Source organism: Macaca fascicularis, chromosome 18 (assembly GCF_037993035.2).
Source record: "Macaca fascicularis isolate 582-1 chromosome 18, T2T-MFA8v1.1".
NCBI classification, from domain to species: Eukaryota; Metazoa; Chordata; class Mammalia; order Primates; family Cercopithecidae; genus Macaca; species Macaca fascicularis.
The window spans coordinates 59285697-59357785 of NC_088392.1; the positions used below are offsets into that span (position 1 = coordinate 59285697).

Sequence of the window (72089 nt, forward strand, 5' to 3'; positions counted from 1 at the left end):
GCACTGAGGGTGAATGGAAGGAAACATCTTTAAAGGTCTTTTGGTTTATACAGAGTTGGAAAGTTGCTGCAACCATTATGTAGTTACCTTGTTTCAAAGCACTTATCAGTACCTGACACATCATAGATGTACTTGTTCATCATAGTGGCTGGATGCCAAATTTCTCCACTGGAATGAGACCTTCTAGAGTGAGAGAACTTTTCTTCTTTGTTTCTTTGTTTGTTTTTGCACTGTTGTATCCCCAGCATTCAAACAGTGTCTGGAATAAATTAGGCATTCAAATCATTTTTATAGAATGAATGGATTTTTAAAAGAATTAATGGATTTGTATTTTTGCTCTGTCTCACTCTCTTCAAAAATTATTGTCACTTTCTATTCCAGTCCTTCATGCTACTAGAGTCAATATTCTTCTCTCTGATCCTTGGATCTGGAAATGTCTTGTGTATAGCACAAGTGCGATATGAACAGCATCCTTGGTCTGATCAGAGCATTACAGAGAAGCTGTGTTACTCTTTCTCTAAGCTTCAGAGCCAGTTTTCCTCCCTAATTCTTATAGTCCGTTTCTTGCTCCTTAATGCCTCTGCCAGCTTCCCTTCATCCCTTCCAGCTTGTCAATATGTGGATCCAGGATAGAGAGAGTGGAGAAATCAGGCATAATCCCAGCCAGTGTCCTGGGACATCTGAGACATCTGTCTGGTCCCTGAAATTGCTGATCTCCCAAATCTCCCCAATTTTTGCCTTATAGTTAATAAATGCCTCTGTTAATGATCTTGCCTTTCATCGGATGTGAAATGTTACAATTACCTCAAACTCTCAACCTGAAGCTTTTGTTCATTAATATCTTACAGGATTAAATTTACATTTTCCCCATGCTTGTTTGTATTTGATTGATTACTAGTAATCCCTGTAGACAGACTTAGATGCTCTGTATTGAATGCACAGCCGGCATTATGCTATTAATCCATTGTGATGGCATTAGTAATAATTGCATCTGAGTGTTAAAAAGAGTCCATTTTAAGTATGTATAAAAGCAGCAATATCCCATATGGTATGATTTAAAGGATGTCATAGGAAATTAACCTGATCGCCAAATCCATCTCATTAAAAACACGTTGTCTAAAACAGTAAAGATTACTTCTGTGGTTAACATAGAGAAGCTCTGTTACCATAAAAATCTGATAAGTAAGCATATTAAAACTCAGCTCTGTCCATAGTTTGTCCTTGGTTAAAACCTTTCAATGGTACCCCACTGTCCGTCCATTAAGTCTAAACTTCTTAGACTCAATCAGAGCATTTTGTCAGTTTATGTCACTCCCCTGATGTTCATTGACCACACACCCCAACAAAACTGCAATGTCCCTCTCCCCACACATGCTCAAAAACTTCCCTGTTCTGTCTTTTTGCCCCAACCTTCTCTTTTGTCTGGTAACCCCGACTCTCAGTTTCCATATAGCTGGAAGGAAACTGGGTAAAATATGAGGCTTTGAAGTAAAAGATCTGGGATCAAACCCCTCTCTGCCACGTATTTACTTTGTGACCATCAACAAGTTTTATCTTATCTAATTTTTTAAAATGTTTAAGTAGATGGTACAATATCCTATAGTTAGTACAAGAATGAATAATACAGAAAAGGTAGCTGGTTCAATTACTAACTTAAATTACTGAACTTCCTAACTAACATCTATTTTCTACCAAAAGACAAAATTATTACAAATTCAATTGGAAACTCCTGTTTTCAGGAAAAAAAAAAAAAACAAAAAAAACAAACAACTGGTCTTGTTTAGTATCTATCTGTTTCTTTGATGTTTCAGTTTATGTGGCATTTAGCAAGAGTGACACCATTTTGGTTTGGCTTGGTCTGTTAGGGCCCAGTGCAGGGGCTCAGTCTAAAACAATGGCCTCCCTAATTTTAATGTAACCATTCCAATGACGTTTTGCTCTCTTTGGCTGAAATACTATAAAAAGCATAGGCTTTGCATGCAGAAGTTGGACTTTCAATTTTATTTTTGGCGTTTACCTACTATGTGCCTCAGACAAGTGCTTAATTTATTTGAACTTATTTACTTATCTGTAGAAGGTGGGAGTAGGTTCTTTATATTATTTAACTTAACATTTTCTTTTTATGCATTCTCTCCATTGATTTATCTTTTTTTGTTGATCTTTGCATAAGCTGGTTATTATCCAGCCCTTGGGTTTGCTACATTTTCAATGAAATCATATGCAAAAATATTTGCCACATGGTTTCTTTCCTCTCTTTTTTTGAGCACTTATAGTACTTTGTTCATATATCCCTTATGATGTTTGAAAGGTACTATTTTAAGTGCATGCTGTGTTAAAATACTTTTTTTTAAAAAAAAATCCATTTATTTAGGATAGGAACTAAGTCATTTTCATGTTTCTATTTTAATGTTTTAATTTAAATATATATACCATCGATATTTTCATGTATCTCTCTCTCTCTGATGGCTAGTAATAGTTATTCATAATTGTTACTAAGTAATTCTTTCTAGTATTGCTTAATCAGATTAGAGGATAGCATCCAAAGTCCTGGGCACCAGGAGAATGAGCAAGTATGTTCTGACAGAAGGACAACAATGAGTTAAATGAATAATGGTATTCATATAAGGGAACTCTAGGTAAAGTTCAAAGGCACAGTGGCCTTGAAAGGGGCAAAAAAGTATCAAGGAAAGGGTGATAAAGATAAGATAGTAAAGCACACCTAGCACTCTATTTTTTCTCTACCTAGCAGTAGCCCCTTTTCCTCCCTCATAACCCTTATTAAAATGGCTTTCTTCTTTATGTCAGAGTAGCATAATTCCAAGGTACCAGGCTGTGTCATGGGTTGAGACCCCCAGAAGTCAACATTAAGATTTGGATTCACAGGCAAGATATTTATAAAGAAAGGGCTCCCTGGGAAACTAACAAGAGAGTAGGGAAAGTTGAGAAGGGGAGGGGTTTGAAATGGAAAAGTAAAATGAGGTATAGTCTTAGTCAAAGTCCTACAAAGGGTGGCTTCAACCTGATATTGCAAGAGTTTTGTGGAATGTGTTACACCTCAAAATTGTTCTGAGCTGGGGTGTTGGAGATTTAAGTTTTAGATGCTAGCTCATCTTTATACAAGGCAGGCAAGGGGGGCTCTGGTAGCCTGTGGTCAGTCTTTTATAAAATAATTGCACATACTGAGTGTTGGGATAAAATCACAAAATGTGGTTTCCTTCTCGTCCCTTCCTAGCCAATATAAGAAACAAAGGAAAAAAGATATTCGAGACTTTCCCGGTAGAGCACCAACACTATCCGAAACGTGAACAAAAGTGGATGGAAGTTGCAATATTATGAACATTTAGAACCTGCTGTGGGAATACAGAATTCTTAGATACTTTCATTTTGTTCCTCCCTCATGACTATGCTTAAAATTTAAATGTATGGTCTCCATGACAGGGAAAATCAATGGGGAAATTAGGGCACTCCGGCACTCCTGGGTGAAATACTTTAGAAATTGAAGTAAAGTAAGATTTTTAGGCTTAGAGAATCCAGATGACCACTATTTCATTTAGTTTTGGAATATGGCATTTTAAAATCAATGCTTCTGGTATTTAGGGTGACTTACTTTGTACTTATACTTCAGAATTTTTAAATTCTATTCAACATGTCATCCTTTCAATGCATGAGTGAGCAGTGATGCTTGGTCCAGAATATCAATGCAAGTTCCAAAGTTGCTTAATTCACTTCATACTTCATCATTTACAAGAAAGGGTAGGCTGTGTGCAGAAGTGGGAGAAGTCTATGTTAGTGCCCTCAGCAGCAGTATGAACCCTTGGTGGTTAACACTGGCAGGATGCTTCAGAGACACCAAAGAAGTTAGCAGCTGTATTGGAGGCTTTTTCTCTGTGCTTTAATTTTGAGACAGAGCATTAGCTTTGACATTTTTCAGTTGATAGATGTTTTTCTATATATTCTTTGAGGATTTCAAAGTGAGCTAAAGGGCTTTTTAAAGGATGAGAAAATGAAGCTTTTATATTTGTTATTTCCATAGTAGCTATTATTGAGAAAATTAGCTCTATGGCAAGAGAACAGAACAAACAACACAAGATTACTTTTCAGGATGTCACACCAGACTTCTGGCAATGTGTTGTACTCTGCAGAATTCCAAAACTGATAAGAATAATAAATAACTAGAAGGCTACATTAAGAACATTGGCTTTCATGAAAGTATTTAATGTTAAAGACCAGTTAAACATGTTTTCATCAAGGAAAGCAGAGCACAAAATGACACAGCTTACAACTCTCTAGAGTTGAATCATTACAAGACGGCAAGTTCACAAATAAGCTCCCTAAAAATAAATGGTATACATTGTGAAATCCCAACATGTATAATATTCTTGGAACAATTTACACTCAGCCTAAGCAGAGTGAATCCACCTAAAACCTGAAAATGAAAGAGTTAAGATCATATATGAACACAATATTTTGTGTACTTTAGTCTTTAGCTCAAAGTCGGTATAAAGCAAAGTATGTGATCCCAAATGATCTAAAAGTAAATTATTTCTTTCTTTATGCTTATAATTTCAGGACACACTTTCAACACTTATGTATTTGTATCTTCTTTTTTCTTAGAAATTGCCTGCAAAATTACACTTGTCAGACATTGACAAAGGAAAACATTTTTCTTTGCTGAGAAGAGCTCATGACACAAAAGCCATGTGAATAGGAAGATTGTAGAATTCATCTCATTCCTTATCCAGGAAAGGAGTATTTTGGTGTGAATACATTTATACTTTTAATTTTATAAGTGTAAGATGCATATACATTTATAATTATCATATCTTCTTCATATATTAACCTTGTTTTCTTCATAAAATATCCTTCTTTGTTTCTAGAAATATTTCTTGTATTCAAGTCTATTTTCTGTGATAGTAATAAAGCCACTGCAGTTCTTTTGTACATATATATTTGTATGGAATATATTTTTCTATCCTTCCAACCTGCTTGTGTCTTTGAATATAGATTATGATTTTATAGATAACATTTAGAAAAGTCATGTATTTTAGTCAGTCTAGCAATCTCTGCCTTTTGATTGAAGTGTCCAGTCCATTCACATTTAATGTAATTATAGTTATGGCTGGGTTTACATCTGCCATTTTGGTAGGTTTTTAAAAATATGTTTCTTCTAGATTTTTCTGTATGAATTCTTTGCTGATACTTTTGAATTTATCATATTAATTTTTCTGTTGATTTTAGCTATATTTTTGAGTTATTTCCTTAGTGGTTCTTCTACAGATTATAGAAGACATACTTTTTTTTGACATGGTCGGACTTTGTCACTCAGACTGTAGTGCAGTGGTACAATCATGGCTCACTACAGCCTTGAACTTCCAGGTACAAGCAATCTTCCTGCCTCAGCCTCTCAAGAAGCTAGCACTACAGGCATGTGCCACTACACCAGGCTAATTTTTAATTTTTTTTGTAGAGACGGAGTCTCGCTATGTTTCCCAGGCTGTTCTCAAACTCCTGGCCTCAAGCAAACCTCCTGCCTCCGTTTCCGAAACTGTCAGAATTACAGACATGAGACACTGCATCTGGCCTCACTAGGAGAACTGATTATGTTTTATTTTGTTTTTGCTCCTCTATCAATTGCTCCTGTACTGTGTATTGTGTGTGTATATGTGTTGAACAAATAATTTCAAGAAACATTTAAGTTTCTCTGTTGATTTTAAGTATTTTTGAGTTATTTAATAATAAATAAAAACAATGAAATACCAAACAGAAGTTATAGATATTAAAAATGCAGTAGCCAAAATGAAAAATCTACTAGAGTGGCTAAAAAGCAGATTCAAGACAGCAGAGGGAAACATCCATGATTTCAAAGTTTGGTCGATAAATATTATCTAATCTGAAGGAAAGAGAAAACAATGTGAAAAAAACCGAATAGAGCAACATCAAGGATAGCAAAATACATGTAATAGGAGTCCCATAGAAACAGAAAGAAAAAGAAAAAATATTTGAAGAAATAATGATTGAAATTTTACAAATTTACTGAAAAAAAAATCTCGAGATGAAAAAAGCCTCAACAAACTCCAAATAGTAGACATCCAAAAGGAAACACATCAGTGCTCATTAATGTAGAGGTGGCTTCAGAGTATAAGTTTTGCAGCTCTTTTGCTAAATTTAATCCTAAGCAATTTATTCTTTTAGATGACATTCCACATTGAATGATTTTCTTAATTTTGTTCTTAAATTGTTCATTGCTAGTGTACAAAATACAAATATTTTAGTTTTCAGATTTTTATTTACTTTTCTTCCTAGAGTTAGAATGTAAAATACAATTTTGTGTATTAATCTTTCACCTGTAACTTTCCTAAACTGAATTATTATTTATCATAATTTTTAAGTGGATTCCATAGGATTTTTTTACACTCAAGATTATGTCATCTACAAGTAGAGATAAGTTTGGTTCTTCCATTCAAATCTGAAGGCTTTTTATTTTTTTCTTAACTTATTTCCCTGACATTTTAATTTTCATTTTCTATGTGTCTCATATTATATTTTGTTTCTCTTTTACTCATATTATATTTTGTTTCTCTTTTACACATTTTTTTTTGCATTTAGTGAATCTTGTCTAGTGTAACATTTTAATTTCTGTAATGATATTTTACTGTATTTTTAAGATATCTCAGTGGTTCATCTAGGCCTTACCAAATATATCTTAACTTATTAGAATCTACCTCATATTTATACTAACTTGATTCAAGTGAAATGTAGAAATGTTACTCTCGTATACCTCTATTCTCTTTTCTTCATTTCAGTGCTACTATTGCTATGCATAATATATTCATATACATTACAAGCTCAACAATGCATTGTTATAATTATTACTTTATATAATTTAATATATTTTAAGTGTGATGAGGGAGGAAAGAACAAATACATGTTTATAGAGCTTATTATATCTTATTATATTAAACTTCTTAATTACCATTTCTACCTCTTCTCATTTGTTTCTGTGGATTCAATTTACTATACAATTACCTTTCCTAACTTCATTACAACTTTGCTCCTATCCATGTCTTTTGTTCTGTTTTGATTAAACTTCAACATAAAAAAATTTATGTGCAAATGAAGAGATGAAGTTATTTTATTTATCAATAGTGCCTTTGAAATAATATGATTTTATTCAAAACCAAAATCTAACATGACTTAACTTCTATTCACAGGGGACAAGATCACTGAATGAGAGACTTGAGGGATGGAATAGTTAATAGTCTCATTTTTATCTGTATTTGACTGGCCACACATAAAGTGTGATATTCAATTCTGTACACTTCACTTTTAGTGTAGTAAGATTAGTTAGTGATTATTACAAAAGGATGGCAAAGATATGAATCGTGTCATATAAGGAAGTATCCTAGGGATGAATATGGAACTAATATGGAAAAGATAATGAGTTCAATCATTTGAATGAATGGCAATGTGGAGGAAGATTTCAATCTCTTTTTATACCCGTAAAAAGATAGAGGTAGGGCTAAAGGAGGAAGCTATATAGGGCTCTAGTTTCAGCTCAAGAAAAGTAAGAGTATTTTTAACATAAAAAGATAAATATTGGATGAAGTAATTGGTTTCTATTACTAAAGGTATTTAAGCATAGACTAATTAAACAAATTAATTAAACTTTGCAGAGTAATTACTGAACCAAAGCAGCAGTTTAACAACCTGGATGTGGAAAATGCTAAAAATAGATCAGGTAGTGGAATCCAGGTAGCTGTCCCTTTAGGGCAGCTTTCTACTTGTGGAACTCTGTTCAAAATAGTCAAAGGGTGTAAAATTTCAGTCAGACAGAAGAAATAAGTTCTAGTGATCTATTGGGCAGCATAAATGACTAGAGTTAATAATAATGTATAATATATTTCAAAATTGCTAAAAGAGTGGATTTAAATGTTCTCATGATAGAAAATGATAAATATGAGAAGTCACATATAAGTTAATTAAGCTGATTTAATGATTCTACAATAATATATATATTATAATATTACATTGTGCCCCATAAATATATACATTGAATATCTATCAATTAAAAATAAATTTTTTAAAAAAGATTCAAATGCAGAGGAGAGTTTCTTTGGCCTGTGATTTACATGACTGTACCTTAGCCACTTTAATTGTAGGCCATGAGGGAAAGGAAAGGGATTTTCTCTAGGGAGAAGCTGTCTGCAAGGAGCAAGTATTCTTCTCTCCTAATTTTTCACAGCCAGGAGCTCGTGCCATTCAGACTTAAGCAAAGGCACAGAAGCCTTTTGTAGTCTTAACCAGATGTAAGTTCTAAGAAGAACAAATGTCAGTTTGTGGCTCTATCAGCCATGTGGCAGCCTTAGAGTAAAAGCTATTTCAATTTGACCTTGGTAAAGAAAGATACAGACACTAATCCAACAAAAAGTTGTGCATTATTTTCAGAGAAAAGAGGTTTCAGAACAAGTGATAAAAAAAGAGTGTTATATAATGATAATGGGGTCAATTCTCCAGGAAGACATAACATCCCCTTAATGGGTGTGAGTTTATAATAGAAAGTCAAAATATGTAGCAAAATTGGGTTTTGTCCAGATTACTTGATCAAACACTTATATTAAAATTCAAGAACCGCATGCCTAAAATAGTTAAATTTTACTACATGCAAATTATACCTCCTTAAAAATTGGCCCTTTCACTGTCCCTTCTCCCAACAAAAAATCAAAGTGTGGAATTACTTAGGAGAGTATTGTTGAAGCTATATCCTTTCTGAATTCCTGAGGAACTATTGATTGAGGTGAGAGCCAGCCCCAGCTGAGGTGCTACAGCTGAGGAAGAATTGATTCTGCATGGGTATCACGACTCTCTAGCTGAAGCTGAGAAAACTAAGAAGTTGAATAAGATAATTTTTAATTTTCATTTAATTTAACTTGAATTCACAAAGGAAAGGTAATTCAGTTTTTGGACTTTCATTCTTTGGGACATGAAAACATCTTTAGTTTTAATGAAAAGGTATTAGGTATTTGTACTTTTTCACATTGATGATTTGTTGATATGGTGGGAATTACACTCAAATTTCCATAATTTATATTTTATATTTTTATATTGGCATGTTTTTGTGTTGTTTTTAATATTACTTCAAACCTTCGATGGGAAATTGAATAGGAAATTGTGATAAATAGAATAATGGCCACCTAAATATGTCCATGTCCTAATCCCCAGAATCTATGAATGTGTTACCTTACACAGTGGAAGAGATTTTGCAGAGATGATTAAATTTAAAATGTAGAGTGTGGAGATTATATTGAGTTATCTTGGTGGGTCCAGTATAATCATAGGGATCCTCATAAGAGCAAAGGTGGAGTCAGAGAAGGTGATGTGAAGATGATGACAGAAGTATAGTCAAAGCAGCAGACTCTGAAGATGGATGCAGATGTCAGAATGATGTCAAGCATGGGCCATTAGTCAAGGAATATAGACAGCCTCGAGAGGGTGGGAAAAGCAAGAAAATGAATCATCTTCTAGAACCTACAGAAGCTTAAATTTTAGTCTGTTGAGACTTCTGTTTTCCAGAAGTATGTAATAATAAATGTGTGTTATTTAAGCCATCAAGTCTTTGATCATTTGTTATAGCAGAAATAGAAAACTGATACAAAAGTGAAATTTAAACCTTGTATGTATGGTGCCCTTGGAGTAGATCATGCACTGCTGCAACTCATTTTAGACCTTTCTTGGACTTTGAGTGATGTTACAAAATGACTGGAGAAGGAGTGGTCGGTATTGCGGGAATGGCTTAATGAAGGTGAGTGCAGGATTGTGCTGACAGATTGATTATCTCCTTCCCATAATGGGAAGGTTAGAATCAAGGTTGACTGAGCAGAATGGTTAAACCCAAATTATTAAGATAAGAAAAATTTGGAATTATTAGAGAGAACACTCTTCTTTCCTAAAGATTCTTCGCAACTGGAAGAGTGCTGCTACTTTACCAGCCATAACACTCCTGATTTCTTATCACACCCGCATCCTGATTGCTGATTGAGATTGAGAAATCAGACTTGCACACCCAGGCCCTTCTCTTTTTCCCCTTCTCTTGGGTGTAAACTCCTTGCATAGAATGTAGAGCCTGCTCTACTCTACAGCAGGCTCTGTTCTCATATGGAAGACGTACCCTGTTTCAGCAAAGCCTAGGTCTGATAGAAGAGTTGTCATTTTGAGGTTCAGATGTAGGAAGCCCATTGATTCCTACACTAAGCAAATCCTCCAAATTAGAATTATCCAAAATAAACTGTGTTAATCTTCATCTTTCTTACTCATTTGTCCTGTTTCTTTACTTGAAGAACTTAGGTGAGGAAAGGGGTGCTAGTTATTAGACCCCTGTAAGGAACCAAGACATATTTTAATAACATTAAACTCATTTAGAGCCTACAGGAATATGCAAATCCTTATCCAATCTCACATTTATGTTATTGCACCTAAGAAAATAAATGTTACAGAATATTTTACATATACTTTTATAATTTTATAATGTAATTCACTTGATTAGTTGAATCTTGTAGCATATTTTCAAATGTGAGATTTGTGACCACATAACAAATTCCAGGAAGTGAGTATCAGAATTAATTATAGAGGACATTAGATACATCAAAGTGAAAAATCAGAATACTTTTTGCATATTATTTTATTTCTCCTGAGTTGTATATCTCTGTGTGTACATATGCATGTGTGTGTTTATCTTCTGAAGCTGAGCTGTGAATTACAGTGGATACTCTGTTAAAGTCACTTTTGACCAGGTATCTGTTGTGATGTAATTGTATTGCTTAGAGGTGAACAGATTAAGGCATAGTTATATATTCTTCTTTCAATATAATTATGTGCTTTGTTGTCACAACATGCATACACGTTAAATTTGATTGCCATTTAAAATGTCTTTAAAGAATTACACCGTGGTTTGACATTACATGAAAATTGTATATGCAGAATGGTATGGAAAGAGATCAATGGGAGGTAAATTTGATATTTGTGAAACTAATATTCATCATTAGAGAAATGACTGTAATTTTTTTTATTTTCCTGCGAAGCAGCAATGGAGTATTTATAAGCTCTCCAAAAGAAGGATGCCCTCAAGAAGCTGTATAATTTTTGTTGTTGAGATTGATAGTAGACTATCGCTCACCACAGTGGATCTCAGAGCAGGAGCAGTTGCCAAAATCTCAGAATAGGTTAGAAGTAAGTGTGACTGTTTCATGCATCAAGTGTGACTCTTGTTAAAACACTGAGTCATTTAATTAGTAGCATTTTGTCTTTAATAATGCCATATATGGTAGAATAATGGTGCATCTCACAATTAATGGCTTAAGATAGATGAAATAGAGTGAAATAAACCCAACCAAGGTACTATGTAATTTAAAATTTATATTTTTGTAACAGTTTCTTGTATTTTTATTTGTGAATAAAAATTATTTGGTCCTTTTGAGAGAGAATCATCTTGTGAAGAGCCACGGTCATTTGTTTCTGTATTTCATACCTACTTAACACATGTATTCCTCATACGTGAAAAAAAGAAACTACTAAGAATATTCAGTACCTTTTTCCCAGTTAAATAAAATCTCGAAAACATGTGCAGTTTATTTTTGCAATTACTTCATTTAAACAGATATCGGCCCGGCACGGTGGCTCACACCTGTAATCCCAGCACTTTGGGAGTCTGAGGCGGGCGGATCACAAGGTCAGGAGATCGAGACCATCCTGGCTAACACGGTGAAACCCCATCTCTACTAAAAATACAAAAAATTAGCTGGGCGTGGTGGAAGGCACCTGTGGTCCCAGCTATTCAGGAGGCTGAGGCAGGAGAATGGCCTGAACCCGGGAGGCGGAGCTTACAGTGAGCCGAGATCTGGCCACTGCACTCCAGCCTGGGTGACAGAGCAAGACTCTGTCTCAACAAAAAAAAAAAAAAAAAAAAAAAATAAGAAAGAAAGATATCTTGGAAAATGTCCTATTTGAATTGATTCTATAAATGTAAGTGTCACAAAATAAGGCCATAGGTACTATATTGCTTCAGACAGTTAAACCTGCAATTGATTGTGTAAAGCTCAGTATCTAATCCATCTCTGTTGTAGACTTAATTTGACCATATGTTCATTTAGGAGCATTCTTGTAATTCTTTCCAGTATACCTTTAGGGTAGGTGACAGAAAGCAAAGTTTTACTTGTCATTGACAGATAATCAAGAGATACCCTGACTGTTCGTCACACTCTTGTCAGGGTATTGGATTACCTAAAAGTGTCTTTTATCTCTGCAAACAAAGATTAAACACAAGAAGATTCCTCTACTACTCTTCCTTTTTCTTTTTTTCTTAATATACAAAGAACTCAAGGTGATTATTTATGTTAACTTAGAGTTGTTTTTGTTTCAAATTATATGATATTTGTTTCAAATTATATGATATATTCTTTCAGCCTTTCACTTGAATAAGCCTGTGAAAATACTGTCTTAGTTGAAATTTGAAACTTCAATGATTTTGAATGTACTGAAAAACAAAAAGCCATTTGGGGGAGTTTTTTTTAAAAAAAACAAAAACAACAAACAAAAAAACCCCAACAACCTATAATAGAAAATTGTCACTATAACAGAAAATTGTCAGTTAGCTCAGGCCTTGATTAAATACAGCTCAGATTCAGTAAGGAAATAAAACCTTTACTTAATGAAATTATTCTGAAAGGACACAAAGATAGATGTGTACCCGCCCCCCACCCGCTACACCCTTGTTCTGCTCTCTAATCTTTGCACGTACCAGAGGTTTTGTAAGTTCTGTAAGTACATGTTTCTCTTTCTGAGGCCAGGTCACAAGGAATGTTTAAGTAAGATAGCCAGGTCACAAGGTGTGTTTAAGCAAGATAGCCATAAACTGGTCGTGCAACCTGATGCAATATAATTAACTGCCTTTGTGTAAAACTGCTCTTCTGCCTCAAGGGTTGTACTGAAATATCAGAAATGGCGGGAACCAATCATAGTTTGCCAAATCGCTTTGTTCAAACTCCAGCCAATCATACCTCTAATTTGTATAATGATTCTATGCCTACTTTCCTTAGACTATATAACATTGTTCGGAGCTCAGTAGGGGAGCTCTCCTGCCCGTCTCGTTTCACGAGCAAGTGAGAGCTCCAGGTTCGAACCTGTAATAAAGATCCTTGCTGCTTAGCTTTGACTCTGGACTCTGGTGGTCTTCTTCGGGGAATAAACGGTCTGGGCATAACAAATGGGGGCTCGTCCGGGATTTCCCCCAAGCCCACCAGACCCCCAAGTCAACGGATCTTAATCTGTAGGTAAGCCGGCTTTGTCACTGTCTCTGTCTTTGTCTCTGTCTGTCTCCCTGAAATTTCGCGAAATCCGTAATCTGTAATCTGTATTGGTCTGTTCTGTAAGTGGCACGGTCTTGGCGGACGCGCTAGAAGACAGCCACTCGGGACTGGTGGGAGACGTTCCCCAGTGCCCATCTGGGGGCCTCCATCCTTGGTTGCCCCGTCTGACTCAGGTCGGAAGTCCGACACGCGCTCGCGAATGCTCATCGTTATTACTGTCTGTCCGTTATTGTTAAGTGTTAAGTGTAAGCCCAAAATGAAACATAAAACCTTTTCTTCCCCCTCCAGGACCGGACCTGTCGGATACTCCCCTCTGCTTCACACTCATTTTCGTCCCCCCCTTCTCTTTGTAGGAGCAGTCCAAAGATGGGCAACAACCAGAGCACGCCGCTCTCACTCCTTGTTACCAATTTTAAGGATGTGAAGGCTCGGGGGCGTAACTTAAGTGTAGAACTAAAGAAGGGAAAGCTAGTTACTTTCTGCCGTTCGGAGTGGCCCTCTTTCGGCGTAGGGTGGCCCTCTGAAGGAACTTTCTGTCTCTCTATTATTACTAAGGTAAAAACTAAGATTTTCCTGCCAGGGCAGTCAGGACATCCTGATCAAATTCCTTATATTCTAGTGTGGCAGGATCTTGTGGAAAACCCACCACCCTGGATAACTCCATTCATCCTTGAGCCCTGCAAAGTCCTAGTAACGCGACCTACAAGACAAAAGACTCCCTCTGCTCCCTCGGCCCCTGTGCTGCCGGACAGCCAGGACCCCCTAACGTTAGAACCCACATTTCCCCCACCATATCCGCACCTTATCCCGCAGGACCCAGTCCCCCAGGGTGGTGCTTCCGTAGAGGGAAACCGAGAAGCGGAAGCAGCCGAGAGTGAAAGTAACCTGGGGGGGCCGGCCGGCCGAACACGAGGCCGCGTACAGCGGGACCAAGCTTCCCGACTCCCTGACTCCACTGTAGCCCTGCCTCTCAGAGAAATAGGATCGCTCGATGATACCGGGCTCTCCCGTCTCATGTATTGGCCTTTTTCCACCAGTGATTTATACAATTGGAAGTCCCAAAATGCTCGGTTCTCAGATAATCCCAAAGATCTAACCTCGTTGTTAGACAGTGTCATGTTTACTCACCAGCCGACCTGGGATGACTGTCAACAGCTCCTCCGAATCCTGTTCACAACGGAGGAGCGGGAAAGAATCCAAGTTGAGGCCAGAAAACTGGTTCCAGGAGATGACGGCCAGCCAACTGCAAATCCTGACCTCATTAATGCGGCTTTCCCTTTGACCCGGCCCAGATGGGACTACAACACGGCAGAAGGTAGGGGACGACTGCTCATTTATCGCCAGACTCTAATGGCGGGTCTCCGGGCTGCAGCTCGCAAGCCCACCAATTTGGCTAAAGTATATTCTGTGTTACAAGGTAAGACAGAAAGCCCCGCTGTGTATTTAGAGAGATTAATGGAAGCCTTCAGACAGTTTACCCCTATGGACCCGGAAGCACCGGAAAATCAGGCAGCGGTAGTAATGTCCTTTGTAAACCAGGCAACACCAGATATTAAAAGAAAACTCCAGAAATTAGAAGGTTTAGAGGGAAAGCAGATTCAGGACCTCCTTCAGATGGCCCAGCGAGTTTATAATAATAGGGATACTCCAGAAGAAAAACAGTTCAAGGCAACCAAAGAAATGACCAAAGTCTTAGTAGCAGCTTTCCCCCAGGCAGGAAATGGCCAAAACAGAAAGCAGAAAAAGCAAGGCCCTAGGCAAGGATTAGAAAAAGATCAGTGTGCTTATTGCAAGGAACGTGGCCACTGGATTAAAGACTGCCCAAAGAAACGGAGACCAGCTAACCCTACCTCCGTACTCGTTACCCAGGACTCTGACTAGGGAGGACGGGGTTCGGACCCCCTCCCCGAACCCAGGGTAACTTTGCAAGTGGAGGGGTCCCCAGTTCGCTTCTTGGTCGATACTGGGGCGGAACGCTCAGTCCTAACCAAACCAATTGGAAAAATGTCTAAGAAAACATCCTGGGTGCACGGGGCCACAGGCATCAAAAAATACCCCTGGACAACCCAGAGGACTGTAGACTTAGGAACGGGAAAAGTCTCCCATTCCTTCCTAGTCATCCCAGAGAGCCCCTGCCCTCTACTAGGGAGGGACTTGCTGACAAAGATGGGGGCCCAAATCCACTTTGAGCCAGAAGGGCCCAAGATAACTGATTCCCAAAACAGGCCAATATCTATCCTGACTGTCACCTTAGAAGATGAGTACCGACTCCATCAAGAGCAAAAGCCCCCCGATCAGGGAATTGACTCTTGGCTCCAGCGTTTCCCTGAAGCGTGGGCAGAAACTGGGGGCTTGGGGCTAGCTAAACATCGACCTGCCATATTTGTGGAAGTTAAGCCAGGGACGGACCCGGTTCGGGTTCGGCAATATCCTATGCCCCTGGAGGCAAGAGAAGGAATTACGCCCCATATCCGCCGACTCCTAGACCAGGGAGTCCTACGGGCTTGCCACTCATCCTGGAATACTCCACTGTTACCTGTTCGTAAACCCAACAGTACGGACTACAGGCCAGTACAGGATTTAAGAGAAGTTAATAAAAGGGTCATGGACATACATCCCACTGTGCCCAATCCATACACCCTTCTGAGTGCCTTACATCCCAAAAAACAGTGGTATACCGTTCTTGATCTAAAAGACGCTTTCTTCAGCCTTCCTCTGGCTCCCAAAAGTCAAGAACTCTTTGCATTTCAATGGACGGATCCTGAGAGGGGCATCAACGGTCAGCTAACATGGACCAGACTGCCACAAGGGTTCAAGAACTCGCCAACTCTGTTCGATGAAGCCCTTCATGAAGATCTGGGTGAGTACCGGCGGCAACACCCTGAAATAACTCTTTTGCAATATGTTGATGATCTCTTAATAGCGGCCAGGTCCCCGGAAACTTGTGTTCGAGGGACTGAGGACCTCCTGAAGACTCTGGGGGAGCTAGGCTACCGAGCCTCAGCAACAAAGGCTCAGATCTGCAAGTCGGAGGTAACTTATCTGGGGTACCTATTAAAAGGGGGGCAACGCTGGCTAACCAAAGCCCGAAAGGAAACAGTCCTACGCATCCCTAGACCCCAGTCAACACGGCAAGTGAGAGAATTCCTGGGGTCGGCAGGGTTCTGTAGGTTATGGATACCCGGATTTGCTGAGTTAGCCAAGCCCCTATACCAGGCAACAAAGGAACGGCAGCCCTTCAATTGGACGGAAGAGGCTGAGCTGGCCTTTCAGCAAATCAAAACTGCCTTGTTATCAGCCCCCGCGCTGGGGCTCCCTGATGTCTCCAAACCCTTCCACTTATACGTGGATGAAAGTAAGGGTGTTGCAAAAGCCGTGTTAACACAGTACCTAGGCCCCTGGCAGAGGCCAGTTGCCTATTTGTCAAAAAAATTAGATTCAGTGGCTGCTGGCTGGCCACCTTGCCTCCGGATAATCGCGGCGACCGCCCTAATGGTCCGAGACGCTGATAAACTTATCATGGGGCAAGAGTTGCGCGTTATAACCCCGCATGCCATTGAAGGCGTCCTCCGGCAGCCGCCGGACCGATGGATGAGTAACGCCCGGCTCACCCACTATCAAGGACTGCTGTTAAACCCCCTCAGAATAACTTTTCTGCCCCCAACCTCTTTAAACCCTGCTTCACTGCTGCCAAATCCAGACTTGGACGCCCCGTCCCATGAGTGCACTGAGATACTGGCTCAGGTGCATGGGGTGCGGGAGGACCTGCAAGATCGTCCGCTCCCCGACACAGAACTCACCTGGTTCACTGATGGCAGCAGCTATGTCCACCAAGGCCAGCGGTATGCAGGAGCGGCTGTAACGTCAGAGACTGAGGTAATCTGGGCGGAACCCTTGCCTCCAGGGACATCGGCCCAAAGAGCCGAACTGATAGCCCTTACACAGGCCCTCACCCTAGGGGCAGAGAAAAAACTAACAGTATACACGGATAGCCGCTATGCTTTCGCTACTGCGCACATACATGGGGCCATCTACAGAGAAAGGGGACTATTAACAGCCGAAGGCAAAGAAATAAAAAACAAGCAAGAGATCCTAGCTCTATTAACTGCTTTGTGGAAACCAAAGAAATTGGCTATTGTACATTGCCCTGGGCATCAGAAACCAACTACGCCAATTGCTCGAGGCAACTTCTTAGCCGACCAAACCGCAAGGAGCATAGCAAAAGCTCCCAGTCAGCTCCTCGCGCTCCAGCTCCCCGATCCTGGCCCGCGAAATTTGCCATGTTTTCCCGACTATACCGAACAGGATCGCGAATGGATGAACACGCTTCCCCTAAAACAGGTTAAAAATGGGTGGTGGACTGATATAAATGACCAAACCATCCTACCAGAAAAATTAGGACGGCAGGTGTTGGAACACATCCACCGGACAACCCACCTGGGTGCCCGGCGAATGATGGACTTAATCAGGCACGCCAAGTTTAGAATCAGGCGCATAGCTGAACTGGCCAGCGATGTCACAACAAATTGCAAAGCCTGCCAACTAAACAACGCTTGCCCCCAAACCCAGACCGCCACAGGAATTAGGTGTAGAGGAACTAGGCCTGGTATCTATTGGGAAATAGACTTTACTGAGATAAAGCCTGGAAAATATGGGTATCAGTACTTACTTGTCTTTGTAGATACTTTTTCAGGATGGACAGAAGCGTTCCCAACTAAGAGAGAAACTGCTCAGGTTGTAGCAAAGAAAATTTTGGAAGAAATCCTCCCCAGGTATGGCTTTCCCGTCCAAATAGGGTCAGACAATGGACCAGCCTTCGTTGCTAAGGTAAGTCAGGATTTGGCTTCCATTCTGGGGGCAAATTGGAAATTACATTGTGCTTATAGGCCCCAAAGCTCAGGACAGGTAGAAAGGATGAATCGGACTCTGAAGGAGACCTTAACTAAATTGACCATGGAGACTGGCGCTAATTGGGTAGTACTTCTCCCCTACGCTCTGTTCCGGGCCCGAAATACCCCTTACAGACTAGGCCTCACACCATATGAAATCATGTATGGCAGACCCCCACCCCTGGTCCCCAGTCTAAAAGATGACTTACTCAAACCTGAAACTGAAAATGTCTCTGAGCTCCTGTTCTCCTTACAAGCCTTACAGAAAATTCACCAGGAAATTTGGCCCAGACTACGAGAACTGTACGAGGCAGGACCTCCGCCAACGCCTCATCCGTTCCAGCCGGGAGACTGGGTCCTAGTCAAGCGCCACCGGCAAGAAACTCTTCAACCCAGGTGGAAAGGACCACTGCAAGTACTCCTGACTACTCCCACCGCTCTCAAAGTAGAAGGCATCGCTTCGTGGATCCACTACACACACGTCAAACCAGTGGACCCAACATCCGACCTTCTCGAGCCGTCTGGAGCACCGGTTACATGGACTGTAGACAAAGCTAAGAACAATCCCTTAAAGCTAACCCTGCGCCGTCATCCCCATAGCCGTAACCATGTCTAGCTTACCTATGCTTTTATGCCTTATGCATCTGACTCTCCTCACTGCTGCGCCGTCTAATCCCTATGTCTGGAGGTTCTGGCTCTATGAAAACAAAACTCACCCCGGGGAAACCCCCCAAGCGGGTAAACTGCTAGCTAGCGCAGACTGCCCCCCCTCAGGGTGTAATACTATAGTTTACCTCAATTTCACTAGGTTCCAGATTGCCCAACCAGCAACACCCATGATCTGTTTTGAATATGATCAAACTGAATATAATTGTAAAAATTATTGGTGGCACCAGAGTGCAGGTTGCCCATATAGCTACTGTAAGACGCACTCTGTCCGATACTGGAGAGAACGACAAGGGTGGTATTTTTACAAAACTGAGTCTCCCGTCACTTACACTTGGATAATTAGAGACCCATGGGACTCTCGGTGGACAACCCCACAACATGGGGGAGTATATTACTCATCAACTAGTACCTGGCCCAGTAGCCATTTATATCTGTGGAGAAGTCTAGTCCAGATTCAACCCTTAATCCACACACAAATCCACAGGCAAGAAACCAAGTTATCACAAGACTTGCAGCCCTTCTCCTGGCTAACTCTATTACGGGAAGGGCTAGCATTCGCCAACCTCACTGGTTTAGGCGACCTGTCCTCTTGCTTTATGTGTGCAACCCTAGGAAGACCACCATTAACGGCTGTTCCTCTATCCTCCCCTCCCACAAACTATACAGGTTTTAACTCATCGATAGTCACGATACCCGATGTAGCCCTGTACCGTGACCCATACCAAGAGAAATACCCCTATTGTTATTCGGCATTTAGCAACAGCCTCTGCAACCAATCGGCTACATACCCTAATAGTCCCATATATGCTCCCCCTGGTGTGTTCTTCTGGTGTAATATGACTCTGTTAAAAACTCTGTCCAAAAGCATCTCTGACGGACAGTTGTGTATCCCTGTTACCCTAGTTCCCCGACTGACACTGCTAACCCCGGCAGAGTTCATAGGCTGGGCAGGGACCGCCCCAACTAAAACTGCGCGACATAGACGAGCAGTTTTTCTACCACTAATTGCCGGAATATCCTTAACCACCTCTGTCGTCGCAGCGGGGTTAGCAGGAGGGGCCCTACAACACTCCATGATAGAAAACGACAAGCTGTTACAACAATTCTCTGTTGCTATGGAAGACTCCGCCTATTCCCTAGCCTCCCTTCAGCGGCAGCTCACCTCCCTAGCACAGGTCACCCTTCAAAACCGCAGAGCCTTAGACTTACTCACGGCTGAGAAAGGAGGTACCTGTATGTTCCTCAAAGAAGAATGCTGTTTCTATATAAATGAGTCAGGGTTAGTTGAGGAAAGAGTCCAACGCCTACACGAACTAAGCTTAGAAATGAAAAAGCAACAATTCACTACAGCCGCTAACAATTGGTGGAGCTCTTCAATGTTTTCCCTTCTGGCACCCCTTTTAGGCCCCCTAATGTCTTTACTACTTCTATTCACTATAGGCCCCTGTGTGGTAAATAAAATTTTACAATTTGTCAGAGAAAGGTTTGATACCATCCAACTAATGGTCCTCCGTAGCCATCACCAGCCTCTCCTGCACCCAGAAAGTGAGGCTATATTATAAGACTCTGGAAATCCAAGATTGGACATCCAGTTACTTATGAGAAGGGAGAAATGAAAGGACACAAAGATAGATGTGTACCCGCCCCCCACCCGCTACACCCTTGTTCTGCTCTCTAATCTTTGCACGTACCAGAGGTTTTGTAAGTTCTGTAAGTACATGTTTCTCTTTCTGAGGCCAGGTCACAAGGAATGTTTAAGTAAGATAGCCAGGTCACAAGGTGTGTTTAAGCAAGATAGCCATAAACTGGTCGTGCAACCTGATGCAATATAATTAACTGCCTTTGTGTAAAACTGCTCTTCTGCCTCAAGGGTTGTACTGAAATATCAGAAATGGCGGGAACCAATCATAGTTTGCCAAATCGCTTTGTTCAAACTCCAGCCAATCATACCTCTAATTTGTATAATGATTCTATGCCTACTTTCCTTAGACTATATAACATTGTTCGGAGCTCAGTAGGGGAGCTCTCCTGCCCGTCTCGTTTCACGAGCAAGTGAGAGCTCCAGGTTCGAACCTGTAATAAAGATCCTTGCTGCTTAGCTTTGACTCTGGACTCTGGTGGTCTTCTTCGGGGAATAAACGGTCTGGGCATAACAATTCTAAATAAGTATTTCCTCCCTTAGATTACTGAGGAATTGTGATTTTCTTTTTCAGCCATGTAGTTAGAATGTAATCTGATTCTTTTGGGAACTATTGAGATACTCTTGGGGACTTCTAAACTATGCCCAAAATCTTTGTTTTCCTTAGAAATTGAAGATGAAGCAAACACATTTATCAATGAATTATAATTTCTTGGCTGACTTAAGTTTCAAAGGTAAATTTTCCCTTATGCTTTTATCTTTTAAATTTTTCAAATGTGCCAAATATTTACAGAGTTAAATAAAAGGAAACATATTTATATAGTTACATAAAACTTAGCATATAGTTGCTCCCATGTACTTAATTATTTATTAAAAGTCTTCAATGATTCACTTGTCATATAGGAAACATTATTATTAAAAAGCAGTTATTATATATATCAGCATGGCCTTGTCACATAACCAATTGTGATGGAAACTATGTTCTCATATGAGAGTTAACTAATCTGCCTAAATACTGTGATTCTCAGATCATGACCAAGGCCAGAACCAAAGAAACTGATATAGGTATAGAAGTGAGACTTCTAATCATCGAGAAACACCTCTCCTTAAAACACCAGGGAATAATTTATCAGCATAAGTCTTTTGTTTTTTGTTTTATCAGATCTCAGACTAGGAAGGCATTTGTTTCATGGTCACCTATATGCCTACCACTTCCAGAGTGTTTCGACCTACAGTCTACAGTGCCTCCTATAGCTAGCTACTCTCTACCCGTTGGTGGTACTTCTCATGCCTAATTATAAATGCTTCTTTAGTTGTATGTATCATCTACCAGTTTTTAACCTTTGTTAGAGCAGAGTTTGTGTTCATATTGGTTGTTTTTATCTAAGTACCACATTGGCTGGCAATTAAAAGAAACGGGATATATATTTATTGAGTAAACTCACTATTTACTATCTCTTCCATGTCAACATTATAAGCCCCTTAAAAGCAAACAGTCATGTCTTAAACATCTTTACATCTTTTTCTATCTCAATACATCTTTTATAAAAATGTGTGTGCTCTGTGATAGGGTCTCAAAGATTTACTGACTGTTTGATTTTGGCTTTGAGACTAAATCATAGGGAATGCTCCAAGAAACTGCTAACGACCTTGAGGGAAAGGCCACCCACAGCCAGAAAACAAGCACTGCCTCCGTCCCTTCTAGGCCCTCACGGCAGTACATTTTTGAATTATAACAAATCACTATGAAAGTAAGACACTGAACTTAAAAAATTAATATCTGAGAAAAAATGGAGTCAGTAGACTGACTGTGAATAGAAAATTCCAAGAAATATGAAAAAGTATTACATTTGTGAGATCTTGAAAAATTTTAAATTCTTTTATAAAGTAAAACAAACATTTCATGTGGTAGGCAGAATTCTAAAATGGCCCTTCTAAGGTTTCTCTTTATAATCTCTGGGACTGTAATTATGTTATGTTGTAGGGCAACAAGCTGTTTTTCTGATGTAGTTACAGCTACTAGTCAGTTTTGAGTTAATCAAAAAACACTATTCAAATTGTCACAACCTAATCACAGGCGCCCTTCAAAATGAAAGCCTCTTTCTCCAGCTGGTGATGGAAGAGAAGTTCAAGAGATTTGAAGGATGAGAATGCCTCATTGCACCACTGGTGGCTTGAATATGTAGGGGGTATGTGGGAAGGACTAGAAAGTGACTTTTTTTTTTTTAATTAATTGCTATTAAGAGAACACACTTAGATATATTTTTCCAAAATAAATCAGCCAAATAATACATGACAATATGAACATCTTGTGTCATGGGATATTTCTTCCTTGGCCTTACTATGTTTTCCTGGATAAGTCATTTATAACACATGCTGCTTGACATAGTAATTTATTTACTTTGAATTAATGTTCTTAATTCTTCAGATTATTTATTCACCTCATATTACCTCATTCATTGCTAAGAATGTCCTTGTATTTTCTTCATTCTTCTGGAGGTCATAATCTATGAGAATTATAACTATATATGAGTTTGTATGCAAGATTGTGGAAGAAAACAAAACAAAAACCGTATGTTGACTATGAATGCACGAAGTATTTTAGTATACTGGACAAAAAAATTGATCAGTGTTGTGGTAATGTCTCTTTATTATTTCTTTGTCTGCAGCACATTCATCCCTTTTTCGTCCCTAAGAAATATGTCATACTTTCTCATCTTGTTATGATTACTACCACTTATATAAATTCTAATTATGTATTTCTTAAGGAAATTTTAAGTTTTATTTCTTGTGATGAATTCAACCCTAATTTGTTTAAACAATCTTCTCATTTCTTACAATTATTAAGTAAAACACTAAATGCATAATCTCCCAAGTTTAATACCTTAAAATTATATTTAATTCTATTATTTATTTTATTCCCAGTAAAGTCATGATAAAATTTAATTACTATCTTTGAATTATTGTTTACAATTGTTTCTTGTAAATGTTACTTTTAGACCCTATTTCTTCATACTTGAAAATTTGAAAAGTTTTGAAGAGCTGTGCCATTCTTGTTTCCTCTTCCTATCAATTCATCCTGCATAAATGTCACCAGTATATTACTAAAAAGCCTCTTTAATCATGTTGTCTTCTTGCTTATAAAATCACTCACACTAAACAATAATTCTCAAATTCTTATGTGTACAATCCAAAAGTTTCTGCAATCTAATCTCCGCTGCCCTCTCAAGTTTATCTAAAATGTCCCTTCGGAACCCTCTAATCCAAATTGTCATATATTAAATATTGTCTGTTGAGTTCATCTTGTATTTATTACATACTGATTTGGGCTGTAGCAGAATTTATACATGAGATGACTTTCTATCTCTGAGAAAACTTCTTTCCTTCCTCCAAAATCCATTTCACATTTCAGCTTAGCCAATAGTCTTCTCTGAATATTTCAGATACAGCTGACATTCTTTTATTCTATTATCCACTCTCAATAATATTTGAATAATTTTTTCCACACAAACTTGGCCCCTTGGTCCCAAACTTCCATGTTAAATATCAGAAAACATGAATCTTCATCAATAAATTAGATATATTTATATAGTTGAATCAACAAGTAACTAGGAGCAGGCAAAGGATAGTAGAAACTGTATTTCTTAGGAATCTAGAAAATAAATATTCTATTATTTATGAAGGTCAGCAGTTTCTGTTGACTATAATTGACAAAGTAGTTATTGGTGTCTGCACAGAGGCCAGTGTCAGGTGAGCATCCAGGCTGAACATCTCTCTTCTATCCAGAGGGAGAGACTACTTTTAGCAGTCTACTTTTTTTCTAATTGCTATTAGACTTAGGTATAAAATTCAAAGACAGAGAGAACCTTCAGATTAGCGTTAAAGATCAGTGGCAACAACAGTGAGGGTGACCTGCTTTGTCATTTTTTAATCAATTATATGGGCAAATCCCAAGTCTGGTGTTCAGAGTAAATTCACTAACAATAAGTTACATCACAGTGAAATATCAGTAGTGATAACAGTACACCCTAAATGGCTTCGCTTTGGATTATAATAATCTGGAGAAAAAAATTGAACTTATGTGCTTCAGACCAAATACTCCCAGCTGATTAGTCTAAAAAGTACTTTGCTAAAATGGAAACTTTCTATTCCCTCAAAAGTTGGAAAGAAAATACTACAGTTTTTGAAATAAACTTTTCCACAAAAGTTGAAAAGAAAATATTACTACTTCTTAAGATGTAAATCATATATACATACATATATGTATTTATATACTATGTATTTGTTTATTTTTATCCTAATTAGCACCAATCAAGGTTTATATGTAAGATATTCTATGTAAGATCTCATGTCCAGAATGAATGAAAATGGACCTTAATTTTAATTTGAGACTCGAGAGTCACATGTTTCTTTTAAAACATCTCTATTTCCACTACCCGCTATCTTGGTTAATATACTTTTCATCTTCTAGACTTCAGTAATATCATAAAGCAAGTTTCCTTTCTCCCGATTTTGCTACTCTCAGATCTTTACACCTTTACAGAAGAGTCTTTGTAAAGCGCGAATCTCATTATTTTTTTTTTTTTTTTTTTTTTTTTTTTTTTTTTTTTTTTTGAGACGGAGTCTCGCTCTGTCGCCCAGGCTGGAGTGCAGTGGCCGGGTCTCAGCTCACTGCAAGCTCCGCCTCCCGGGTTCACGCCATTCTCCTGCCTCAGCCTCCGGAGTAGCTGGGACTACAGGCGCCCGCCACCTCGCCCGGCTAGTTTTTTGTATTTTTAGTAGAGACGGGGTTTCACCATGTTAGCCAGGATGGTCTCGATCCCAATTAAATGGCTTTCATTTGACTAGAGAAGAAAGTCAAACCCTTTATCTTAACACAAAAGGTCTTTCAAGAACTAGCTTTTGCATTCCTTTCATTCTTTACTCCTCATCCCATTCAGAACTGCATCCGTAACAGAATGATTTAAAGCTCTCCAAAGTCATTACACTTTTTCACATTGTTTCCTGCTCCTGTATGTATTTGAAGTGCACAGGCTCCTCTCAAATCCTACTAATCTCCTCCCCTTCCTGACCCATGTGTCCGGCAAGATGATCTTTATCTTTTTAGTTTCAGTTCATGCACCACAATCCAGAAAGATGTGTCTTGAATTATCTTCCTCCCAAAGGAAAATTAGCGATAACTCTCTCTATAGAGCTGACACACACCGTATTCATGAGATTTTATAATTTGTTCTCCATCCCTCATCATCCCTTGAGGACAGTAACTCTATCTTATCCTTTTCTGTATCTGCATAATATAGGATCCATGATATAGCACAGTGACCATCAATAAAGTGTTACTCAAAAATTGCCAATGAATGAATACATTTATTCATATCAGAAAGTCAGTATGAAGAGATGGCAACCATGACTCCAGTGTAACACTTGTGGATGTCTTGATGATTAGTAAGTGTTTATAAAATGTTAACAAAATTAAAGAAGTACATATCCATTACGAGAAAAAGCAATATAAATATCAAACACTATGTAGCATTTACAATATACTCTACACAATTTTAAGCACTTTATGTGTATTGATTTACTGGGAGTCAATGAAATACATTTTATTCAGTTCATTGGAGGCAAAGTTCTCTAGAGTTCACCCTTTGAAACCCAGGATTTGGCAAAAAAACAAAAAACAAACAAACAAACAAAAATAACTTGACCATAGTAAATGCTGATTATAAAAATAAATTCTACTTGCATTTTTGGAGAAATATAAATGTATGCTAATAAAGTATTCAACACATTGCTATAAATTAAATGTTGTCTTATCAAAGTTTAGTGCTTAAATTTCTTGTCCAATGTAGCCAAATTTAAAGTAATTAAAGATATTTAAGAGAACAGATATAATTTTTAGTTTATTATTTTAACAATGTTATTATGTTATAAAATAGTCCTAATTCAAAAGATACTGCATGTATTGAGTGTGCTATCTTTCACACATCAGAGTGTATTACATTGTCTTTATAGTCAATGAAAACATTTATTTTATTATGCTTTGCTTTATTCTTAACTATTTGCATACATGTTTTCTTATCAGATGTGGGTTCCTTATCAGATTGTGGGCTAGAGTCTAGCTGCTAAATGACATCCCACTTACCTTTTCGTTCCTACACAACACCTCGATATAACATGATGAGCAGCACAGACCAGTAGAAAGGAGAGAGGCCGTAAAGTAAGAGTAATGATGTATCCTGGTTCTGACAGTAAGTAGCTTTGTGACCTTAGATAACTTTGTTTTTTTTTTATTTTCTAAGACACACCTTATTCTCAGGTGTATACACATTTGGGATTAAATCATTTTATATTGTCCCTGGTTCTAATATTCTATTATACAATGAGACATTTAGTTGTTTATGTTACTTTTTGTCAAATCTATAAATGAACTCTGTTGATTTGGGCAAGAACTTAGAATTCTTTTTTTTTTTTTTATACTTTAAGTTCTAGGGTACATGTGCACAACGTGCAGGTTTGTTACATATGTATACATGTGCCATGTTGGTGTGCTGCACCCATTTACTCGTCATTTACATTAGGTGTATCTCCTAATGCTATCCCTCCCCCGCCCCCACAATAGGACCCGGTGTGTGATGTTCCCCTTCCTGTGTCCAAGTAATCTCATTGTTCAATTCCCACTGATGAGTGAGAACATGCGGTGTTTAGTTTTCTGTTCTTGCGATAGTTTGCTGAGAATGATGGTTTCCAGCTGCATCCATGTCCCTACAAAGGACACAAACTCATCCTTTTTTATGGCTGCATAGTATTCCATGGTGTATATGTGCCACATTTTCTTAATCCAGTCTGTCACTGATGGACATTTGGGTTGATTCCAAGTCTTTGCTATTGTGAATAGTGCTGCAAAAAACATATGTGTGCATGTGTCTTTATAGCAGCATGATTTATAATCCTTTGGGTATATCCCCAGTAATGGCATTGCTGGGTCAAAAGGTATTTCTAGTTCTAGATCCTTGAGGAATCGCCACACTGTTTTCCACAATGGTTGAACTAGTTTACAGTCCCACCAACAGTGTAAAATAGGAACTTAGAATTCTTAAAAATATTTTTATATAAAAATAAATTAGCCCATCACGTATTCACCTATCTTTTATTAATAGGCTTTTTGAATCTGGGGCATACTGGGAACCAGCCAAAGATGAGTGTTAGTCAGCCTACCTTACTTTTGTGAATTTTGCACTTGTAACTATGTTTTGGACAATGTGATATTAATATTAATAGAAACAACAACATTTCCCAGGTTGTTCCATCAAAGAGAATAAACATAAACTTCATTTTCTTTTCACTCCTTGCTTCTGGATGGGATACAGGTTTAGTGGTGAATTACGCAGACAAGAGCAATACCCAAGAAGAGCTCGTTAACAAAATTGGAAGATGTGGGTTCCCAACCCGATTTACACCACCATGTCATGCCTGGATTGCTTACATGACCTATTACACATACACACACACACACACAAATGCTATTATACCCAATTATTACTTTGCTTTTTATTGTAGCAGTTAAACCAATATCCTAACTAGTATTTGGAGCTTCACCAATCTCAAGGTCGCTGTTATTAGAAGGAGTATAAATAAAGCATCTCAAACAGGCCATTTTGTATTTACCACTCAACATCTACCCTCCAGATTTCTCCACCTTAGGGTACAGGAAGCTTCCCACAAGAACTATCAGTGGGGCACGTTGCCCTCTAAATTCTGAGTGGGTTTGTTGCATAGAAAGCACTGGTGAAAAATTAAAGGAAGAGAGGAGTTTGAGGTTAAACATTCATTGTCATGACTGCTTCTCTGCCAGTTTGTCATAGGTTGATTATTTCCCTCTGCCAAAGAGCACAGCTCCTACAGGAAGCCTATTCCTGCAATTACGGCTCCTCCATCCTTTGGAACTTTGGTCATCCCTTGGTTTCCCTCAGTTCTCTCTAAAACATAAATATTCTCTTTATTTAACCCCCCCTTAATTTGCCGTGTGTGGGGAAAAGAGAGATCAGCCTGTTACTGTGTCTATATAGAAAGAAGTAGACGTAAGAGACTCCATTTGGTTCTGTATTTGAGATGCTGTTGATCTGTGACCCTACCCCCAACCTTGTCCTTGCAAGAGACATGTGCTGTGGTGACTCAAGGTTTAATGGATTTTGGGCTGTGCAGGATGTGTCTTTGTTAAACAAGTGCCTGAAGGCAGCTTGCTGGTTAAAAATCCTGCCCCTCCCTGGGCAATGGAACATCTCGGTGTGAGACCCGATTGTATGCTCTGTTTACTGAGATAGGAGAAAACCGCCTTATGGCATAAGGTGGGACTTGCTGGCGGGAGTTGCTGGCGCAAAGCTGCTAAGAGGTTTGTGGAGAGGTTTGCATATGCGTATCAAGGCACAGCATTTTCCTTTGAACTTATTCATGTCACAGAGATCTTTATCCATATGTCTTACTGCTAATTTTCTCCCTAAAATGATCCTATTGTCCTGCCACTCCCTTATCTTTAAGATGGTAAAGATAATTATCAGTAAATACTAAGGGAACTCAGAGACCGGTGCCGGCGTGGGCCCTCTGTAAGCTGAGCGCTGGTCCCCTGGGCCCACTTTTTCTTTCTCTATACTTTGTCTCTGTGTCTCATTTCTTTTCTCAAGTCTCTAGTTCCACCTAACAAGAAACGCCCACAGGTGTGGAGGGGCAGGCCACCCCTTCACCGTGTAAAATGCATGTGCAATGTCTTCCACTAGGACTTTGACAAATTAAATAAGTGGTACCAAAGTGGACCTGGAAAACAAATTCTTTTTATTGGATTCTTGGGTAGGCTACTCAAATGTTCAATGACTGTGTGGGTCTCATCTTTGCCAGTGAAAAGGTGTCCCTGGCAATCCATGGGATGCATGCCATCACACTTCTTCAAATAACCTAGTAGAGTCAGGAATAAAGTACAATAAAGGTATGTAGTTTTAAGGAAAATAATTACAGTAATTATAGTGATGATAGGGTCACCTGGTTGCTTTTTCTGGTCCACCCAAAAGTACACATTGAAAATGACAAATTGATGGATTGTTGAGAAAGTTCAGAACATGCGTGGCAAGTCAGGAAGCCTCTATGGCAACTTTGAAGGAAGCACTCTTCCGTGGTAAAATGAAAGGTAAGAGTCAGGTAAACTCACATCCTGATTGTAAGAGTTGCAGAGTTTGCAGCTCCCATTAAATGCTAAATACTTTCAGCTCTATTATATTAAGGTAAGAAACTGATGGGAAGTGGAACCTTAATATAGGGGTTGGGAACATTTAGACAGGCATAAATGAAGCTTGGAACTTTGAACCACAAGCTCCCCTGAAAGTTCCCTGCTGTCAGAATCAGCTACTCTTATGCCTCCTACATCCCTACTCCTATCTGAAGAAACCAGCCTTCTCTGGAAGACCTTTCAATAATAACAGCATCTATTGCCACACAAGGTATTTCTGATTCTCTTCATTTTCCCCCTTTTCTCCTGATTACTTCTAGGTCTGTAATAAGACTTAGATCTCAGCATATGCTAGAAAAGTAAACCTAAGAGGATCTAGAGTAAAATAAATACACAAAGAAACCAATGCATACATTCATAAATAAATAACAGGGCCATGCATTTTTTTATAAGCAGAAGTTAGGAGTGCATGTATAGAAACTGCCCTAAGATTGTTAGATCAATAATAACGCAGTGATATTTTATTTGAGCTCACTGATATAGATTTATTCTTCTAGGACTCAGGATGCAGTGAGTTGGCTAGAGGACTTGAGTATTTGTGTAATAGCATTTACAGTCTGCTGTGTTTTTAGTCAATATGATTTTGAAACAAGACCTGCTTTAACATATTATAGAGAAAGGAATTGAAGATGCAGGGAGATGAAGATGTTCAAGGGTGTCATCCTGTCTGGGATCTTACTAACTACTCTTTCACCACAACTCATGAGAGGACACATTCTTCACTAAGTACAGGGGATGGCTTAGCAAGGTGGATATTAATCTTTGAAACACTCTATGATGACTATGTTTTCCTGGACCAGAGATCCTGCTTTAATATTGAATTATCAGGTCTCAGTGTGAATACAGAAATCATAGAGCTACAGTAATCAGATGGTAACAATTCACCTTCAGAGACAAGGTGAGTGAAATGATCACAGCACAACAGAGGAGTATTTCTCAAACGTGGCTGCACATTTTACTCACCTTTGTATGTTTTAAAAGTACAGATTCCTGTCTCCTGCTTTCAGTGGTTTTGACTGAATTGGTCTGCGGTGAGGCCCAGGCAACAGTGCTTTTCCAAACTCCCTAGGTGTTTCTGATATAAAGCCAAATACGAGCTAGAGGAAAGGAGTGCTAATCAAAATGTGTTCACATACATGGAGCTGTGGTGATGGGATCGATTGATCACAGGCGCCCAAGAAGGAAGTAAATAGGCTTTGTATTAAGATAATGTATAATACCTACAAGGCTTAAATAGGCTGAAATAGCCTAGGTCTGGTAGGCAGAAATATCCACCATATGGATTCTCAGCCTCTTTCTTAGTTCACAGCACTAAGCAATCTCACAGAACTAGTTTATTGATTGAGAAAGAGGCTCATTCCCTATGAGGAAATGCTCTGCATACACAGCCACAGGTGTGTATTCAAAATCCCCTTAGCTCCTTCTCCAGAGGTACCAGTGCCATTTGTATCAGTGGTGGCAGCAGCTGCTCTAGGTGACCTGCCACTGTCATCATGCTGGCTGTAGCAGGGAGGTGCTGACCTGGCTGCACACTCCGTGGAGCAGGTGGTAGCCCCACCCTCCTGGGCACAGCTGCAGCTACCCAAATCGTAGCTGTAGACCCAGACTGCTGCTCCATGCAACAGGCAGGAGCTCTGTGCTCCCGAGTGCAGCTGCAGATGCCCAAACTGTGGCTGCAGACCTAGGCATCCCTGCACTCTTGCAGCTCGGGAAGGCCCTCCCTGTCCTCGTAGGCTTGGAGGTGTCTGTTCCCACTGCCTGGCTTACCCCTGCTGCCAGGCCTACTACAATCTTGGAGCAAAGTTGGGGAGAGCCCAGACCAACGGAAAGTACCTGCAAAGGAGTCGATGGAGGGAGGAGATTAAGGTTTGGTGTCTATATCTCTGACTTCTGCCAGTTTACTAAAGGCCACAGTACCTAACTGGGAGCCCTCTCTTACAACTACTACTTACATTTCCCAGTTCCAGTAACTGTTTTCTCTTCTCACTTCTCTAGACCTAAGTGTATTAACAGCTCCTAACTCTTACCAGCCCTGAGGTGCCTACTGAACCTTTCTGGTTTTTTCTTAATTGTCCACATGTCATAAATAGTCCTTCTATTAACATTTCCTCAGATATATTTCAAATACACACTATGTAAGTGTACAATCTGTTTCAAGTGTAGAAATTGGATGACAAAAGCAAACAGTATGCAGAATATTAAATGTTAGACATTATTTTTTCTTCTGTCTCTTAAGTTTGAAATATTAAAAGTGTCAAGTAAAATATATGTCATTATCTAAGAAAATGCCACGAGTACCATATTTCCCTGTGGCAATTCAGTCCTAGTTTTGATGAGAGGTTAATGTAAAAATAAATGTAGCTTCTTCACTTTTTATCTTTACGTGCGAGCTTTACAAAAATGACCTTTAGAAGCAGCACACTGGAATATAAATGCAAACTGTCTTTAAATGTTTTTGACAAGAATAGTGCACTTAGAGATTGCTGTGTAAAGAACAAATTTGCTAAGTAATTTCTATTTAATAGTTGCTAATAATTACAATTATTTTCAATAGATTTGGTTTTCATCATTTTTTATATTTTTATTATAGTCGTAAAGAATTAAACACTTTAAGAATAAAATTTTACATGAAAAAGAAATGTGTTAAGACATTGCAAAATAAAAATAAAATAAAATAATAAAACTAAAATTAAGATTAAAATCTAGCTTTAATTACTAATTTGGATAAATCTACTCAGTTTATTCTATATGAAGCTGACTCAATGTTAAAGAAACACAATCAATGAATATACTCAAGTAATACTTAGCTGGCAAATAATCTAATTCTGCATGTCATAGTAATTTGTGTCCAAGATTTAATCATTTCAACATGGCAATAGTATAAACTTGTTTTGTAAAATTATTTTTGTGTTGTTTTATTGCCTTGTTTTGTTCTAACATCTTTGCAAATGTTAATAAGCACTTTTTAATTTGGAGTCTCTATCTACATAACACATTATACAATGTGGTTTTAAGAACTTCAGACTTTGCCTACAAATACAGTAAAGTTGTTTTTACTTTACATGTATAACTTAAACATATTTTTATACATATATATTTATTTACATGTGAATGTATCAGTTATTAGCATATATGGGATGTTTTCCAAAATATACTCTGCAAGTGAAAATTACATTTGTATGAGAATCAACATAATAATAAATAATTACTGAAATAGTTCTTAGAATCTTTTGGATATCGGGTAGTTAAGTGACATTCAAAGATGCTCCAGCATCTGCAAGTAGCAGATACCTGTGGATTTACCTCTACAAAACAGAAAAATAGAGCCAGAAGAATCTTCCAAAGTATTTATGAAAACAGATTAAGAAAAGGAAAATAACAAATCTCAATCATTTAATCAAACTAGGAAGACTGATCAACATACTGCTTTCAGGAGAAGAAATATTACACTTTTCTTAGGTAAAAATAATTGAGTTTTCATGTGGGATTTCCTTAATCAACTCCCACAGCTAAATTAGTTTGTCTCTATCATCTGCTCCCTACCCTGTATCTCCAATTCTATCTACTCTCTTTCAACATCTAAAACCCCTGAAGCCACAGAAAATGGTGACAGCCTACTTCATGGGAGTCTTTATTTTTCTTATGATTTTAAATTCTCTTTCTACTGCATTGGTTTAGTTTCTGGATTATCTTAGGAGCTATTTCTCCCACCAAGGCTGTCATATTTAGCAAATAGAAATACAAAAAATACACGATTACACTTGAATTTCATATGAAAGTTTGTCTGTTCCATGCAATATTTGAGACAAATATATGCCGCCAAATCCTCATTTGTTGTTTATTTGACACTCACATTTAACTAGCTGTTCTGTATTTTACCTAATAACACTACTTATTGGATACTTAATTAGTCTTTTCTAAAATTTTTCCTCTTGTCATTAGTTTCTCCCTCCCCACCCTTCCTGCTGCAATAACAAATGTGTACTTCCTGTAAAAATAGTTTTTTGTAACGTTTTGGGAGAGAGAGAAGAGAAATATATGGATAATAGAAATGTTTTAAAACAGAATTTATTTTTTCTCCTTATATAAAGTAGAGCTCATTGCTTTTTGTCACAAAGTATGCATTTTTAATTGACATTAATTGACCATGATTACAAGAAAACAGAGAAATTCTTGAGTGTAACTTTGAGTAAACTTAAAATGTCTGTATACTTGTTTCCCCAAACACATATTTAAATTAGTAGGTAGGCAGCTCTGTCTATCTACCTATCTGTCCATACATCCATCTATCCATCTATTTATCAAGAGCTTAGGACTGTAATAAGACCTGAAGGATATCTTGTGTGTGTGTATAGATACAGAGAGAGAGAATGAGAGAAAAATAAGAATTTCTCTTGCCATTAGGCAAGAAAGCGGAACAGATAAACTACAAAGAGTGATGGGTTTGCAAAATATTAATCTGAAAAAAGGCTAAAACTTCCTTATGGCCTGATTTTTTTCTCTGTATTCCCTACATCTAGTATTTATTAACTCTGTGGATATGTGGAACGAGCCTATTAATGGGGACACTGACTTAACATTTTATTAATTTCAAAATTTTATGTAATTTTTAAACTTTTCTGAGTCATATCTGATTTTTAGAGCCTAATATTTTCTTCAGGTATTTCCTCAAATAAAGCTTACACTGAAGACATTTCTCTCCGTTTTACATGAAATAGCAAATCAAATGCATACTTATTTTTTTCCATAGCACTTATCATCATCTTTCATATCTTATAGTCATTCATATATTGATTAACGTGTACATTTTTTATTGCCTGTTCATTTACATTAGAAAGTAGCCACCACAATTACTAGTATTTTGTTTGTCTGGTTCTTTGCTGTATCTCCAGTACTTCAGTGTCTAGTCTATAAAAGGATAGACCATATATTTGTTGACTGAAAGGTGAGCTTTACTTATTTTCATATATACACAAGAAGTTAACCAAAATTTTAGAAGGTTTTTTCTGAAGTGTTAAAGGCATATTGCATATGAAGGATTTAGGATAGTGTGTGGCTCATGGCATATAGGAAATGAATGATTAATTTCATTGTTATTAACACAGTGCAAGCTACCTGACATGTAGTAGTAAATCAATGGATTTTAATACTCCTTCCTTTCCTTTTCATTTTTTTTTTATTTATCACTTGTGTTGAATTTCTAGCTTTTGAATAGAATCATAAAAAGGCAGAGAAAAACAGACAACAATAAAAAGGATTAATATATAAAACATTAATACTAATGTGTGTAATTAAAATTATATGTATAATTAAGATTCTTGGCAACAATTGTACAAAAGGTAGGAGGGCATATATGATGTCACGTTATTTTTAAACTTTAGCATCTGGAATTTAGTAGTGAAAATACTCATATCAAATCTTATTAAGTCAAAAGTATTCAGGTTGTAATTTCTTGAGTAATAGAAGAGTAAAAGAGTGTAAAATTACGAATCTCATGAAAAAATAAATAATTAAAGGTAACTGATTAATCTACCAGCAGAACATCAGGTAAGAGAGAAGAAAATACGTGATGCAACAGATATATGTAAATCCCAATACTTAAGCAATTTCAATAATTCCAAAGATAATATATAATCAAATCAAATAATATAATTCTGGAGTTTAAAAAGGAATCTAATTTTTTTTTAAGACAAACTTGAGGTGGGAAAATCACTTGAGCCCAGAAATTCGAGGCCAACCTAGGCAACATTGAAGACCCCCATCTCAAAAAAACAAACAAAAAACTCCTAAATTAAAAGCATCACCACTAACAAAAAATAGATGAATATTATAAAAGAATGGAAAAACATACAATTAAAAAAGAAACAATAACAAGAAGAAAGTTAGTGTAACTATGCAAGACTTTAGACAAGAAAAATTACCAGAGCCAAAGAAAGTTATTTTAAAATGATAATAGGTCCTTATGTCAGGGAGATTATCAGTTCTAAACATACATACACAGGTATATAATAACATAGGTGTATCCCATGTAAAGTATAAATTGACAGATATAAAAAGGAAATTAATATTATCACAAACATATTGGAAAACTTTTCACATGTCTTTCTCAGTTAAAAACAAAACAAAACAAAACAAAGTAGACAAAATACCAGCAAAGAAACAGAGAGGGTATATGATCTCAATCAAGAGTGAAGAAATACAACATAGAATGAAGAGCAAAAAATGATATATTTGCCAAAATGGAAATGGAAGTAAATAGAAAAACATAATTATCTTGCATCTATTTTATTTTATTTTTTTCAGTATTTAATCCTTTAATCAAATGTTGTCCACTATAAGAGGCAATATTTTTATCTTTTTTCGCCCAAAGACAATTTACATTGAATTTTCCTTTATCTATATTTGCCTCATCTGTTTATTTCATTCTGTACTTCTATAGAGATAAGAGTTTAGGGCACTACCTATGCATGACAGTTTATATGTTCTGCTCCTTCTTTTAAAATTTGTCTCCTCATCCACTAAAAAAAATTCATTGGGAAATTTAGAATATGCTGTTTTCATGGGGATAATAGCTGTTTAAATATATATGATATCTATTTTAAAGAAAGCAAACACATACAATATATTTTCAATCTTTCCTAATAAGACAATACAGATTTGTATGTGTGTGTATGTGTGTGTATATGTGTATGTGTGTGTGTGTGTGTGTATGTGTATGTGTGTGTATGCATGTGCTTTAAAAAGGTCAGTTGGTCTAAGAGGTTTCCTTTTAACTCTACATACAAGTGCAAATCCAGTTAATTCTATTATTGACTAAAAGGACAATGAAAGCACATTTGTAAATGGATTCTATGTCCCAGTATGTATAAAGCACTTTAAGAATGTCTCATAGCTCTCAGAATCTTCCCTGACCTCAGATCAATGCTAGAGGTGACCTTTACATTATGTCCACAGTTAGATGGGAATTCAACAATGAGAACACTTGGACACAGGAAGGGGAACATCACACACTGGGGTCTGTTGTGGGTGGGGGGAGGGGGGAGAGATAACATTAGGAGATATACCTAATGTAAATGACGAGTTGATGGGTGCAGCACACCCACATGGCACATGTATGCATATGTAACAAACCTGCACATTGTGCACATGTACCCTAGAACTTAAAGTATAATTTAAAAAAAATAAAGAATGGCCACATAAGAGAATGGCCATATAACCTATTAACACATAAAACATCCATAACATAAAATGGCCACATAACAACATCAGTAAGTTACTTTTTAATCAGGAACATTTTTCCTTGCCAACTTTGCTCCAAAGTAAAATAATGATTTTAGGAAAATTTACTGGAATGATTCAGGAAAGCTATATGTTTTATCACATGCACAATTGAAAACTTTAAAAGTCATTATGTTCTTGCTTTGCAATTATCTGCTTGGAAATTTTCAAAGAAATATCAGAAGGAAAACAGTATATTATTAAAATTCATGTAGTGCAATAATTCTCTTTAGTGGATGAAATACACTATCCCAGCAAATCAATCTCTAGTTCTTGTATGGAAGGTGATCTGTTTGTAGATGACACCTTAATGTCCATTTTAATACACAGTAGGAGAAAATAGTTACCAGTAACTGCTCTCTCCCCTGGCATTCTTTTGGTGGCCCAGCAGGTAGACTGTGACATAAGTCTTGTATCTATTTTAAAAATTAAATTTAGTATTTTAAAACCTTCTTAGAAAACATCACCAGCCACGTACAATTTTAGTGGTCACTAGGTAAACATTTAAGATACAATATCATCAATATTTTAAGAAGGTACATCAGTGAATTAAAAAAAAAAAAAAGAGTATTTTCTGTATTATTTGACGAGGCCAGCATAACCTTGAAACAAAAATATGCTGAGGACATTGAAAGAAAGAAAATTAGAGGCCCAACTCTCACCTGAACATAAATGCAAAAATCCTAAATAAAAATCAAGTAAATGGAACATAGCAATACATAAAATACAATTATTTATCACAATTTGTTTACATTTATTGTATCAAAAATTTTGGATTAGTAAAATCAAAACATCAACCAACATAATTAACTGCAGGGAAAATTATATGATCATCTCAATAGATATAAGAAAATATTTGATAAATGTGATACCATTTATGTTTTTAAAAATAACTTAGAATACTAGAATTTTAAGAAACTTTCTTAATCTGACTACAAATTCTACAAAAAATAATAAAAATAAATTTCTGGAGAAATTTTGTGAAGTTCTTTTTTTAAGACTCAAGAAAGAACCCAAAGATGCCTACTCTCATCATAGTTACTCAGTGTTTCAAAGGAGGTTCTATTAAGGGCAGTAAAACCAGAGAAAAATGTTAGGCAAAATAATTGAAAAGGAAACAATAAAATTAACATTCACATATAATATGATTTTGTTCATAGAAAATAAAGGACTAGAGCAACAAACTATAAGAATCTATCAGTGGATTTAGCAAAGTATTTGGATACAATAGCAATACAGAACAACACAACAAAAAGAAAATGCAAAATTACTATTTGCAATAATATTTTTTTAAAAAAGAAATATTCAGTAATATATCTAATGAAAGATGTACAAAAGCTCTACATAAGAATCCACTAAACTTTATTAGAGAAAATGTGAAATGCCTAAATAAAGAGAATCTTTACCACAATTATAATTTGAAATATTTATTACTGCGAAGATACCAATTTTTTTACATTGATCAATACACTCAATATAGTCCCAAATTTAATTTTATATTCAGAACATATAAGAACTACAAACCAGTTAGTATAAAAAGCAATGAAATTTTAAAAATGGAGAAAGATTTGAGCAGTTGCTTTACAAAAGAGTTTATTCAAAAAGTCAATAAACATAAGTAAAAGTACTCAATACCATTAATGGTGAAAAAAATGCCAAGTAAAACCTAATGAAATACATTGCCATATTTTTATTAAATTCAATAAACATTTTAAAAGTGATGCCACCTATTCTTATTAAAAAGTCTCATATGCTTCCGGTGGAAATATAGATTGATACAATCTCTTTGGAAAGTTTGGAAAGTTGCTTACACCGCTAAGTCTAAGCATGCACATATATTATGACTAAGCAATCTATTTCTGTGTATACACCCCAGAATTGTCCATATGCATTCACCACAATTTATATATAAAAATAAGCATAGCAGTACTATTTGGAATGACACCAAATTGGAAACAACCCTAATGCTTATCAATAGTAGAATGGATAATGATACTATGTATCCATTTAATGAAATATTACATGGCAATGAAAGTGAAGAAACTACTGCATAACAGCATGGGTTTATCTCATAATACAATATTAAAAAAAATCAAGCCTATAACTAACGAGTGCACACTGTAATTCCATTATATAAAGTTGGAAATTAGCAAAACTGATGATAGAACTTAGGATGATGTTTTGGGGGAGACACAGTGACTCACAAGGGAATAATAGCGGATATATGATAATGTTCTCTTTCCAAATCTGTCTGTTGATTACATGGGTACGTTGAGTTCTTTAAATGCTTTGAGCTGAACAGTTACTATCTTTGTGTTCACATATGTTGTGCTTTAATAAAATCTCTACTTAAATATGAGATGACCAACCCTATTTTTTTGTTGTTTATCTCACTTCTTTTAATGAGCAAATGATAATGTTCCCAAGATTTTATCTAATAAATGTATTTCCATCTTTTTCTAATATTTCTTGCCTCAAATATCATTCAGAATTCACAAGGTTGCTTATACAGTTCTCTAAATCAGTACTCCTTCTAAAAGAAGAAACTCATTACAATCATTGCTTTGCTCTTAAATTATACAGAATACACAACTACATCTTCCAGATTCAGATGTGCCATAGAAAACCTTGCTGTGACTATTTGTTCCTCCACTAATATTGTGGAAAAGAATATTCACCGTTTAGAATTTCTCAGCACCCATATATTATAGGACCTGAGATGATCGCAAACTGCTAGTGCTGTAAGGAAACAGCATTATAACTATTTGTAAAAGTGGATTTTCTAGTTTTGTGTGTATCTTAGTCAGTTCTGGTTGCTGTAACAGACTGCCATAGACTCCATGGCTTATAAACAAAAATTCATTTATAAGTCATGTTGTGAAGGCTGTGAAAGCCAAGATCAAGATGGCGGCAGATTTGGTGTATGGTGAGAGCCCACTTCCTGTTCACAGACATTAATCTTCTGGGTATGTTCTCACATGGTGGAAGGGGTGAAGGAGCTCTACACAATTTCTTTTATAAAAGGACTAGTACCATTCCTGAGGACCCTGACTTCATGACCTAATTATATCCAAAGGCCCCACCTCCTAATACTTTCACATTTGGGAGTCAAGTATGGGAATATGTCCAGTTCCTTTGTGAGATTTGAACAACTGGGGGAATTTTACAAGTAAGTGCTTCTGCCATTTTCCCTAAAAATACACCATCACCTTTCTGTCACCTATGCAGTCTGAAAGTGGACTCAAATTTAGGTTCTATCTTACAAAGAACAAATCTGTAGAGGTATAAAGAGATTGTGATATGTGACCATGAGTTCCAAAAATCACTTTTTCTTTCCCATAGGAAGTGAAAGAAATGAGAGAAAATTAGATTTTACTGTGCTAATGAGGCACACAGGAAATGGTTTAGTTTTCCTTTTACTTTTTCATTAAAACAGGCAATGTGAGATCACAGTTAATTTGTCTACACTTTCATCTATTTGTCATAAATCAGACAAATGTAAAAGTTCAACTGAAAATTCTATAAGTCAAAGAGGATAGGGAGAAGGATCTAACATTTACAAGATGCCAATTATTTATATATTCTATTCATCTTTTCAAGAATTTTGTAAAATAAATATTATTGCAGTTTGATAGATAAGTAAACTACACTCAGTGGGCTTAAATATCACCCTCAGGTTCACAAAGATAGTACATTCAGAGATAGGAATCAAAGTCCATATTCTCACCAGCCTAACCATGCTGTTGCCACTCAGTGTAGACTTAGCCAACTTTAACCAATAGCCAGTTGATCCTTATCCGTATGTTGTACTTTACGTTCTGGGGGGCTTTACCTCTTATGAGTACTTGAACTGTAATTTGTGGTAGATATAATTTTAATTTATGCCCGCCTTATTACCTGTGTAGCCAACAGCAGCTTCCTTTCTGGAAAAAAAAAAAAAAAGTGTGGAATATTAGCATTTTATATCACAGACTTTGGATTTTGTAAATAACAGAAAACCCACTTAAAATCATTTTTTACCAATAGATCTGGAACGGAATTAGAAAAGATGACTACCACTTGGGAGGCTGAGACAAGAGAATGGCGTGAACTTGGGGGGCAGAGCTTGCAGTGAGCTGAGATCGAGCCACTGCACTCTAGCCTGGGTGACAGAGTGAGACTCCATCTCAAAAAGAAAAAAAGAGGGAGAAAAAAAAGAAAAGATGACTACCATAATATTCACGTTTTTCCAGGTGAACTTTTGAATGGGAAGGAAAAAAAAATTTTTGAAATGAAATTTGTTAAGAAAGCATAATACCGTGAACCAAGCAGCTATCTTACACAATGCAGTCCAATGCATTCAGTAATTAGATAAGTGCAGATGACCCACAGTGGACTGCCATATTTCATCAAATCTAATACACCACTATTGACTGTGATAGCACATTATTTTATAATGAAGAAAGAAGTACTACCAAATACTATTAATACACCATTGACTGTATGATGAATCCTGACTTTACAGGTGTTATATTTTGAAACAGAAAGATGTATGTTTTAGAATTAATGAAATTAGCAAGGTATCTTATGTAAACTTTATAGTGGCTGGAGCAAGATGATAATTCATCCCTCACTCACCAACCTATGTAGTGGATATTCTTCATTGATGGCAGCCTCCTTCTAAGAAGTGATTCAGTGATCCAGACTCTTTCCATTTGGGGTCTGGTCCATCTTTAACATAGGGCTTCCAGGGTCCCTGAGCTTATCTGCATCAAGAAGGCAGAAGGGAAAAGCACCTGGGGATTATGCATGGAAATTTTGTATAAGACTGGGCTGGAAATGAAATCTATCACTACTACTCATATTTCGTTGTTGGAACTCAGTTACGAGGCCACAAAAGAAGCTGGGATATTTCATAAGCTGTGTGCTCAGAAAGAAAAGGAATTTGGTTTAGAGAAGAGTGCAGCCGGCTCTACTATAACCTTCTAAGTTAGGCTTAGTATGTTCATCAGTATTCCAATCTTCTATTTGTTCATGAACTCATGCAAGACTGTTTTTCAGTGCCAATTTGGTTGAATGCACCACTGAGTGGACACACAAGGGCTGCTGCCCTAAAGAGACACTTAAAATGCACAGCACAATTTCTGTGTGCATGAAATTAGGCTGCGTTGTCTTAATCCTCTAAGATTTGGGTCATATTTTGCTTATGTAATACTGTAGCATAATTTAGTCTAATATGATTAGTAAACTCACTTGTCTCATCTTATTTATTGAAAATAACGATGAATACCTCATAGAGTAGTAGTAAGAATTAGTAGTAATACCTCATAGAGTAGTAGGAAGGATTAGAAGTAAGGATTACTTACAGTACTGAATCAAAGCATTAAGGACAGTGCCTTGCATATATAAATTAAAAAAAAACCTCATTACTGTTATTGTTATAAAAGAATTACTAACCTTTGAACTTGAAATATTTACTCTGATATGACATTTTTATATACTAATATTAAAATAATTTTCCTCCCAATGTATTTACAACTTAATTTTTACTTAATTTACTTAATCTTTTAAATTGCCTGAAAATGATCCCCTAACATAACCCTCAGAAAGAATTAGGATACTTGTATACACTCATATGTCCTTCTCATATGTACACTAAGATGATCTGTTTATAGACATGGGGAAGAATGTTGTCAGTTGTAACCTTTCTACCAGGGGTTGAGAGTCCTAGTGTTGTTTGAACTAGAATGGGCACAAATTGACAAAGTACAGTTTTCAGCTACTGCAGAGAGTATTTTTCTAATGGCAAGCCTTTCTAAAATTTTCAGAACCCGTGAGAGAGCTTTCAGTTTCCTCCAGAAAGATGTCAATAGTCTTTAGGCTAAAATATTTCTATTCTCCATGGTAATAGTACTTCACCTTCATTGTGAGAGCACTATACTCTATATTTTTTGGAGCTTGAAATAGATCCCTGATTTTATATATAAAGGTGAGAAATCCCTGGATTCATGCCACAGTGTGCTTTGTAGAAAAGACTGTTCTATGCTGTGGCGACTGACATATAATTATCTCACCTCACATGGCACCAAAAAGAAGGCATATTTTATTAATGATTGAAATACATCTGTGTTTCAAAAAAATATTGAAAGGTTAAACTAGAACATATTTTTATTTCATTATGGATAAAGTAGAATGCCTTTATGTCAAAATAGAATAATGGGACAAAATGAGAATTTAGTGTCAAGGCATAATTCTGCCTAAGGTCCGTTCTTAGGGAACGGACTTAATCTACACGATTAAGTTTTAAACTTCCAGAAGCGCACAACAGAAATTACCCAAAGTTAAATTATTATTCAAAAATAATTTCGGCTTTTAAAATTAAGTGTATAGGTAGGCATATTTTGGGTAAAATGTCTATAAATACAGATGATCCATCTGCTGTTGTCTTGGAAAAATACACTGCCGTTCATCCTGATTTTATTTTTCCTTTGCTCTCATCCTGGCATCAACATCAAAGTGAGGACCATCCACAGTAAAGATGTGCGAGAGATGCAGAAGTAGATGTAAATCAGGCCCAGTGTGGCTTGATTCCTAGATGCAGCTGATATTCATCTTTGTAATGAACAGAGCAATCACTGCATTTAAAATGTTTCCAAACAAAATTATCAAAGTCAACAATGTAATTGATCTTTATAACGTAGTTCAAAACAAGTTTGCCTTTTTTCAACCATTTGAGTATTTTGCTGGAGCAGCTTCAATTCAATTCTAATGTAATAATTCTCAATTCTCTCTCTTTTTTTTTTTTTTTTTGAGACGGAATCTCTGTCTGTCACCCAGGCTGGAGTGCAGTGGCGCCATCTCAGCTCACTGCAAGCTCCGCCTCCCGGGTTCATGCCATTCTCCTGGCTCAGCCTCCCGAGTAGCTGGGACTACAGGAGCCTGCCACCTCGCCCGGCTATTTTTTTTTTTTTTTTTTTTTTTTGGTATTTTTAGTAGAGATGGAGTTTCACCATGTTAGCCAGGATGGTCTTGATCTTCTGACCTCGTGATCCACCTGCCTCCACCTCCCAAAGTGCTGGGATTACAGGCGTGAGCCACTGCGCCCGGCCAATTCTCATTTTTTAAAGTAATTAATGTTTTGTGCAAAGTAATAAAATATGTGCACGGTTGTCATTCATTGCTATAAGAAAATTTATTCTTTATTGTTTGGAATCTTTTTATTTAAAAGCATGTTATTATTTTAAGGTTTCTAAAATGTATCTATATTCTGAAGCAGAAATAGTTACTTTGTGATTTTTACAAAGGTGCTTACCTTTCCATACCTACCAAATATAAACTATCTACATGGTACATTTCCTGTATATTTTGATTTTTATCATTGTATGTTTTAAAAGGTATTTTTGAAGCTTGTCATATTTGAAACATATAGGAAATACAGACGCTTGGGTATTTGTAACATATCGGAAATGAAATTGTTAATTATGGATATAAAATTTTGGCATGAAAATTCAACTTCTGTTTTAAAATTAGCCCTTTTTCTTTATATAATTATGACAAAATATGTAATAAACTTGTGTAAAGTTTAAGATTTGGAGTCATTCCTAAAGTTAATGATTACAATCACACCAAATTAACTCCATGAAAAGATAGTTATTCTTTCTTTCTGTATTATAGGAGTAATTTGTGAGATTCTGTTTGCTCAAATTTTCTTTGCTTGGACTTACATTTATTATTCTCTCTTTCCCTATGTTAAAGAATAATTAGCACTACTTTTAGTAGCTGGAGCTATTATTAAAAAGTATAAAATCTAGATAAACTCTGAATAGTTTACAAAGCCATTAGAAATTGTTAAATGAACCAATTAAACCTGGTTTTCTGAGATGGTAACTCTAGTTTAAAAACTTATCTTAATCCATCCCTAGGACAAACCAACTCTAAAGATTTCATCAATTATTTATAATTTTTTATTTTAATTTCTACATGATGGTTAATGAAATTTCCATACTGGTTATCCTTTTAAATTTCTTTTTTTTTTTTTTTATCCCTTAACCTCTTCATTTCCCCTTCCCCACCATTCCCAAAGTTTTATTCTATAACAGGAGAAATATTAATTCAAAGGTAAAAAGCTGCTAATAGTAATTATTTGCCTAGGAATTCCATCAGCTAGCTAGTGAGGAAAGATGTCTGTTTGGTAATTTAAAATGAAATTGAGTTAAAATAGGAAAATGTGTATGTAACTCAACATTGAAAAAAGTAGAAACTTGGTGAGTTTTGTTACATATCTTTCACTTATCTGTAGAATGATGACCTTAACGGCAGTTATACATTTTTGTTTTTCATCTCAAGGACTACTTGCCAACCGTATTATGTTTTCCAAATTGAATCTCATTTTGTGGTTGCCCTTTAATCACCGAAGGTCTCTTTTTATCATTTCTGTGCTAATTGGTGTTAAAACACTTGACAATTTATTGTGATTTAAGTTTCATTAGCTTGCATGTCTTTCTCTACTAGATGATTAATAGAGACGTTAAATAAGATTAAAACCTAGTAACAGTGCCCTGCCTACCCTGTCTCTACCTCTCCCCAACTAGGTAGCAATATGTTTTTTTGATGGAAGCAAAATGTAGTTCCAATCTATATCCTGTGAAGAATTAGGTTACTTTTATTTGATAATTTGAAGATTTAGAAATTCTCCCTTCAGCCTATGATATACATAAGTTAAGAGTAAAATTGTGCACTTATTAATTGATATAAACCTACATCAGTATTTGCATAAAATCAAATAATAGTTGTTTCTCAATTATTTAGCATTTTAAATATGAACATAATTTCAACATGAATAGCAATCTCGCACACAAAAATTCAACATGAATAGCAATCACACACACATGAATTAGGATATAGATATTTTAAAAACTAATTCACAATTTTAAATTTACACTTTTCAATTTCTTGAAAACATCTTAAAGTAGATTTTCTCCAAAGGATGGGCTTCAATTAACCTCATCTCAGGCTGACAATTCTTTCACCATTTTTAAAACAGCTTTATTGAGACAAAATTCACATATTATAAAATTCACACTTTTAAAGCATACAGTTCAATTACTTTTATTATATTCACAGGTTGTACAACCATTATCCACTGTCCTTAGCTGTGACCCATATGTTTTCATATGTATGTTGTTCTTGCAACATTTTTGTGCATTACTTAACTATATTACTGATCGTAATTTATATGCTTGCTTCCTAGTTATTTTATATAGACTCATTGTTTTCTAGACATGATGGTAAGTTTATTAGTGGCTAGACATATGTGCTTATAATGATATATTTAATCTGAAGTTTTGAATGTAGCAATAAGATAAAATAGATGTCAAAGTGAATATGAGTCAGATCATATTAAACTGATTTTATGAAGGAAATAGTCCAAATTCTTTAGCGGAACTTGTTTTACACACATATAATGTCTTTAGGTCTAGGGCTCTGTGCTTCAGGGATTGCATAGGGTTGAAGTTTCCCCTCAAAGTTCATGTCCACCCAGAACCTCAGAACAAAACCTTATGTGTAAATAGTGTCTATGCAGATGTAACCAAGTTAAGATGAAGTCATATCAGATTAGGGTGGGCTCTAAATCCAATATGACAGATGCCCTTATAAGAAAAGAGAAATTTGGAGCAGAGACACACAGAAGAGAAGGCCATGTAAAGGCACAGGTAGAAATTGGTGCAATGCATTTATAAGCCAAGAAACATCAAGGATATCTGGCAACTACTAGAAGCTAGAAGAGGCAAGAAAAGATTCTTCCCTAGAGCCTTCGGAAGGAGCAAAGCTCCAATGACAACTTGATTTCAGACTTCTAGTTTCAAAGCATGTGAGAGAATACATTTCTGTTGTTTTAAGTCACAGTTTGTGGGACTTTTTTTTTTTTTTTCACAACAGTCCCAGGAAGCTAACACAGAGATTTGAGTCTTTGAAATGATTTTCATAGTATTTTCTAGGTTTCCCTCTAGTGTCTAGGCCAATCTGGGACAGCTGTGTAGTCCAGGCATGGTTTTCCTAGTCTGGAAAGAGACTCCTGTGAGCTTCTGGGTCTTTATCCCCTTTTAGGCTCTCTGAAGCCCTCTACTTCTACATATGAGGTTGGAAATGCATTAAGAAGATGTAGGATTCACTCATCCTTCTGTTCCAGGAGAATGATCTCACAAGTGAATTGTCCCCTTGTGTTACTACAATGGAATGCCTGGGACTAATTTTTTTAAAATGGGTTTATTTGGCTCATGGTTCTGTAGGCTGTACATGAAGCATAGTACTGAAGTCTGCTTTTGGTGAGGGCCTCAGGAAACATAAAATCAAGATGAAAGGGAGCCAGAGTGTCGGGTGTCACAGGGCAATAGAAGGAGCAAGGTAGAGAAAGGGGAGGTGCCAGGCTCCAGCATTAACTCAGAGTGAGAACTCACCTGTTAACAAAAGGACAGCACCAAGCCATTCATGAGGAAGTCACCCCCATGATCCAAACACTTCCCACCAGGCCCCACCTCCAACACTGGTGATCACATTTTAACATGAGATTTGGAGGGGACACACATCCAAACTACATTATCCCATGATAAGCACAATATTTTTTTGTGTGTTAGATTCCCAAGACTGAGCCTCCAGAAGGATGCTAATAGACTGATTTGGATGGATTTTTTGTCAGAGGACAAGTTCAAGGCTATGGGCTCTCAAAGTTTCCTCAGTGTCTTAGTCCACTTTTTGCTTCTGTAACTGAATGCCACAGAGACAGAGAGAGCAAATGAGGGCCAAAAATCAACCTTTTATCAGAGGCCCACTCCCATACATGAATTCATTCATGAGAGTGTAGCCCTCATGACCTAATAACCTCTTAAAGCCCAACATTTTACTACTGTAACAATGGCAATTAAATTTCAACATGAGTTTCAAAGGAGACATTCAAACCATAGCATTCAGTGACCCTTGGCTCTAGTCATATGTATGGACACATGTGTTGGCCCTTACTCAGCTATTTTCTAACCATAGTACTGCCACTGGTCTATAGCACTGAGGTTGACAGAAGGGTAATGGGACTCTTTATGCTTGTACCTCCCACTACAGTCACCTAGGGTAGTTACCTGGCACCCTCCACATGCTCTACTCCACAGGCCAGTCAGTCCTTTGAGACTGACCACACACATGTTCTTCAAGGCCATTCAGGATCACACTTGGCAGCACCAAAAGTGTGTCCAATCATGACCTCTCTCATTGCTAATTCATGTGGTGACATTGTGTTTTCGGGAACAGTCTTAAAATGCACTGTATAAGAGACGAACGATCTTGTGCTAATGGAATCACTCTTTTTGTTCCTACCATGGGCCCCTTGCCTATTCTATACCTGGCTGTGGTTTTGGAGGACGGGAGTACACTCCATATCCAATGAAACCATAAACTAGGAATGCAATGGCTATGGTACAAAGAGTTCAAGAGAACAGATATTTGGAAAAGCATATTCAAAGTTTACTCTGGCTAGGACTTGCAGTTGTGCTCAAATAAACATAGTGTCTAACTTTCTGGTAATGCTTTGAAGCCAGCCTCCATGGGCAGCAAGACAGGTGATATAGCATCTGGTATAATGGTGTAACTACGGTTTAATACGTGGTATTAGGAAATATTACAGGTGCAAAGATCTCTACTGCTTGAATCTGAAGATTTTTCAGAGCCAGGGCATTATGCAAATTTTCCTTCTTTCTTTCCTTCCTTCCTTCCTTCCTTCCTTCCTTCCTTCCTTCCTTCCTTCCTTCCTTCCTTCCTTCCTTCCTTCCTTTCTTCCTTCTTTCCTTCTCTCCCTCCCTCCCTCCTTTCTTTTCTTTTCTCTTTTCTTTCTTTCTCTCTTTATTTCTTCTTTTTCTTTCTCTTTCTTTCTTTCTTTCTTTCTTTCTTTCTTTCTTCTCCTACTTTCCTTCCTTCCCTCCCTCCCTTCTTTCTTTCTTTTTCTTTCTTTCTTTTCTTTCTTTCCTTCTTTCCTTCCTTCTTGTCTTTCTTTCTTTCTCTTTCTTTCTTTATTTCTTTCTCTTTCTTTCCTTCTTTCTCTTTCTTTCTTCTCCGTCCTTCCTTCCTCTTTCTTTCCTTCCTTCCCTCCCTCCCTCCTTTCTTTCTTTACTTTCTTTCTTTCTTCTTTTGCTTCTTCCTTCCTTTATTCTTTCTCTTTCCTTCCTTCTTTCCCTTCCCTCCCTCTCTCCCTGTTCTTCCTTCCTTCCTTCCTTCCTTCCTTTCTTCTCTTTCTTTCTTTCTTTCTTTCTTTCTTTCTTTCTTTCTTTCTTTCTTTCTTTCTTTCTTTCTTTCCTTCCTTCCTTCCTTCCTTCCTTCCTTCCTTCCTTCCTTCCTTCCTTCCTTCCTTCCTTCCTTCCTTCCTTCCTTCCTTCTTTTCTTTTCTTGTCTTTCTTTCATTTTCTTCAAATGGGAAATGTTAAAGATGTTTCTTTCTTTCCTCTCTTTCTCTCTCTCTCTTTCTCTCTCCTTTTCTTGTACTTTTCTTTTTGAATGGGAAATGTTAAAGAAGCCAGGAGTGTTGTTTTTGAAAATAAATAAATGGAAGGATCGTGCTTGGACTTGAGGACCTGAATAAAAAAATCTCATTTCTAGATATTGCATTTAATCTTCACATGACATCTTGAATGAACAATCAAAAAAATGTAATTATTCATTCTCTATTATTTTAAATCTTCACCAATAAACCATATATATTACATAAACTCATGAATTATGTTATATATATTACATTATATATATGTGTGTGTATATATATATATTTTTAGATGGAGTCTCACTGTGTCACCCAGGCTGGCAGGCACTGGTACAATCTCAGCTCACTGCCACCTCTGCCTCCTGAGTTCAAGTGATTCTACTGTCTTAGCCTGCTGAGTATCTATGATTACAGGCACGCACCACCACGCCTGGATAATTTTTGTATTTTTAGTAAAGGCATGGTTTTGCCATGTTGGCCAGGCTGGTCTCCAACTCCTGACCTCAGATGATCCACCTGCCTTGGTCTCCCAAAGTGCTGGGATTACAGCCTTGAGCCACTGCGCCCGGCCTTGTAATATATTATTAATCAAATTGCATTATAGACAAAATTCTCCAAATATATATTTACTCAGAGAACACACTGCCTAGAGCAGGCCCAGCCACACATACATTAAATATTGGAAATTAGGGGGAAAAATAATTTTTGAAGAGGAATGTTTGAGAAATATGTTCTCTAAAGCTCACCTATATAACCTCCAAACATACACAAGTCTATAAGTGGGATATTATTCCCCTGCTATTCAGAAAAGAGGTTGGGCTTCTCTAGAACAAATAGAAAAAATGAATACATGTCCTCTAAATTTGTATGGACATACTTTTGTCTGAGGTACGGCTGAGGAGTCTGAAAGCCAGAAACTGCTTCTGTTGGCTTGAGGGAGCGATAGGAGAGAGAAAGAGACAGTGAGAGAGCAAAAGAGAGAGAGGGAGAATAAGAGAAGAGAGAGAAGGCTTTGCAGGGAAGTAGCTGAACTCGAAGGTAGGGTAAAGCTTGAATCAGAGTTGCCCATGACCCTAAGACAACTTCTAGGAGCAAGGAAAGAGCTGCATAGGTATCACTCAGGTTGCTCAGGCCTTAACGGAGAAGAAGAAGCTGGAGTCTGGCTGTTCACCACCTGGTTCCAGGGAGCAGCCACAGACAAACAATATCAAACACCACATCCACCCACTTCAACAGAAATAGTAGTGAAAGATCAACAGCATTGTTGGGGTCTCTGAAGATCATGCAAATAGATGCTTTGTGGAGAGAGTAAGGTTTCAATTTTGTTCAGGCCCAGAGATCACAAGTAATATGTGAAAATAGAAGTCAATAAAGAACTTTCTACTATTCTTCACTACCATGCCCTTCCCCTGCTTTTACCAGGAGTGTAAAAAATGATATCTAGTACTGCAGGTAGAAATATGCACAGAAACAGAAAGTCAGAAATTGCTCCACACACATCAAACCTCATCCTTGTGAGACAAAACGTGTAAATCATGTTCAGAGTGCTAATTCCTTGCTGAATTCAGACTGTTTGCAACTCAGCATGAGAGTTTTTAAAACTTTTATTTTATTTTTTCATGAGAGTGATCTCCAATGTCAAGGGAATGCAAGATTGGCAAGAGACAGACTACTCTTCATGAGAATATTTAAAGGATGTGGGGAAATAAATGAAGTCCAGTTTGATTACATTCCATGAATTTTGTTAATTAACAATGGCAGTCAAAATTCATTGTATATATTGTGACATGGATGAACCTAGAGAACACTGTTAAGTAAAATAAGCCAGACCCAGAAAGACAAATACAGCATGATGTCACTTGTAGGTGGAAATTTTAAAAAGTTGACTTCATAAACGCAAAGAGTAGAATGGTGATTAGAATACATTGTTAGAATGAGAGGGTTGGGTTTGGGAAATGCTGGTCAAAGGATACACAATTTTAGACAGGAACAATATGTTCAAGAGAAATGGCATATAATATGGTGATGATATTTAGTAACAATGGACTGTATTATTTAAGATAACAAAGAGAGTAAATTTTGAGTGTTCTCAACACAGAAATTTAAGTGTGTGAAATAACACATACATTGATTAGCTCAGTGTAGCCATTCCATAATATATGTACATACTTCAAAACACCATGTTGCACACAATACATATATATTTTTTTAATTTGTCAATTAAAAGGAATTAATTTCAAAAGTTTTATTGTCTCTGATAGAGGATAGATGAAGCTCTGATTATACATACCACGATGCAGGTTATGGTATGTAGTGCTAAAGGGAAGGAGAGAATAAAATAATATTTCAAAATTTTTAGAATGTATTTTTTCTTCCTAACTTGGATTTTACAGTCCGATGCTTCAAACTCTATCTGAATAATTTCTAAACAACTTTATGGCTTTTCATCCTATCTTCCCAGCAAGTATCTAGCCTTGGGTAAATCCTACTACCTGTATTCTCTTTATTTGAACATACACTTCTGAAAAAGTGGAAAAAAAGTCACACACTTGAGACAACTGACATAGTCACCAATGTGATTAGTGTTCTAACAGGTTTCAGTTGAATTATGTTTCACTAGACAATGTTTTTTCTCATTCCCTACAAGAGATAAGAGATAGTTTATCTTTTATACTTGCTTCCCTTATCCACAATCACTTTTCTTCTCAATAGACATCCCCAACCCTGACTACCACTTCATAAAGAAAATAGAACACATGAAGATGTAAAGTCCAATTCTAGCTTCCAACAAACCAACAGTCCTGTTCCCATCTATGCACACCTCTCGTTTCCTTAAAATGGAAATTTCTTCACCAATGTCAGGTCCATAATTGCTCCTGTATTTTCAAGTGGTGTGCTGTCCTGAATCTTCAGATGTCACATCAGCTTATTATCTCACATTCTTCTAGAATACCAAATTGCTCCTTTTATACAGAAAACTTTCTATCTTCATATAAGCTTGTTTAAATCCTTTCTATCTAATATAATAACAACCATAGCAAATACAAAAAAAAAAGGGTAAGCTCAGCTGTGTGCTGTGACCCACTCTTGTAATCCCATTACTTTGGGAGGCTGAGTCAGGAGATTAACTTGAGCCCAGGAACTCAAGACCAGCCTTGACAGCATACTGAGACCCCGTCTCTATTTTTTAAAGGAATTTCTTTCATATTAAAACAACAGTGAAAATACATGTACATGAACACCAGAAAAAGAGAACAGAAATAAAAACACAACAGAAACAGATAGTCATATGTTGCCAATGGGAGTGTAAAATAATGCAACCTCTATTGGCAGGCATTTCTGGCAATAGCTATCCAATTTTTTAAAGTATATATATCCTTTTGTTGTGAGCTTAAGCTCTAGGAATTATCTTACATGAATACTTGGAATACATAAACGACAAGTGTAAAACTTCATTTTTTGCAGTATTGTCGATGATTAAAAAACTAAGTCAAATCAACTACTGCCTAAAGCCTGCAATGAGTCTGCAATTCTCTCAGAGAAAATATTCAGGCACTTCCGGTGGCTGCTGTTTGATCTCATCTTCATCTTCTGCCATTTCCCACTTCATCTCCTGTGCCCCAGGCACCTTGACTTTCCTGCTGTTCTCCAAATATACTAGGTATGTGCTGGAATAATACCCTTTCCTTTGACTGGAACATAGTTCCCATATTATCTGCCTCTCTCCTCTACAATATAAATTACAAGAAGGTTTCAATCATGATCTGTTTTGTTCATTTATAAAAATCTGAAATAATCCTGATTTAATACAGATAAGTTGAGTGAATGAATGAACCTAGATATCTAATAAAGTTGAGTGTTTAAGTAAAATATGGTAAAGCCATAAAATATAATACTATGCACTACCAAAGAAGTAAAAAATGGCCATGCTTTTTGCTTTTTATGTTCAATGGAATATATAGAAGTTATATGTTAAATGAGGGGGAAAACAGAGAGTTGTTAATAGTATGTTACATATGTATCAAAATTTGGAAAAAAAGAAAAATATTAATTCATAATTGTTTGTATTTCTACAAATCCTAGAAATATATTAAAACATTAAACACGTACTAATTGTACCAACATGCATAGTTTTGTATTTAATCAGTAACCATACCTAACTGTTAGGGAGCTGGAAAACATAGGCTAATTTATAGCCTTGAATCTGGCTGCTCATTGCAATAGGAGAAGAGGAGAATGAGTTTTATGAGCTGCTGGAAGTTTTCTCTATGGTCTTTGAGAAAATACTGTGTGCCACAGAATACATATATCCTGATTTCTTCCAGAATTTCTAAAACCGAGGTCCTTTTTTTTTTTTTCAGTCCTGTATCTGGATGGCAATTGCTGCTTAAACCCTTAAATAATGCCTGCTGCTAAAGTTTTCCCCTGTCACTTCATTTGAATTATTCATAGAAATCTGCAACGGTGCTGCAGTTGTTAATAATCTAAAATGCCTGCTCCAGCCATTATGTAATCCTTTCCACAAATTTGTTTTCCCTCAGCCTCAGCTTTTGAATTTCCCAACCTTTAAATAAGTCAAAAGTGGTCAAATATTCCTTTCTGCTACTACTTTGCCTGAATCCTAGTGCGTATGTTTTCTAATGTGTCATTTTCTTCTGTTGATTTTCTAGTCACTTCTAGCTCTAACTTAAATCTGACTGCTTCTTAAGAATACGTCCTGCCGGCCGGGCGCGGTGGCTCAAGCCTGTAATCCCAGCACTTTGGGAGGCCGAGGCGGGTGGATCACGAGGTCAGGAGATCGAGACTATCCTGGCTAACATGGTGAAACTCCGTCTCTACTAAAAATACAAAAAAAAAAAAACTAGCCGGGCGTGGTGGCGGGCGCCTGTAGTCTCAGCTACTTGGGAGGCTGAGGCGGGAGAATGGCGTGAACCCGGGAGGCGGAGCTTGCAGTGAGCCGAGATCACGCCACTGCACTCCAGCCTGGGAGACACAGCGAGACTCCGTCTCAAAAAAAAAAATAAAATAAAAGAATACGTCCTGCCTGCATGCCTCTCAAATAATGCAGGACCGGGAAATGGAAGATAGTCTTTTTGTGCCGATTGTGATTTTCAAGTCATTTTTCTTCATTTCTCTTTCCAAAAACCTGACATCCTTTGACACCTGACAAAATTCCCTCATCAACCTACATCCTGGTCCCGTAATGATGCATTGAAAATCTCAGTTTATCTGCCACTGTTTTTCTCCGTGGCTCTGTCCTGTATATAGATGTTCCTTTTGCCATCTTAACGTTTCAGTGCTTTGATTAATATGTTAATTAGAGTCCCTAATTTATCAATTAAGGTGAATAGGAAATTTTATTTACCCTTTATGGTTCACAGAAATAGAAATCTGAAAGGATAACTTACATAAGGGAAGACAGAATTATAAGGAAAATTGTGAACTAATCTGAAAAATCATCAAGTAAAAACAAAAGGAAAAGAAAAAAAGAAAGTAAAAAGGCAAGCAAGAATATAATCACTACTAAAGAAAGAATGGGAAAGGACAAGAAAAATTATGTAGACAGAGGGTCATATCTCTGCCATTTATCAGCTATGGATTGTGATCATATTATGGGCAATGCTCTGCAAATAGAAATATCCAGTGTATCAATCAGCTCCTCCTTCTCAAGTATGCTACCTCTCAGCTTTTCTAGTAATGGGCTTTTTAACCTGTCTCTCTACTTGAGGCAAATAAGCAGATATGCTCTATGCTATATGCTATAAATATTTGTGGGAAGATAAATGGAATGAATGAATGGAGTCAAATTGACTCACTTGTTGGTTTAAATCTGTAGTTCACAGAGCTGTTTCAAAGACAAGAACTTTTTAAGAAAACTGTCACACATCTCAGTGCTGTGTTCCTCACCACGTTGTCCCAAATTGTGATAAATATTTATTTACCTGCTTACTCTAAAACCAGATGCCACAGATCTAACTAATCTGTGATGATAAAACAATTATATTACCCTGTAGTTACCGAGCTATGAACCATCAAGATTCTTTTGTCTTCTTTGCTAGATGTCTAAAATGAGATGTCACAGACCTAAATAATTTGTGATGATAAAAATATTATATTACCCAGTCATTACTAAGTTATGAAACATCAAGATTCTTTCGTCTTCTTTGCTAGATATTACCTCTCAAAGGACATGAAAAAAGATGATTGAGTAAGTAGGTTTTCAAACACAGTTGGTCCTGTTTTTCTACTACTTCTCTCACTCACACTTGCCCCATTGAGGTATCTCCATATCTTTGCATTTGCTCACACCACTCCCTGAGTCATGCAGGCTCTTTGAATCAGTGATCGCTCTCATCTTTTAGATCATACCTCAGATACCACCTCTACTGTGAGGTCCCACTACATATCCTAGCCAAATTAGCTCTTCTTCACCCTGTCACTTTTTAAATTGATAATTTAAAAAAATCAATTTTTAATACAATTTAAAATTTGAAATTGTTGGTTTTCTATGCATCTATTTAAAGTTTTAATTATTGAAAGTATTTCTCTGCTTGCTACATTGTAAACTCCCTGTGGGGAAGTACCACGCTTGTCTTGTTTTCTGCAGAATTTCCAAGACACAGAATGATGTGTTTCATTTAAACATCATGTATAGATTGTTTCTATCATACATATGACCTGAGCTTTAAAATTGTAGAATTCATTAATAGCCTGTATTCATTAAATATATGTTTGTGTATCATAATATATGCTATATAAGCAAATGTGTACAGTCATGTATAAAACGTGTGTTCATGTGTTTGTGTGTGTGTGTGTGTCTGTCTCTCCTCTTCAAAATGTTGTATCAATTGAACATTTCTTTACTTGTAGGAAAAAAACATATAGTTTGAGAAGCTACAGATGAGAGGGTTGTACACTTTTTATTTGAAAAAGTTTTGCAATAGCCTTTAAAAAACAAGAATCTGTCTCTAAATTTGCTAATACCAAAGCATTAGATACATTTGCAACTTTTGCTTATGAGTTAATAGTGCCAGAGTTTGAGTTCTCATTAAGCCAAGCGCTCCTTCGAATGTGATATAAATGCTTTAATTCTCAAGACTTGAAGAGTGGAAATTTGGCCATTGAAATACATGATATCATTAGAATAAAGAAACAAGCTCTATGGATTTTCTTAAAAACCTTGAGCGTTTAATAGAAAAGCAACACAGCTTAACAGGCTAATATAAATTAGTACCTAATGATTTTCTGTCGTCCAACATATCTGCATTTTGTGTTATTTCCATTTCTTATATTTGGTGTAATAATATTTATTTACTCATTTACTCTATGACAAGTGATGTTACAAAGTTTTTTTTTTTTTTTTGTCTGAGCTATTTAAGTTGTGGCTGATAAAATGCACTCTTACCTGCTGTAGTGAAATCTACTCATGCCCCTGTCTCTAAAGAATTCACCCCTAATACCTTGTAATCCATGAAGGACTTCCATATAGCTTTATGAGGCTCTTAGGTCCAGAATATCAATAAAATCTGAAAAGAAGAATGCATGCTTGCTTTATATCTCAGATTTCTGATATGTCCCATCAGATTCATTTTATATTCTCTCTTCATCATCCCATATAACACTTTACATTCAGTGCTACTTGCAATTTTCATGCCAAACTTCTCCTTAGAAGTTTTACTAACCTGAAGATTTAAGAAGGGAAATAAAATGGACTAGTAAAGGCTGGCCTTGTGGTCGATGTCCATGTCTCAGTAATAAGATTCGACAAAGGAAATTTTATTATGTCAGAATAGAGCAAAAATTGTCAACTACTGACAAAGAAATACAAACAACTCTAAACTCATAGTAAATCTCTGCATGATAACACTATTAAATGAGTCATTTGACATAGTGTAGACATTTATTTATGTTTTAGCATCTTGTTAGTTGTTCTGCTATCAATCTGAAAAATTATGGGAAAATAAGTTATCAATATTCTGGTTGTACTGCAATTAGCTCTCTAAAATCTGCCAGACAGACATCCTACATTAAGATTCCAAGCTGTACTCCACAGATAAGTTTACTTGTGACTTAGCTGGAATGTGATCCAGTGCAAAACAATGTAAGCAGCTTTTTTTTTTTTTTTTGTAAGATAGTTGAGGCAGTAACATAGTCAGTGATACAGTTCAATTCCAGTGTTCAAGTGGTGATTTAAACTCAACCTCCAAAATTTATTCCAGCTTTGATAGTGCATGGTCTGTGCATAATGTTGCACACAATCCATGGCATTTCATGAAACGTGCTAGTAATAGAAGCCAAAACTAATGTCATTTGAGAGTTGAACAAGGATCCTATCAGTATGTTACTTCAGGCTTGTAAAGACTTGGAACTCTAAGCAAACTTTTCATACAAGTTCCAACTTAGTAAGGGCTTGGATGAATATAGTAACTCATAGTCTTTTTATTCTCTTTCTCCTGTTAGACAAGTACATATGGGAATTTTGCTGATTAGCCAGTAAACTTTAAGTCTGAGCAAATGCCTAAGAAGCAAACAAACAAAAAGCCAAGTCAGTAGGGATTTTTTTTTCCCTTTTTTTTTTTTTTTTGAGATGGACTGTTGCTCTGTCACCAGGCTGGAGCGCAGTGGTGCGATCTCGGCTCACTGCAATCTCTGCCTCCCAGGTTCAAGTGATTCTCCTGCCTCAGCCTCCTGAGTAGCTGGGACTACAGGCATGCACCATCATGCTCAGCTAATCGTTTTTTGTTGTTGTTGTTGTTTGTTTGTTTGTGTGTGTGTGTGTTTTTAGTAGACATGGGGTTTCACCATGTTAGCTAGGATGGTCTTGACCTCTTGACCTTGTGATCCATCTGCCTTGGTCTCCCGAAGGGAATTTTTTTTTTAATACAAGGTAAAATATTCTTATGTAGACAAATAGGAAAAAATATTGAATAGCTTATTCTGAAAAGTTTTACAAAGTATCTATTTTCATTAAATGGAAAGCCCATTGAAACAACAATGCAACACAGCCAAAGTCAAATTCTGAAGTCTGTCTGCTATCCTTCTGGGTAATATGCATCTCAGTGGTTTTGAATAGTTATTAAGCAATCTTGGCTAAATTACTGCTCACAAAAGCATTTACTCTTCTTATCTAATATTTGTTGTAATTATATGAAAATAATTTGGTGCATATTTAACACATCCAATGTCTGATAAAGTTGAAGTAGAAAGCCCTGGCTACTTTGGATGACCCTTGCAGGTAATTTAGTACCAGCTCTCACCAGCTCAGTTAAGTGTGTTCAGTCAAGGCTGTTGCCAGACGCCATCACACCTGGACTTGTTCCTCAGCTACTCCTGCATCCTTCCTCTCCTTTCCATGGGGGATAATCCCAACCAAGATCACTCCCTAATAAATGTCTAACTTTCTGTCTGCTTTCAGAAAATGCAACCTACAATAGAATTTTAGCAATTAAGGTTAATCAAACCTGAATATAAACTATCAGGTTACACTTAAATTTTTAAGATACACAAAAAAATGCTTTCTACTAGGAAAAGAGTCACTTATTCTCTGTGTGTATGAGTTTCTCCTCCAACTGATTATGTCATTTTTGAATTAAAACAACTCACTCACTGATAATGGAAAGTGTCAGAGTCAATGTCAATGCACATTTCAAAAGCATTACTGGAATAATGTATCGAGTAAAGATTTGATAAGTGGAGATTGACTTGCTAGATTATGCTGCTGCCAAATTATTCAATGGTAAATAAAATTGTTTGAAATATCATAAAGTAGATGATAGTTTTCTTCTATGCAAGGTAAAAGACAAGCTTTAATAGTAACAAAACCACCCCTAAAACTTCCTTTAATGTAAGCAAATTTCAGTTCTTATCATGACAGCTGGTGAGTTATGGATTCTTTTCAATAACTTTTAAAAAGAGGCTAATTTAGAACCTATAATGGGAATAATTGACTAAAAGGGACAAAAAAGCAGCTGTTTCTTTTTGTTTTTAAATAGGAAAATGTCAGTATTTTCAGTGTTTCTTTACCTGTTTCTTCTTAGTTTCATATTTTGTTTGTCAGTGTATGTGGGTTTTTTAGTATATATTCTGTTTGTCTATTCTTAATTTTTAGAGTAACTTTTTGTTTTGTTTTGTTTTGTTTTGTTTTTGAAACAGAGTTTTGCTCTGTCGCCCAGGCTGGAAGTGCAGTGGCACAATGTTAACTCACTGCAACCTCCGCCTCCCTGGTTCAAGCGATTCTTGTGCTTCAGCCTCACAAGTAGAGCTGGAACTACAGGCAGGTGCCACCACGCCAGGCTAATTTTTGTATTTTTAATAGAGACATGGTTTTACCATGTTGGCCAGGCTGATCTCTAACTCCTGACCTCAAGTCATCTGCCCACCTGGGCCTCCCAAAGTTCTAGGATTACAGGCATGAGCTGCCATCTGGCCACAAATTCTAAGAGAAAAATTACTCCCTTTTTTCTGGGTTTGATAAATTGGTAATATGTGTATTGGGAATTGATGCTGCTCTTTATTTTGAATGTATTCAAGAAGACTATTTGCTGTAAGAGTCAATGAGTTCAACACACAGAGAGAAGCAAAGCTGAGAGATAAAAGAAACTGATAAATTTACTGAGCCCTGATTCAATCCTATTGTGGATTTCCAAGTTATATAAGAAAATCATTTTGAATTTGCTTGTCTCGTTGACTTCAGTTTCTGTCATTTGCCACCATGATAATTTCTACTAATTACCATACATTCATGTTCCACATGCTCATACATGCATGGACATATGCACACACTGTATGGTCTGCATTTCACACATACCTATATATTCATTAAATAACATATCATGTTATGTGGCCGTGTTTATGTTCAACACATGCAGATTTAACTCATCCATTTTGCTGATTTCTAATATTACATTGACTAGGTATACTGACATTTAAGTTTCCTCCCATAGAAACATATTTAGGCAATTAGTTTTTAACAAAATCCCACCAGTCAGTCATGTTTTCATTCTCTCACTCATTCATTCATTTATTCATTCTTGGACATTTCTGTTGAATAAAATTTTCTTTAAAAATATTGTTAGTATATTTAGAAAGGTTGGAATTAATGAGAAAGATATGTGTAACAATATTTCCACTACATAGCAGCATAAAATGAATGTGATATGCATCATACAAACTAATTCCCATCTGAAGCATGATTTGGTAAGGTTATTATGAGTCATTCATTTTAATGGATAATTGGAAATTAACTAAAAATTAAACTTTTAAATTTTGTGATTAAGTGTGAAAGGCAAGTTTTACCCGCCACCAGTGATCATGGTAAACTGCCTTGTTCTAGAAGGGTAAGTTTTCAAAGAGAGAACTACTTTATTCTCGATTGGGCAGAAAAAATATATATATAAAAGAGACACTAATTTTTGAAGAAGAGATGATTTTAATAAATACTTGGATGGATAATAAAATATATTATGGGCGATAAATGGCTAAAGAAAGTTCATGAAATATTAAAATGCTATTCTTTTTCTAAGAATAATATTTCTAAGAATAATGATTAGTATAGGTGAACTGAACATTATGGGCTTGAATTTTAGGAGAAGGTAAGAGCTGGAGAAAAATATATTTGTTATTGTTCTGCAAAACTTCTTTATATTAACATTTTAACTGTCTTATATATTTGAAATATCTGTCCTTCACTTTTAAATTTTCGAGGCCTTGCACCATTTCACGATTTTCTTTTTGTTCATTATCTATTTGTTTGCTTATTTTGGGGAGAATTGCTTTGATCGTAGTCAATATAGGATAGGCACAGTGGCTCACACCTGCAATGCCACCATTTTGTGAGGATGAGGTGGGAGGATCATACGAAGCCAGGAGTTTGAGACCAGCCTGGGTGACATAGCAAGACCCCATCACTACAGAAAATAAGTAAATACATACATACATGCATACAGTCAATATATTTGACTTTTCCTCTTTGCAATTTTCCTTTTTTATACTTATCTCTTCTCCATCTAAACATTTAGAAATGGCTATATATATGTGTGTGTATATATATGTATGGTTATATGTAAATTTTTAATATAAATGTCTATTTGTAAATTTTAATATATTAATACATACAATTCTTTTTTGGAAAATTTTATTTATATTTTTATTTACATATGTACATATCTATTTAACAGTTAACAGTGTTTGTCATGTAGATCCTTTGTTGAATGAAAGCATGAAAGCATGAATAACCTCTGCATTTACTTTTGTATACATTGTGAGGACGAATGTGACTTTAATAGTTTTTTCCAAATATTTGCCAATGATTTCAGCACTATTTATTAAATAATTCAGAATTTTCCCATTAATTTGAAATGTCACTATGATCATATGCTAGTTGAGCTTGAGGTGAGCTTTCTGCTCTAGTAAATTTATAAATTCATCTATTCTGGTGCTATTACCACAATATTTCCTTTATGGTGCTACAACAGTGCATTTGACAAATATCTTTAAATATTAGCCTTTTCATATTATTCTCATTATACTTGCTGCTTTATTATTCGAGAAGATTCTTAGAATCATATTGTCACTTTCAAAACAACTTTTTATTCAAATGAGAAATGTATTACAACTATGTGTTCATTTGAGAAATTGATTTGGTTCTAATATATTCTTCTCATACAATAACATTGATATATTGTAGTTAAAGTTTTGGGAATGACAGTTATGATAGAATGGTAGTTGATAGCATGAGGTTTAATAAGTTTCTTGATGTTGAAAATCAATGATGAAGAGATGGGAAAGCTAAGGATGGATGTTTGAGGAATGCCCAGATATTTCAGATTGGAAGAGAAAGAAAACTGAGTCGCAGAGAATGAACATTCCCAATTTATGTTGCTTGTGAAGTGTCTGCCAATTGAAAGAAAGAAAGAAAATTTAAATGCATAATATACTAGGCTCAAGGAAAATTAAGGCAGAACAAAAGTTACTAAACTTGCAATTTAATAAGGCATTGATGGCCATTGCTCTTCGAACATTTTATCTTGAAAATTTTTAACATACAGACTAAAGATATGTACTCAGAACATTTTATACACACAACTAACATTCAACAATTGTTAGCATTCTGCTGTATTTATCTCTCTCGTTTATATATCTTTTGCTAAAAATAAGGTATAGACAACTTGGAACTCTTTAAATGCATACATATAAATTTTCTAATAATAAGATCATCATTTTATATATCCACAATGTCATGATCACTCCCAAGCAATTCAAAAACTTTTTACTAACATCTTCTAAAATGTAGTCCATATTAAAACTTCCCAAAATAATCCCAAAATGTCTTTTGTATAGGTATTTAAAAAATCAGAATCTAATCGAATTTCATATATCACACTTTGTTGTTCTGTCTTTAATCTCGATTTAACTAGAATGTTCCTCTCAACTCTTTTTCATAACAGTTGTCTCCCTTGTTGACTTTATCTAATTATTTCCTTTGGTAACTTTTAATTTGTTGATTTATTTCTTGTATTTTCTGTAATCTTTGAAATAGAAGTAAAATCTCTCTTGGACACATTTTAAATAGTTACTTGGGGGAATATTTCCTGGTTGATGTGCTGGTTGATTGCAGCATATTAGTAGGCTTATCATTGGATTGTCCCATGTTAACAATTACTTGGGTAAGGGGGTAGGCAACTGCTATTTTAAAAAATATATAATTTTCTTCTTTAATTTACAAATAATCAGTGACATGATACTCTAGCATAATGAGAATATATTCTTTCCCCAGAATTTTTCAATGAATGGTTTTAGCAACTATTAGTGATCATTTTTCTGAGTCAAATATTTTATTAAGGGTTACAAACTGGTGAATTTTTGAGTCTATTTTTCTTCCTATATTTAATGGCTGGAATTCTTTTATAAGAAGGTTTTTCTTTCTCAATTGGGATGTTCTATGTTTTTCCATCCAAAGGTACAACCAAAGCTTAACTCCCTCACTTGCCAATATTCAGATTAAGAAGTTAGTGTAATAATCACTTCCAGTAAAGTGAAGCTGACTGTTTAAAGTTTTTAATCAATATCACAGACTGGGGAAAGTGGCTCACACATGCAGTCCCAGGACTTTGGGAGGCCAAGGTGGAAGGATCACTTGAATCCAGGAGTTTGAGATCAGCCTGAGCAACATAGCAAGACTCCATCTTTACAAAGTGTGTGTGTGTGTGTATGTATGTACACTTATATATACATAAGTCATTCAAAAGCCCAGAGAAATATCTACTTGAATTAGACTGAGTCACTAGATAAAAACACATTTTATTTTATTTTCCTTAACATTTCCAGAAAACTAATTAATTATATTGCTCTCTCTCTATATATAGCAATTAATTAGTCATTATTACATTTTTGGTTATATTGTCCCAAATTGGGGATAACAAAAATATCCTCAAACTGATCCTTTCATCCTTTTGATAGGCCTCTATTAGACTTTGAGTACGTTTTTGCTTCTGGCAAAAGCTATCACAACACTAGAATCAGCTATGTTGGAATCAAGGAGACTTGGCCTATTGGTTGAAAATATTATTTTAAAATATAGATTTGGGCCCTTGCAGTTTTTGTTGTACTGAGCTGTCATTGTCCGCAGAGCTGTTTAATGGACAAAGCTAAAAAAGACAAAGGGAAGCCATTTATATTTTAGAAGAATTATTTGTTTTACATGTGCGAAGTAGATTGGAGCAAAAGAGACAGAACAGGAAACTGAGAGGTAACAAAAGTTGTAAAAACTTATGACCAGTGAAGATGTTAAGAAATACATTTGAAAGATGTGGAGAAAGGAGGTTTAGTAGTTCTTTGTGCTTCACTGGTTATAGACAGTGAAGTTCTGGGATAGTTAAGAATTCTTTCTAAGCTTCTAGCTTGTGAAACCAGGTAAATGGTGTTGTCATTAGTTCAGCATTTTAAGGAAAATGCAAATTGAATTCAAATTAGCTTGGCAGTTCTATGGCGGTAAACACACAAAAAAATTAAATTTCCTAATTAAATTTAGGAAATGTTGTGCCTCAAAAGTCTATTATTATTGAGTCTCACAAATCCTATATTAATGGTTCCCACCTTGCCAGAATAATAGTTTATATAACATAAGTATATTTGTTTACATTGTAGCATTAAAGACTATGCTCATACTTAGTAGGGGTCTATACAAACTTGCTTACTTAGATGGAGAGTGAATAAGCTTTGGTTTTTGGTTTTGGTGTTATAATTTGTATATAAATACTTGGAAAATTTATACTTTTTTTTTTTTTTTTTGATGGAGTCTAGCTCTGTTGCCCACCCTGGAGTGCAGTGAGTGGCGTGATCTTGACTCACTACAAACTCTGCCTCTGGGTTCAAGCCATTCTCTGCCTCAGCCTCCCGTGTAGCTGGGATTACAAGTGCCCACCACCACACCTGGCTAATTTTTGCATTTTTAGTAGAGATGGGGTTTCACCATGTCAGTCAGGCTTGTCTCGAACTCCTGACCTTGTGATCCACCCTCCTCGGCCTCCCAAAGTGCTGGTATTACAGGCGTGAGCCGCCGCGCCCAGCCCTGTTTTTTTCTAATCAGATATTTCACTGTCAAGAAAAAATTGTTGTTCAGACATACATGATAAAAATCCTTTGTAGAAAAGCTTCGGAAACATGAAGTTTATTTCCCACTATATTCAGTTTACCTTTCTCGGTATTATTATGGTCTTGATATATTTTATTTATAGAAATGATTACTAGTTGATGAAGTAAGATAAATTATATAAATTTTAAAGACTATGAATATTTGTAAGTCACACTGCTACATATGAATTAAAGTGTTGCTACATTATAAAATTTACACAAACAAACACATTTAAAGAAACAAAATAAAATTGTGATTATATCCAAATGCACATGTGCACCTTTCAGATGTGCTCTACTAATATGAGAAAAGTGTCAAAATAAGTCATTCAAAAAACCCAGAGAAATACCTATTTGAATTAGATTGAGTCAATAGATAAAAACACATTTTAATTTATTTTCCTCAACATTGCCATACAACTGATTAAATCATTTTCTATTATTTACAAACAGGTCAGTGGTTCCCTTGTATTTACCTCACTGACTTAACAGATCTTCTAAAATATCCATTCATTTATCCCTTTATCCCTCAAAAAACCAGAGACACTGAATAACAAGGTGTATAGGACACAGGGAGGACACTTCAAGACATTCATTCTGAAAGAGGAAGACAGATCTTTATAGACCAATCACAACAGTGCTGTGGGGGCACAGAAAGAGGAGCAAGCGGTAGCTTGGGAGAGTCATAAAAGACCTATATGTTAGTTATTTAATGATGGATGAAGGTTGGGTGGCTGTGACAGAGATGGATAGTTCTCTCAATTTCTCAATATCTGTTTTCTCCTTATTTTTCGATAATACAAGCTTAAGTTTATCACATGGCTGCTCAGATAAAGATTAAATATCCAAGACTTTTGTGCAGCCTTGTGTAATCATATCTTTAGGTTCCGAACAGTAGATATGAGAGAGTTGTTGTGTGCAACCACCAGGCTATGGCCTTACCAGAATTGCTTGTGCCTTCTGTGTCTTGTATCTCTCATCTGCGTGCTGTGATGGTAGAAGCTGGAGAAGCCACTGTGAATTAACTTGTGGAAATCATGAGCTGAAGGTGGTAGAGCTTACAGGGTAAGTCTGGGTCCCTCACAACATCTAGCTATCACACCAAGGCAAATACAATCTTTGTGTGTGTGAAATAACTGTGTCTCCTTGTTTGGCCCATGATATTTTTAATTCTCTTTCTTATAGGAACCTGCTATGTATGGTAACTCACACAATGGTGGAAAAATACTTTGAAATTGAAAGAAAGATAACAAATTTGGAAGTTATAATAAACAAAGCTAGTAACTTTATAGTAGCTTAAATCTGTAATATATTAGAAAAGTACCAAATAGAATACAAAAATAAATGCACATAATTGTAATAAATTTTGTGGTTTAACTTACTGAAATTACATTAAAATTCCCAAGAAATAAATATAAAGAAATTCTTAAAAATAATAATCTGGGTAATGACTAGCAGGGGCTCATTAGTTCCTACTGATTATTTCTTAGAACTTGGAAAATAGATGCCATAGGCAAAATTTTAGGACACTGTAGACTGCTTTCAAGACACATGTTAGAAAATAGGCTAAAACATAAAGATTTCAAGCATTACTTCATTCTCTGAAAAACATATGACTTTTAAAAAGTGTTTATGAATCAAGAACACAAAATTTCCTTCCAAAGCCACTTGGTATTCTCTGTCAAATTTGTATTAACATATACAATCTGAATTTATAGATACAATAAATGTAGCTCATGCAAACCAACAATTACTAAAAACAAATCTCATTTGGCTTCTTGTATTTCTCTATAGGACTGAAGTATTTTTTTATAACCCTAATCCGTTATATTTAATGGTCCTTGAATGATTCACTTTTGTGTGATCAGTCATTCTAGAGCCAACATGTGGTTAATCAATAATAGGAGTTTCCCTTTAAAAATTAAGAATTAATTTCCATGATAAGTAAGCAAGTAGAAAACATCAATATCAATTTTTTTAAAAGGAGCAATAAAAATGATTTCACCACAGATCATGACACCATTCTATTAGAAAGTATAAACTACTGGAGAAAATCTGATGTAGGTTTTCATCAATATTTTACATCAGGTTTGGCCTATACTATTAACATTGTATCAAAGATTCATAGGGCTAGAAGTGATAAAGACATCAATATAAAATCCTTCCCTTTAGATCAGGAATCACGATCCTGAAAGGATAACTGATTAGGCTGAGATCATAGTACTAAAGTACTGAGATTAGAGGGGGCTTTTGAAGTCATTTTGTGTAAATTAACATCCAGGGAGAAAATCCTCTTTCCAACATTTCAGAAGATGCTTGAACACTTTCAGCTATTAGAATTTTAAAGTACTTGGGCGTAGAATAGATTGTTCCATAATACATTATTTTCACAAATATTTAACACTTACCATGTACTAGGAACTATGCTAGGCTCTGGTGATATAGAAGCAGTATAAACAATATAGAAGCTAGTCTCTGTTCTTGGAGATTGTAGTCTAGTGCAGAAAACAGATGTAAAGCAATCATATAAACAAATAATTAAAAACCGCCATGAATGTTATAAAGGACAAGTGTAGGATTATAGGAGAGCACGTAACACCATGACCTGATCTTGTGTGACTAATCCCGGGAGACTACCTTGTAGAGGTGTCATGCAATTTGAGATCAGAAGATGAATGGGTGCAAAGCATACTTAAGAGCATTGAAATTAAAGAAATCAATATTTGAAAAGCATTGAGCCAAACAAGAAAATGATCTAAAAAATAGCTAAAATAGGGGAGTTGCTGTGTTGCTTAAGGGCAGAGAGAAGGTAAACGGCTGGTAAAGAAGCTAGAAATCATATAGGGTTGTAGGCCAAGTTAAATATTTCAGTCCTAGTGCTGGCTCCACCACTTGTTAACCAGTATACTAACAAGGAAATAGATTTTTTATACTTCTCATTTCCCAAATTATATAAAAAGAATTCTATGAGTTCATTTTTAAACATTCAGAAGGTTGGTAGTTCAATAGACAGAAACATCCATTCCTGTATTTGCTCAACAGCTGTTTAGTATCCACAGGGCCAGTCACTTCTGTGTTGCAAATATGTGATGGACTAAATGTTATTATCCTGACAGAAATAAAGGTGAGTGCCAGAAAGATCTATAGTGTTTGAAACTCGAAGAGATCGGTTCTTCCAAGAACTCTTGGGGGAAACAGAGATAAATTGTACCCTCAGAAGACTAAATTTGCTTAGAACAGTGAATATACTTTCAGATAAACTCTGAGCCAGGTATTCTAGCATTCAGCATAGTTGTAATGGGTAGTCAAATGATATATGTTTTAGAATCATGAACTTCAAGTGAGCCCTTAATACCTTCTAGAATTCATAAACTCTTCAATTCTTAACTATTAAATAGGTTCCCTTTTCTCACTGTACACCCCAAACCTTCTGTCCCATTCTCACCCTTGGTTGATGACTTAGCTTCCTGTTTTACTCTGAAAATTGAAGCAATCAGAATAGAACTTTGAGATGGACCCCCATTATCATAGCAACCCACCTACCGACATCTGACTCATATGTTGTATGTATCCACCTAAATGACACATTCACTTTTCATGCTGCTATCTGAAGTCATTCATTTTTTTTTTCACTACAAACCACCTTTTTCAGCTCGTTGAAAAGACTTTGACTCGTATACAAACTCTCCACTAGTAGCTCTACTCCCTCATAATTTTTCATTTTTTATTGGGTCATTACCATTAGCACATTAAGAAGTAGTTATGACTTCATATTAACCAACAACAACCACAATCTCAAGATCCCACTGCCTTCACTAAATATTGCTCCATTTATTTGTTCTCTTTTTAATATTTAAACTCTACAGGAAAGCGGTCTACAAGCACTATATCCAGCTTCTCTCCTTTTCTCTCTAAAATTTAATTCAACCAGAATCTCACCATCATTCCCCACCCAAAGTGCCCTAGTTAAGATCGTCAATTATTTCTCTGTTCTCAAATTCAGTCCTCAAGGAGCATTCTCAGTCCTCAGTGGCTTTATTAACAGCATTTGGCACAGTTCATCACTCCCTCCTCCTTGGAATTCTTCCTTCACTAGGCTTCCACCAAACTCCCTTGGTTTTTTGTTTTTTTTTTTCCTACTTCATTGGCTGTTTTCGTTCTGTTTTATTTAATGATTTAGTCTTATTTTCTCAAGCACTTAAAGAAAGTATGCCTCCAGGCAAGTCCTAAATTCTTTATTTTCTTTGCTTTAAAACCTAAAATGCTTTCCAGTGATATCATATAGCCTCACATATACAAATATCATTTATATCTCAGCTACTCACACATTTATATCTTCAATCCAAGCCCCTTCACTGGATGTCAGACTCATATATCCATCTGCCTACTTTCTACGTGTGTGTGTGTGTGTGTGTGTGTGTGTGTGTGTATGTACCTTTTAACTTCCTTTTCTTTTAATTTCCTTTTCATTTATACCTAATATATGACTATATCAGGAAATTCTGTAAGTTCTACTCTCAAATTCATGCAGAATGCAATTATTTATCTCTATATTCACTAATACCAAACCTCCACCATCTCTTCTAGTCCTGCTGCTAAGTCCCCATCATCTTTTCCAGGACTCTAACATGTCTCTCCTAAGTTACTAATCTAACTTTCTACTAGTTCTGTTCCACACACAGTCTATTCTCATCAAAGTCAGAAAGAAGTTTTTAAAATAAAGCAAGTCATTTTCCACCTCTGTATAATACTGTTCAACAGTTCTTCATTTCACTTGACATAAAATCTGAAGTTCATTCAACAGTCAAAATGGTTCTGCATAATTGATACTACCTTCCTAATTTGGCCTGCCTCACTCTACTCCAGCCACACTGGCCTTCTTGCTGTTTTCCAAATTCATGGAGCACAATTGTTGCTTATCACTCTTTCTGTTGCTGATCACTCTTCTCATAGTGAAGGGCTCAGTTCCTCACATGTGTCATGAATTTGCTCTATTATACTTTCTTAATTATGTCTTCTTTCATACTTTTATTAAAAATTGCATTTGAATTGTTCTGGCCCTTTTCCTGCTTTAATTTTCTTCATAATGCTCTTACACTCTAAAACACTGCATTGTTTCACCATGTTAGCCAGGATAATCTCGATCTCCTGACCTCGTGATCCACCCAACTCGGCCTCCCAAAGTTCTGGGATTATAGGCGTGAGCCACTGCGCCTGACAAATCTTTTGTATTTCTGTGATTGGTTGTAATATCTTCTGTTTCATTTCTAATTGAGCTTATGAAAATGTAAACTAGCACAACCACTATGAAAAACAGCATGGAGATTCCTTAAAGAAATAAAAGTGGAATTACCATTTGATCCAGCAATCGCATTACTGAGTATCTACCCAGAGGAAAAGAAGTAATTATACAAAAAAGATACTTGTATACACATGGTTGTAACAGTACAATTTGCAATTGCAAGAATATGGAACCAGACCAAACGTCTGTCAATCAATAAGTGGATAAAGAAATTTATATATATGTGTGTGTGTGTGTGTATATATACACACACATACATATACACACACACACACACACATATATATACCATGAAATACTATTCAACCATAAAAAGGAACAAAATAATGGCATCTGTAGAAACCTGGATGGAACTGGAGACCGTTTTTCTAAGTGAAGTAACTCAGGAATAGAAAACCTAACATCATATGTTCTCACTCATAAGTGGGAGCTAAGTTACTCCCAGTCAGCTAAGTTACTCTTATGCAAAGGCATAAGAGTGATAAAATGGACTCTGGGGACTTGGGGGAAAAGAGTGGGAAGGGATGAGAGATAAAAGACTATAAATGTGATACAGTATATACTGCTTGGGTGATGGGTGCACCAAAATCTCACAAATCACCACTGAAGAACTTACTCATATAACTAAACACCACCTGTCTCCCAAAAACCTATGGAAATAAAACGTAAAATAAAGTATAAAGAATTACATATTTAAGGTCCAGAAAGTCCATTCTCTAGTCCACAAAACCTAACCAAACATAGAGAGACAAGACAAGAAGTTAAAGGCTTCCTCTTAAATACTAATGGATAATCAAAGATAAAATAACAGTTGAGGAAAGTATACAGAATGCTAAATCAAAACAAACAGAATCATAAGCATAGAGGAAACAGAAATAAAGAAAGGATTTTTAAAATTTCCAAAATTACAATTGTTTTTTTTTTTTGAAAATTAGAGCATTTTTCCATGGGATATAATCAATTGGAAAGGAAAAATTGATAGAACAAGAATGATCGCTAGAAATAAAAAAATACAATAGTCACCATATCAGTAAAAATACTGGCATATAAAATTGAGAAAGTATATTAGAGGGGAAAAGGGACAAAGACTACATAAACAGAAGAAAAAATAATTTAAGCTAACTAGTATAATTTCAGAAAAAGTTAAGAAAATAAACAAAGGTTAAAATATCATAAACATAACTACAAACATACCTTATTTTATTGTGTTTCACTTTATTGCACTTCACAAATATTGCATTTTTCACAAATTAAAGGTTTGTAGCAACCCTGCATCAAGCAAGTCTATTATTTCTCCTTTCTCAACAATACGTGCTCACTTCGTGTCTCTGGTAATTTTGGAAATTCTCACAATATTTCAAACCTTTTCATTATTGTTATATTTGTAATGGTGATCTGTGATCAGTGGTCTCTGATGTGACTATTGGAATCGTTTCAGGGCCCCACAAACCACACTCTCACAGGATGTCAAGCTTAATTGATCAACATTGTGTGTGTTCTAACTGCTGAATTGACTGGCTGTTTCCCCATCTTTGTCCTTCTTATTAGTCCTCT

The 72089-nt window shown here is 36.3% G+C and overlaps 1 protein-coding gene across 1 annotated transcript; it reads left to right on the forward strand.

Moving 5' to 3' along the window:
• Window positions 1-12715: 12715 nt before the first annotated feature.
• Window positions 12716-30695, forward strand: LOC135968257 (uncharacterized). The gene is made up of 3 exons (XM_074022516.1): window positions 12716-14673; window positions 16282-18092; window positions 30444-30695. Exons 1-3 carry the CDS (start codon window positions 13725-13727, stop codon window positions 30693-30695), a joined length of 3012 nt encoding a protein of 1003 aa, XP_073878617.1. The 5' UTR covers window positions 12716-13724.
• The last annotated feature ends 41394 nt before the right edge of the window (window positions 30696-72089 follow it).

Bases quoted from the DNA above. Each gene is read 5' to 3' on its own strand.
- LOC135968257 (XM_074022516.1), top strand. From the start codon at position 13,725: ATGGGCAACAACCAGAGCACGCCGCTCTCACTCCTTGTTACCAATTTT. The intron at 14,674-16,281 runs GTAGGGGACGAC...ATCTCTTAATAG, and splicing joins GGACTACAACACGGCAGAAG to CGGCCAGGTCCCCGGAAACT. The intron at 18,093-30,443 runs GTTGTAGCAAAG...AACATATTATAG, and splicing joins CTAAGAGAGAAACTGCTCAG to AGAAAGGAATTGAAGATGCA.